General features: G+C 32.1%; 5 protein-coding genes and 3 non-coding genes across 8 annotated transcripts; 3 read left to right on the top strand and 5 right to left on the bottom strand.

The window, feature by feature from the left end:
• The first annotated feature begins 4,671 nt into the window (after positions 1 to 4,671).
• Positions 4,672 to 12,674, top strand: LOC100813493 (probable methyltransferase PMT15). The gene is made up of 6 exons (XM_003528835.5): positions 4,672 to 5,750; positions 8,456 to 8,666; positions 9,114 to 9,420; positions 10,040 to 10,435; positions 11,532 to 11,609; positions 12,210 to 12,674. Exons 1-6 carry the CDS (start codon positions 5,052 to 5,054, stop codon positions 12,442 to 12,444), a joined length of 1,926 nt encoding a protein of 641 aa, XP_003528883.1. The 5' UTR covers positions 4,672 to 5,051; the 3' UTR covers positions 12,445 to 12,674.
• A 1,645-nt stretch (positions 12,675 to 14,319) lies between these two features.
• LOC102667017 (plant UBX domain-containing protein 9) lies at positions 14,320 to 18,877 on the bottom strand. Its single transcript, XM_026129082.2, has 8 exons — positions 18,788 to 18,877; positions 18,435 to 18,496; positions 18,098 to 18,305; positions 17,905 to 17,991; positions 17,628 to 17,726; positions 16,351 to 16,446; positions 15,479 to 15,541; positions 14,320 to 14,882 (listed from the first exon to the last, which is right to left on the bottom strand). Exons 1-8 carry the CDS (start codon positions 18,875 to 18,877, stop codon positions 14,760 to 14,762), a joined length of 828 nt encoding a protein of 275 aa, XP_025984867.1. The 3' UTR covers positions 14,320 to 14,759.
• A 2,184-nt stretch (positions 18,878 to 21,061) lies between these two features.
• LOC100795740 (plant UBX domain-containing protein 13) lies at positions 21,062 to 28,587 on the bottom strand. Its single transcript, XM_003529910.5, has 10 exons — positions 28,324 to 28,587; positions 27,561 to 27,622; positions 26,857 to 27,376; positions 26,671 to 26,754; positions 26,471 to 26,590; positions 23,849 to 24,058; positions 23,653 to 23,772; positions 23,109 to 23,249; positions 22,201 to 22,257; positions 21,062 to 21,410 (listed from the first exon to the last, which is right to left on the bottom strand). The coding sequence occupies exons 1-10, from the start codon at positions 28,399 to 28,401 to the stop codon at positions 21,303 to 21,305; spliced, it is 1,500 nt and encodes a 499-aa protein (XP_003529958.1). The 5' UTR covers positions 28,402 to 28,587; the 3' UTR covers positions 21,062 to 21,302.
• A 1,397-nt stretch (positions 28,588 to 29,984) lies between these two features.
• On the top strand, positions 29,985 to 35,492 carry LOC100812958 (COP9 signalosome complex subunit 1). Its single transcript, XM_003528834.5, has 6 exons — positions 29,985 to 30,588; positions 32,268 to 32,588; positions 33,646 to 33,762; positions 33,871 to 33,956; positions 34,665 to 34,899; positions 35,125 to 35,492. The coding sequence occupies exons 1-6, from the start codon at positions 30,184 to 30,186 to the stop codon at positions 35,299 to 35,301; spliced, it is 1,341 nt and encodes a 446-aa protein (XP_003528882.1). The 5' UTR covers positions 29,985 to 30,183; the 3' UTR covers positions 35,302 to 35,492.
• Positions 35,493 to 36,703: 1,211 nt separating this feature from the next.
• On the top strand, positions 36,704 to 42,274 carry LOC100812418 (probable pectin methyltransferase QUA3). The gene is made up of 7 exons (XM_003528833.5): positions 36,704 to 37,332; positions 38,921 to 39,124; positions 39,209 to 39,419; positions 39,508 to 39,769; positions 39,984 to 40,358; positions 40,992 to 41,087; positions 41,677 to 42,274. Exons 1-7 carry the CDS (start codon positions 36,904 to 36,906, stop codon positions 41,882 to 41,884), a joined length of 1,785 nt encoding a protein of 594 aa, XP_003528881.1. The 5' UTR covers positions 36,704 to 36,903; the 3' UTR covers positions 41,885 to 42,274.
• A 1,451-nt stretch (positions 42,275 to 43,725) lies between these two features.
• Positions 43,726 to 43,807, bottom strand: LOC113002219 (small nucleolar RNA snoR114). Its single transcript, XR_003267763.1, has one exon. It is a non-coding gene; the product is annotated as a small nucleolar RNA snoR114 (small nucleolar RNA).
• Positions 43,808 to 43,816: 9 nt separating this feature from the next.
• Positions 43,817 to 43,887, bottom strand: TRNAG-GCC (transfer RNA glycine (anticodon GCC)). The gene has a single exon. It is a non-coding gene; the product is annotated as a tRNA-Gly (tRNA).
• A 1,170-nt stretch (positions 43,888 to 45,057) lies between these two features.
• On the bottom strand, positions 45,058 to 45,128 carry TRNAG-GCC (transfer RNA glycine (anticodon GCC)). The gene has a single exon. It is a non-coding gene; the product is annotated as a tRNA-Gly (tRNA).
• Between the last annotated feature and the right edge of the window lie 9,762 nt (positions 45,129 to 54,890).

Raw genomic sequence — 54,890 nt, 5'->3', positions numbered from 1 at the left:
AAAAATTAAAATGTTGATTTTATTTAATAACAATAAAATAAAGAGGGAGAACTAGTTACAAAGTAGGAGATTTTAAAAATTGGGTGATGTATCCCAATAACTAAGGACGTGTTTAAGGAAGTGTGATACGGAACGTATTTGTAGCATTTATCTTATAAAATTAAGAATATTATTAAAATGAACTTAATTTACATAAGGTTATTTTAATGGTAATAAAAATAAATAAAATCATTAAAATTACATATTTAAAAATTTTAGTTTTTAAATTGACAAATAATTTAACAAAAAATTATGGTAGTGATGATTACAAATTATATAGTTATGTGTGTGCTTTAATATCAAGCAAATAAGATATACACAAGATTGTGTCGCTACAAATTTTCGGTATAATTATTTATTTGGGGTGTGGATTAATCTTATTTATATTTTTATTGTTATTAATTTATCGTTATCAAAAGAAATTAAGCTTAATTAAACTTTTCAATTTGCTAGTTATTTAGAAACGATAATTTGGACTATGGTGCAAAGGAGTGGTTTAAGCCCAATACAAAATCAGATTTGTTCTAGAAACCGGACTGAGCTCAGCAAACTACCCATGATGGTGTTGGGGCTTAGAAGAAGACATGGTTCGTAGCAGAAAGACCTCTCTTTCTTTTTCAGAATGTTACTTTCCATATCGAAAGATTTTTTTTTTATTTGTAGAAATCGAAAATAGTACTAGAGTTTATAATACTTAATATACTGAAAGGAATTATTATATATTTATAAGATTAGGATGTAAACTAGTATATGTAAAAAAAGAAAAAGATGTAAAATAGTACGAAGGAGAGGATTTATGAAGAGGAAAGAATGATGAGGAGTGGCTCTGTTCCATGTGGAATTCTTCATCCCTTTCTTTTCATCCTTTTTCAATTATTTATAATATATAATTATAGACTAACCATGTTGCACGTTTATGTTTGAGTTGGTCTGAGTTGTGTACATGCATTTTTTTTTTTCCATCAAGGATATCTTATTGGAGACTAATTTCTTTCAAGACATAAAAATTATTGAGATGTATTTATCTCTCTCAATAAAAATGAATTGAATTCTTGATAATATGTTTAAAAAAACTAAAGTTATCTACCAATTATAATTTATAACTTTGCTAAATCTTGTTATTGTACCTCCACATGCATGTTGTGATGTTGAGAAATTGCCAAACCATGCAACATCGCTCAGCATGCAATGTCTCTGTTACTCTTTGTAATTTGAATGAGAAGAATGGGAAAGAAACAAGAGACCAAGAGAAAGAACCCTGTATCGTACTCAGCATAACAAGCTTGTGTTGCCTCTCTATTATTTTTATATGTTTTCTTTTCCATTCCTTTTCTGTATTTTATGTTTTTTAAAAAGAAAATATATAGAGTCAAGGTGGCCTAATTCGATTTAATAGAAGTAAGGAAACAAGAACAATAAGAAAAATGAAAGCAATTCCAAATTATCGGGCCAATATTTTGGCACTGATTTAAAAGCTAACAAGGAAAAGGGGGGTGAGAGTTGGGGACGAAAACAAGGTCTTCTATGATCATGCAAGATGGGAAATTGATTTTTTAACAAGCGTAGAGAAATAAAATATAAAGTTTCAGAAAGTAAAGAAGAAAAGAAAAATGGATACAATGTAACAATAGTTTGTAATTGAAGGAGAATAAATATGTTTGGCTAAGTTTCTCTAAAAATACTTCTAAGAAAAGAAAATAAAAATAATAATAATAATAAATTTTATATTAATTAATTTGTAGATATTTTTTTACTTTTTAGAAAAATTATATGAAAGAATTTTTACAAAATAATTAATTAACGAAAATTTCATTTTAATTTACGAAAAAACTCATCTTATTATATTTTTCTCTTAGAAATACTTCTAAAAACTTATCCAAACATGTATTGTCTATACATTTTTTTCTGTTTTAATTTTTTTTTCTAATGTTTTAATATATTAATAAAGATCAGAAGTTCACTCATTTACTAATAACAACCAATGCAACCATGTGCTATTATATTGACCTATGTGCCCAAACGCCGGTGCGGTTGGGTTGGGCTTCCACTTTCATTGTTTATGCACCAAGCCTGTCAAAAATCTCAAGTTAGAAAATACTACTAGTTCTGTAAACAAATATCTTGTAGTTGACCAAAAATATATATAAGAGAAATCTCGGAGAATGGAGATTGACCCTTTTAACTTCTAAGTTTTAACCATTAACTATTATGTACATGTATTGAACATTGGAACACACTTCAAAATTCATTGTCTTGAATAGAGCTGAAGAAAACTTGTACAATGTGTTTGGATAATCGCGTTCAATGGACATTTCATGCTTTCTAAGATAAATAAAAAAACACGAAATATAAAAAAAAAATGAAGCTTTTGGATGAAAATTGGTTGCGTTTAATTGAACATCTATGCAAACACACTCTTAATAGTTAGAGAAACCAAGAAAGTGAAGCAAAATGAAAAATAATAATAACAATAATTCCCATCTATATTTTGGAATAACTAAGTGTATATTTGATTTTTAGGTAAAAAAAATACTTTTGAAGCAAAAGTAATTTTATCGAAGGATGGCTACTCTTGTTTTTGCTTTTATATGTTTGATTTATATTGAAAGGCACATATAATATTTTGAACTTTAATCCAAACATAAACTTAACTATGAAATATCTCAGACTTTATTTTAGCATTCTATTAATTTTCTTTCCACCAAATTCACCTATTTTGTTTGAAAGAAAGGTAGTATTTTTTATTTGTGACAATATAATATATGCATTCCCTCTCTCCACGCAACCCTTAGGGGTCCTGCTATACATATATACCTTCCCCCAATAAAAGCTTCGATCCGACATTTTTTTGTATAAAATAAATTAGTAGTACTGACTGAAAGTTCATTATTTCAAATTATCAATTATCGAATCCTTTCTGGAAGGAAAATATTTACCCACTTGCCTAAGGTAGGAACTTGTATTTGATGAGCCCGTGACTATGATCTAGTAATCATCAATGAATAAAATTCACGTAGGTCCCATGTGCACTTATGGGGATTAATTCTTGACCCATTCTCACGATTCATCTATTATGTCTCCAAGTTTAGACACCATTCATTCCTCTCAAGAATATTTTCTTGGCAAACGAAGACAAGAGAAAAAGTTAAAATTTGGTAGGTAGGGTCAGTTCCATTTTTTCATATCCAATTGGGGCCATTATCACTTACCACCTCACTCGTATGGACATATCCCTAGTTAATTTGTCTTAGAGCAGTAACATCCATTTTGAAGGAAAACATTATTATAGCTCTGAATGGTTTTGCTTATGATCCATTAATGGCCAACTAGATTTGTCGGTTTTACTTGCATGATTAAATGGATAATAGAGTATGTAGTATAATGCTTCTCATCTCCTTCCTGTTACGTGTAGAAAATACCATATTGTTTATATGTAGTAAGCAATATGTAAATATATTAATTCTGAACTCATATATATATAAAATCACCGTTCCTCAAATATTTTTCACTTAATTCTAATTCTATTTTCAATAACTTTTTTTTATTTATGATGTTAAGTTCAATAAATGGTCTTTTAAAAATAACTTTTATTTTATACTTGTGATTAATAAAATTAAATGATATCAAATAACTTTTCTTAATCAATTTAAAATTAATTATTTTTATTTATATACGAATCAAATTACTACTTTACTTAACGATAGAATGAATTGTACATGGAGGCGCATTATTAATTGACAATAATATTTGAATCTAGAACACTATGCAAACTATCCAATTTTTTTAACATGTTGTTCCAAGTAAAATTAGGTTTAATTTTTTAAAATAAAATATCAAATTCAAATTTTTGAATGAAAAAAATATAATTGAGAAAAAAAATTCACTAATATTATCAACAAAGTTATTAAATATTTGGTATCAATGTTTGGTCCAAAAGAATTGTTCAATTTGCCTTTTTTTTCTAATAATTTTTTCTTTAATATCACAAAGATTAATCTATGCCTTGTATAAATTACATTTATATCTTTTTAATAATTTGGACCTTTCCAAAAGAAAAACTTATTTTGAAATATTATATTGCATTATTAATATAATTTTTAGTGTTCTAATTAAGTGCTAGTATAAATTTTATTATTTTAACCAATATTTTTTTTAACCACTTTCTTCCTTCTTAAACCACACACACAATATTTTTTTAAGCTTCCTTCCACTGTCAAACAACACTTTGACTCTTAGCGCATCGTGCCCGATGTGACGCCACGAGTTGTTGTCAGCGTCGGAAAACATAGTCGTCGGAAGACGAATAAGGTTGGAAAAAAAGGTTTAAAAATTGCGACTTTTTTTAATTTGTGGGAGGGGAGATTAACCACAGAAATTGTAACAAATGATGAAGCAAATGAGGAAGTGACAAGTATGAATGAAAGTGACACATAGATACAAGAGTCAATCAAACCTAATTTGAGATAATTTTTTTTTTTTTTAATTTTATGAAGATAAAAAATGATTTTTTTATAAGGATAAAATGTATATTTTGATTATTTAACAGAAACAAAAATATATTTTTTACAAGTGCCACATATATTATAATGCTACCCATACATCATTGTCCAATAATTAAAAGATATTTTAACAAACCAACAACATGGATATTTGTTTATTCATGTTAAATGAAAAGACAAAAGGGAGGAAGATAAGGGGACAGATAGAAGAAGAAAGAGAAAGAAAAGGAGAGAGGGAGGAGCAGATATTTATAGTGGGGTTTAGCATCACCATCACCATCACCGTACAAGTTCAAAACACAAGTTGCAGAAAAATTCAACCTATCCACACTCCTTATTATTCCTTCCTTAACCAATAATCAGCTTCAGCACCCAATACTTAACACTTGGTCTCCCATTTAACTCAAACTCTACTTATTCTTCATCACTTCAACACTTCCAACAGTAAAAACCACTCTCTCTCTCTTTCTCACTTTGTCCACGTGAAGTGAAAGAAGAAGAAACTCATAAACCATGGCAAACACAAATAACTTCTTAACCCAACTTCACAATTGCACCCGCAAAAAACCTAACACCCTATTCACCAACCTCTACCTTCTCACCTTTGCTACCTTTCTTTGTACCCTTTTCTACTTCCTCGGCCTCTGGCGCCACTACCCCACCACCACCGCCGCTGCCATCGCCGCCGTCGCAGAATCCTCCTCCCTATGCTTCCACCCCAACACCACCGTCACAACCCAATCATCCACCAGTCTCGACTTCGCCGCCCACCACCTCCTCCCGGACCTTCCTCCCACGGTGGCGCGTGGGCCCTATCTCCCTCCTTGCGCGTCCCCCTTCTCCGAGCACACCCCCTGCGAGGACCAACAACGATCCCTTTCATTCCCGAGACACAGACTCGCGTACCGGGAGCGGCACTGTCCAGCACCGGAGGAGCGTCTCCGGTGCCGGATTCCAGCGCCGTACGGATACCGGCAGCCGCTGCGGTGGCCGGCGAGCCGCGACGCCGCGTGGTACGCGAACGCGCCGCACAAGGAATTAACCGTAGAGAAAAAAGGCCAGAACTGGGTCCGGTTCGATGGGAACCGGTTCAGGTTCCCCGGCGGCGGGACCATGTTTCCCCGTGGCGCCGACCAATACATCAACGACATTGGGAAGCTTATTAATCTCAGAGATGGGTCTGTCCGAACCGCCATTGACACCGGTTGTGGGGTACGTACGTTTATGTTATTTATTCCTGAACCGGATTTCCGGTCGGATGAACCGGTTCCGTGTCTTGCTCTTTGTTTTTCTTTCGTTTACAACTACAACCACACGTTTTTATTGTCGGATTATGCTCGCCGATAGTGATTCATGAAAATTATGGATTGACCGGAGTATTCGCCATTTTGCTATAAGTCAATGCATAATAAACGTTATTTCTAAGTTCTAAGTCCAACTAGCACATTCTAATAATACATTATATAAAATTTAGTGAAAATTACAAAAGAATTCACTTTATTTAATGAATTTTAATTAATGGAAAAAATGTGTTAAAAAGTGCTAATGCTTTTAATAAGTGATTAGGATCTTGGATCTAGACATGGAAATAACTAGTGGCAGTAGTTTTCTATAGAATTTTGGTGGGTGGAGTACAAAATTTTGGGTTTATTTTGAAGGGAGATTCGACCGGTTTTTTATAGGTAGTTTGACGAATCCAGAGAAGGCTGAACCCTTGTGCACGAATGGTATTGGTTGGGGTAAAGTTCGAGGTTGGTCCTCACTAGTCCTGAAATTTTCGTTTAGTGGTTTTTTTTTCCTTCTCTGATTGAAAGTGAATTTTGGGAGTAATTTGATTTGAAGCAACTATACTTTGTAGGAGTATTAAATTCCACCAAAAAAAAACTACCTTGTATTGAAGTTAAAGTAGGTTTGTTCAACGGAACTTTTTTCCCGGACACATCCTAAATCATACATTTGTTTCCTTATAGGAGTATGCGTGAGATAGTGGGCGTTGAGTTTATGGGAAAAGTATTTATATTCTGGTGGTTGAGTCCGGTGTGGTTTCAAAAAGTTTGACGAAATTTCCTATGGATTAATTATGTGACATCTATGGTAGTTAATGGGTTTTGATAAGATCTTATTGGTACATAGTTTTTTTTTTCTTTCGAAAAAACCACTTTGAAATCAGTGGAGGGTGGAATTGTTCATGGTTGTCTTAAATAATGCCAAATTGCAGCTTGTGTTCTGTGCAGGTCAGTGGGGCCCCTTGAATTAAATTTAGGCATGGCCAGATGGCCTCAAACACTGTTTTAATGACTGAACCAAATCTATGCGTGTGTCAGTTATGTAAAATTTTTACCTTTTTCTCTTGCCTTTATTATTTATTTATTTTCCTTTTGTAGATAGTCGAGAGCAAAGGAGAATAATCAGGAAAGGCTTTGAAAAAAAAAAATCTTCTACTTTACTTCAAATCGAAGTAAAGCATAATTATTAAAATATAAAATTAGTTAAATAATTATTTTTATACTAGATGTATAGATTGTGAAATTTATCTGTTTACTTTAGTCATATTATTAATAAATTTGTGGGTGCTCTATATATCCAGAATAAATATAATTATTTATTTAAAATATAATTTAATTTTGATTTATTTTTTTTAATCGTTAAAAATATAATATTATAATAAACATTTAAAAATATAATAATAATAAATATAATATTAATTAATAAACATAATTTTTCTGTTAGTCTGAAATTTGTATCATAACAATATAAGTATTGACAGATTCAAGTTAGATATCATTTTTTTATAAAATTAACTTAATGGTGGTACATTTTTGCTTGAGTCTTATATTATAGTAACATTTTATCACATTAGAAATTTTAAAACAATAAAAAAATTATGTCTATTAATCAATATTATACTTATTATTATGTTTGTTTTAACTTATGTTTTTTTTGTTTTTTTAAGTATTTATTGCAATGTTATGCTTATAACAATTAAAAAAGGAGTGAAAAATAAAAATTAAATTATATTTTGGATAAATAGTCATTTTCGTCTTGAATGCGTAGAGTGCTGACAAATTCGTTCCTCAATGTACCACATAGACTTATTTTGTTAACATTAAGTTAACGGATAAATCAATTTATTGTATTTCTTTTTTCCTTTCAAATATTAAAATTTGAATTTTTCATTTTTTTAAGATTAATTTATTTGTGTTTTACACCTTTAAAACGAAAATGACTATTTAGGTTATAAAATTTGTTCTCTTGGAAAGCATGAAGCTTTTTTGGTTCAATGATTTAACTAAACATTGCAATATTAAATTACCAAACAGTCCAAACTGTCTTTTAATTCACTTTGTGGCGATCATAATCTGCTTTTCTGTTTTTGTCTTGACATTGTTTGTTGGAAAATAGGTGAAAAGCACAATAAGAAAATGACAGCTTACAACCTAACCATCTCAATCATACTTCCCGTTTCCTGAATTATAAGTTACTTAATCAAGACTTCACCTCCTCCCTCCACATGCGTAGTAATAATGATAGTAAATTAGTAATAGAATTTAATTAAAATATCCTAATACCACAAAGATTTTGTACACTATTATCTAGTTATCTAATTATATTATATTATATATATATATATATATATATATATATATATTTAATTATCCACTTTTGTAATATTTATTTTTATAGCGATATATGTGAAATTATAATAATAATAATAATAAAAAGTAACATTTATGTTCCTGGGATGACTATCAACATCACAGTAACTACAACAGGCACTAGTATTAGTGACATAACATGTGTTCATCTATTGAAAGATACTCAAAACAACCGCATTAGATTTTTTTAATAAGCATAAGTTCAGTCTTTTGTATGACATTTTATTTTGGCCTTTTGACAATTTGCAATTTACAACTCAGGTTGCAAGCTTTGGAGCTTATCTTCTATCCCGTGACATTTTAACAATGTCATTTGCACCAAGAGATACTCATATATCCCAGGTTCAATTTGCTCTTGAACGAGGTATTCCTGCATTGATTGGAATTCTTGCCACAATCAGGCTTCCATACCCTTCAAGGGCCTTTGACATGGCTCATTGCTCTCGTTGCCTCATTCCTTGGGGCCAGTATGGTACATCCATTAGTCCCTAACATGATCTTATATGGATAAACTTCTTCTTTTAAGTATCTAGAATAAAAAGGTAAAATGAATTGAATTTTTTTTCAGTTAAAATAAACTTATCACTTCAACTTCCGAAGAAAAATTAGATGAGAGAACATCCATAAAAAATGAAAAGCATAGGTTGATTAAGGAATGCTAGTGAGTAGTTGACACTCTATGAATTGGAAAGAGTGTTAAAAAAAGAGTGTAAGAGAAAAATGCTACTAACATTCATTTGAGTTGATTTTAGCTTGCGAGATATATTTAATTCATTTTACCTTACTTTTTTCTCCTATAAATGCTTATGGGGAGAAGTTTATCCAAAGCCTAAATATAATGTAAATCATGTTCACATTTCTAGGCTTCCAATGAGTGTTTGCATGAAATGTGACAATGCATTGTTTGTGGCCTGGGCAGATGGAGTATACATGACTGAAATTGATCGAGTGCTACGTCCAGGGGGGTATTGGATTCTATCAGGGCCACCAATAAACTATGAGAAACACTGGAGAGGTTGGGAAAGGACTCATGAAAGTCTCAAAGAAGAACAGGATGGTATTGAGGATGTAGCTAAGAGTCTATGCTGGAAAAAGTTGGTGCAAAAGGACGACCTTGCAGTATGGCAGAAGCCAACCAATCATGCACATTGCAAACTCAAGCGAAAGATCTTCAAGAGTGGTAGTAGACCCTTATGTGGTGAGGCACAGGATCCAGACACAGCATGGTAATGTCACATTTTTCAGCTTTGATATTGATCTCATGAATTCATTGGTAGGAGGAATTAGTTGGACTATTATGTTCTGCCTCCTTTCCATTAGCTTTTACAGTGTTTCTTGCCAAAAGAAAAGAGAAAATTATTCTTGCTGCCAAAGAGAGTTTGGAAGTAATACCAAAACTAGTTGGATGGTAAAGAGACTAGTCAGCACAATGTGTTCAGTCAGATGTCAGCTTTAGTTAGTAAGCCTATCTTTAGAACATACTACCTAGCCACTTAAGCTTGTGTTGCATATTCTTCCTTGTTTCATACTGCATTTCTAAAGGTTCCTACATCTTATTGGGCAACAAGATGATAACATTCCTTTTTTGCCACTCAATTGTTTTAAGAGAGAATAATTTATATGCTGATATATGTAGAGATTTTATATTGTAATCTAATTACAAGTTGTCATATATAATAAGTTTGTTTGACTTTTACAATAACTCTTAAAAGTCACACCTACTATGAATTCTGATTGATTGACATCATAGAATTTTGTATGCTAATAGAGCATAGAAATTAAACTTTTTTTAATGCATGTTTTTCTTTAGGTTATTTTTGCTTTATCAAGCCTTTTTCATTGCAGGTACACTAAGCTGGATACATGCTTGACCCCACTTCCTGAGGTAAAGAACATCAAAGAAGTTAGTGGCGGTGGGGGATTGGCTAACTGGCCTAATAGACTAACTTCAATTCCCCCAAGGATTAGAAGTGAGAGTTTGGAAGGAATAACGGCTGAGATGTTCACAGAAAATACCAAGTTATGGAAAAAGAGATTGGCATACTACAAGAAACTGGATCATCAACTAGCGGAGCGTGGGAGATACAGAAATCTGCTTGATATGAATGCTTACTTGGGAGGCTTTGCAGCTGCACTAGTTGATGATCCTGTGTGGGTCATGAACATTGTCCCTGTTGAGGCTGAAATCAACACCCTTGGTGTTGTGTATGAACGTGGATTGATTGGAACCTATCAGAACTGGTATGCCTTTCTTCTTTTACTAGGGAGAACCTCAGTGATTTATTAATAGACAAGCAATATAGGTAGATGAGTGAAAAAAAGGTATTTTGAAAATCATAATTAGATAATCAGCATGTTCTTAGTTGATAGTTTAAAACTTTTTATATGGTCAAGGACCTATATCACCTATAGGGTATGGACACCTCTCCCATTTGATGTGTCGCGGTGTCAAATTGTTTTTCACATTAACACTGACACTTTTCTAACACTTCTATGACATTTACGGGACACTTTTTCTTGAGTGTTTAATTAACGAAATATTTTTTTGTTGATTCATACACTTGTGAGCAAAACACTTTTGTATGAATGGACACACATTAGTGATATTAAAAAAATATTTTTTAGAATAAAATATAATATGATGTTAGATTCTAGAAAGTATTTGTATCAAATCAATTTAGTAAGATGACATTTTTATAATTGTACTATTATATTTATGTTTGAATATTTAAATTATTTATTTAGTGAGTCAACATGCGAGTCAGTTCATCTTTTTTAATGTTTTTTTTTTCTTTTTTTATATTTTGACATGTCAACCCAATCTAACCCACAAACTTACTAGAATTGAACTTTGTTTGATTTCAACCCAATTCAATCTGTTCTTTAACAGGTTAAGAGCAACTTAGGTTGTGTTGAGTTGGATAATTTCATCTTATTTTGAGATTAAAAAAAAATTCAATGTAATGCTTAAGAGCGGTTTGGAATGAAACAACACCTTTCACATGTTTTTTAAGACTCATCTTGAGTGTTGTGTGGGGGTGTTTCCATGTCATATAATTTGGACATTTACTGTGTTTTGTTGCGTTTCCGTGACCAAATCCTTCTTCCATAGCATAGTCTGCCACCAACAGCAGCGTTATGACAAAAGGAGTGTAAATCATGCCTGCTTATGTGCTACACACACAACTCAATTTCTACCCGTTTTTGTCCTTTACTATAGACAGAACACTGTTTAACAATTGCAATCCTTCAATCTAGTATTATAAAAATAAAATTTAAAATTGTCCTAGACATGGTAGTTAAATTTCATTGCATACTAACTTTTGTCTTGTTTCAGGTGTGAAGCCATGTCCACTTACCCGCGAACTTATGACTTCATACATGGTGATTCGGTTTTTAGCCTCTACCAGAACAGGTAATGATTTAGAATCAATTAGACGTAATTGCCAAATCTAGAGAACCTAGTTTTTTAGTCTAACAAAATTCTAAATCTTATTTGTCAAATTAAAAGTCCAATATTGACAAACAAATCCTAATTAATCATAGTCATTTGGGGTGATGTCATTTTGGTTTTTATAGCTAAAAAATTCAAGAAACAGCATCACCTGTTAGGTGATGAGGGTTGGTGTAGTAGTCACCAAGCTACTCCTAACTAATCATAGTCATTTGGGGTGAAGTCATTTTGGTTTTTATATGACATTATGAGGTGATGTTATTTTGGTTAATTTTGTAAAATTATTACTCTTTTTCATCTATTTATTAGTTTTTTTTGGTATCTGTAAAAGTAAAATAATCTAGGATGACACTTATTATAGGACAGAAGAAGTGGAAACTAATCCTAACTAATAAGTCATATGAGGTGATGCCATTTTGGTTAGCTCAAAAGTTTAAGGGATAGATATAGCATCGCCTGTTTTTTCTAGTTAACTTTAAAAATTAAGAAACACCTTATCTCAGTAATGACTATAATTAAAGTTTTAGAACCTTACTAATGTATCAAATTAATGTGTCACAGATGTGATATGGTGGACATTCTTCTCGAGATGGACCGGATTTTGCGGCCACAAGGCAGTGTCATTTTGAGAGATGATGTGGATGTGTTGACGAAGGTGAAGATCATTGCAGATGAAATGCAATGGGATGCCAGAATTACAGACCATGAAGAAGGGCCTTATGAGAGACAGAAGATTCTGGTAGCAGTAAAAGAGTACTGGACATCCCCACCACCAGAGAGAAACCAACACAGCTAGCACTTAGTTTGATATGCTTCAGGATTCTGTTTTTCTTTTATTGTGAATTTTCTCATGAGTCAATTCTTTCAAACTCTCATTCTTGTTAGTGGTAAAAGTGAAAAATTCTTTGTAAAATTATGGGCCCTGGAATATTTGAGGCAGCTTTTCATCAAATTTTAATATAGTGGGAAAGCATGTAAATTGATTGGAACAGGAACTGGTAATTAGTAAAAACCAAGTTGTCTCAATATGGGCCGTATTGCCATAACATGCCTCTTATCTCCTTAAATAGAATGGACATCTGACATTATTTAATGTTTGATTACTTATGTTCCCTTATTCAAAAGCTATTATATGAGTAATTAAATATCACAATGTCTTAACATTAGTAGCTTTTATTCATGTCCATGCCATAAATATCTAAATAGTTTTTTTCTACCTCGTCTAATCTTTCATCAGAAAAAATGTGTGTGCAAGTTCATGCCCTTGCACCAGTTCGCAATTCAATACTTTCATCTCTAAACATGTTCAACTAAATTCTAACTTTGAATATGCAAAAATGTGCAGAGTTGGTGGGGGTTTGCCACATAACAACAAGAATCGAGGACAGGAAAATGAAACAATTATAGGGCCTTTCCATTAACGTATTGCTTACAACAGGCGCTCAAATCACGTACCCAAAGATTACCTTTTTAAGATTACCAATTGAGCCTTGTTCATGTAAGTGCTTATTGAAAAAACTAAAAAGCTATGCCTCAATCTTAGAGTGGAAGGAAGATAAAGAAAAGTTTAAACATATAATTTAGTGTTTATACATGTGGCAGATTTTTAATTTGGTCCCTATTCTTAAAAGTTTTTTGAATTGGTCCTTGTACGTGCAAAGGTTACCCGTTTGGTCCTTGTTGTCATATGTTAACCTTTAACTCACTTGCATATGCTTAATTTGGTCTATATACATTCAGCGCATTCTTAATGTGACTAGAGACTAGAGTAGTTCAAATTAGGAGCAATATTTAATATCAAATTCCAGCCTGTGAGAAGTAATTCCTTCCCAAATTTAAACACCAATTACACCTATCTTCCTATCTCCAACCTCAAACCCCGGAATTACACTATATAGAGTTGCCAATTCAATCATAATTTAGACAACCTTTTTATACATTACTTGCAAGCACCAAGTCCCATTTCACGAACTGCTATAACTGGATATAAAATGGGCTTGGTGTCGCTATGAGTCTAGTGAAGTTCAGCTCCTATTCACTCTAAAATTTTTAGTTAAGATCAATTTTATTTTTTCCAATGCACCACATTACATTCACATGTTGATACCTGTTGCAAGGACAGAATACCATCAGACTTTCCATCCAATACCAGCTTTTCCTGAAGTTTTAATGCATCCAAATAATTGACAATTCCTTAAAATTGAGATAACATAGGCGTTAGGACAGATAGGAAGTCAAAAAAGTGGGTAATGAAAAAGTAAAACTCAATCCAAAGTGAAATACAATTCAAGCTAAAAATGAATATACTTCTAGTGCTATGCTAGTTAGTGATCCAAACGGGCAAAGTTAGGTAAAATAGTTTTCACCGAATCACATGACTATGTTCCCATGACTATGACTCTTCTGTCAATGTGGTCCAACTTGATCATGCTTCAATCTATAAGGGCTGATGAATTAGCTGTTTCCTAGCTAGAGGGGCTACACAACTCATCCAAAACTGTTTATTTAAAAATGTCTTTTTAAATTCTTTGAATTGAAGAATAATTATTGAAACATGAAATTTGGCTTTCTTGTCTTTTTTAATTTAAAAGCACAAAATTTTTGCTGTATAATTAGACTTTGCATTGTTAACTACCCAACTTGTTTTCCATTCACTTTGTGGCCATGATAATCTATCTGCTTTGTAGCTCATGATGACTTCATGTTCATTGTTAGCAGAATGGGTGAAAAGCACGATTAGACTAAAGGACAAGAAGATGGCATAAATCTCTTCTTTCAATCCCTCAGCCCTCTCAGCTTCAACTGAATAAATTTAAGAAATAAAAAAGATAATGATCCACCCAATTTATTCTACAATCTCAAACTAAAATCACAGAAATAAACTTTTTCAGTATCTTATCACACTCTAAATGAACGATGAACCTAGAAATTAGGAAATGAGTTCAATCAAATGATCATGTATGTTTGTCCAATTGCCAATTCTTTCATTTGAAAGTATAATACTTGACAACTAGGAGATCTGTATAGACAAAAAGATGCCCTCCCATTGTCTTCAATGAATATCATCCGTCACAAAGATTACTTTTTCCTTTTTCTTTTTTATCAACCGTTTCAAAGTTTTCTTGGGGCCGAAATCTTCTCCACATACAAAGTTTCATTGTTGCTAAGGCCAACTTCATCGAAGGTTGACGAGAAATCTTCAATACCGTAAGCACGACGCGGGAAATGCTGTACCTGTTAAAATATTGGAGCAGTGAAAAGTGGATCATTTCAATTAATTATAAAGAGATCATATCCTGCTAGTTATAATTAATGATCAAGATTTAAAAAAAAAAAAACCAACTGCCATCAACTAAGCCTTTATCAGTTTTCACAAAAAGTTATAACAGTCACTGAATTAATTTGAGGACATTGTGCTGTTAAAATATATAATCAATGTATTTAATGGATCATATAAAATAGAAAGTAGTATGAAAAATATGAAAACCAGCATATTCTGATATGATCATGTCACATTAACATGTTTTAAATATTAGGACTAGTATAAATTAAATGCATTACCGGGTATTAATTAGACATAAACTTGGAACTAGCATAACTCATGACATGTGTTAGGAAACAATGATCACTGAGATTCACCTAGGTAATTTTGAACATACTCTATCAAGCATGAAGTTCGATGATCTTAATGTAAAATTTGTGGTAATAAAGCATTGACAGAAACTAAACAACACCTTTAGTTACTTACAACACTAAAAGAAACCATGCCATAGTAAAATAATATAAAGGTTCAATCCAGAAATCAAGCGGATAGGGAAAGAGACACTCACAAGTCTATAGGTTCCAGACAAAATTTCTTGAAATCCAGCAATGTCTACAAATTCAAAAAGATCCTACCAAGGTAACAAAATGACAATTGGTTGGCCATGTATGTCAACTTTCAGAGTAATGTAAAATAGACAATATTACTTCTTCAAATGTTTATCTGGTGCTTCGCTCTCCTATTTCATAAGAGTATGCCTTCATGAAGTAAAATAAGGGAAAGATAGAAAAGACTTGTTTAATTTTTTAAAGGAATTAATGACTTAAACTGAAGTGAGAATTATTTTCCTCTAGGTTCTCGTGAGAGAACATTGATAATTCCAAAATGAGCTTTGAAAAAGTATGTCAGCTTAAATGCAGAACCCTACCAGGAATTTGTTCTAATCTGGTATTAAAAACGAATTCGATAGTAGGAAACAATGGCCTCAGTTTACCAAACAGGAGAGAAAAAAAAAACAGAAAAATGGTAAGGGCAGTAAATGCATGTTGGTGTATGAGAGAAGAACATGGTGGCAGGAATTGGAATTTAATGAAAGAAAGGAGTTAAGAAGTGGAGAAATCCATTGGAAGTGAAAGGGAAATGATGAACATAATGGACAGCTGGAAAGAGGAGATTGGGGAAAAGAATTGCAGAATCATAAGTTTAATGATGAAATAATCACAAAGAGGAGTATCTGAGCTTTTTTGGTAGTGGAGGTGGCGTTGGCTTGGGGAGTGTTTACTATCCTGTAGTGTTTGTTCCTATTTTCTTGAGTTATTCTGGTTTTTCTTTCTTGTTGTTGTTTCTCTGTTTTGGGACGAAAAAGGAGCTGAGATCCATTCCTTTAAACTGAATACTATACAGAATTTAGTTTTCAACATATTCTAACACTAATTCTACCTCAAGTTTGTCAGTTTTGATAAAGTGACGACAAATGAGACGACCATCTGGCATATGAACAGCAATAGTAATTGCTTGAGCCCTTTCCCTACATTCCTGCAATCATGAGGCAGTGAGGCACACACAATTCAGTTGTGCTCTTAGAAACAAAGTACAAGAAATTCTCCTACCAAAGCAATAAAAAATTATAAGAGTAATGTACCCACACACACGGAAAAAAAGGCTAACATTGTATTACTGCAAAATTTAAAATCCCTCAGTAGAATTTGAATTGTTGCACCCTCTTTAACACAAGTGTCAGTTACACATCACGTAAATAATACATGTCCAATATGTGTCTGAAAGACATCCTTTCTTGAAGTGTATATATGCTTCGTAGCAAACACCACAAATGCAGAAGAGAAACAGAAATAATAAACAAGAAGAGACACAAGAAGGACAAAGTGGTGTTTTTACCCCTAGATAGAAGTAGCAGCCACAATTTGGTGCGTTTTTCTGTTGTGATGACTATTCCATGAATTGCAACTATTGAAAACTATGATTGAATTTCATAAAAGATTTCAGTTGTTCAAATGAAAGTTGGAAATCATCACTGTCAACCTAATCATCTATATTTACTAGAAAAGCATATTTATCTTAGATTACAAGTACTTTTATTTTTTCAGTACATTGGAGATAAAAAAAAAATGACCGCTACCCATACCCTCTTTCTAACAGTTGGACAAAAGTAAGCTTGAGGAACAGTGGTTTAATATAAAGAATTTGATCTTGGGAAGGCCCAAATGACTATTTATGGGATGATCCAATATAAAGAATTTGATCTTGGGTGGTTTAATGCACAAACAGTTGGACAAAAGTAAGCTTGAGGAACAGTGGTTAATTGAGTTACTTCAACATATTCATAAGTAAACACAATGAAACAAAACCTCAAGCATATGTTCCCTTAATAGTGTAAAGATTAAACATCAGACACAAAGTACACTTGCCTCTAGCACAATGTAATATTAGATTTGTATTTATATAGTTTATAATAATCATATATTTAAGAATAACAGCCATTAATGAATATAAGAAAACCCAACAAACTTAGAATAACTACCCCCATGCACGCAAACACATACATGGGGCATGTCATGCAACCTTTATATTCACATCACAACAAACAACAGGAATAAAGTCATTCATATCACCACTAACAGCAGGAATAAAGTCGTATTCATATCATAATTAACAGCAGGAACAAAGACAACAGGTCACAAACTCAGCAAATGTATTACCCTAAGTATCTTTCTGGTTAACTCTATTTTTTCGGCTTCACTGAGAGAACTCAACATGTTTGCTTCCTCAGCTACCGGTGACGCTGGATCGTCAAGGTCCTGCAAAAAATTATGACAAATGATGTATCATGTCATAAACCTTAATCACACAGCCATTAAAGGCAAGAATCTAAAGTCTAAACCTATTGTTGTTTCAGCAACCAAGTGTCAGTTAACAATTGTGACGTAGAAGTGGACAGACATTGAAATTGTACAAATAAAAGGAATATTAAAAAACCTTTAAGGATAACAAAATTGCACGTTCCAAATCATATTGATAGTCTTGTTGAGAATGACTTTGAGGAAGCTCATGATCAGATGAATCCTGAAACAATGTTTTATCAAAGTAGGGATAAATTTTAGAAAGCATATAGAGATATAGAAATAGAAGTAACAACAATATGGCAAGCTTCATGCTATGAGTATTATACTTGGAGAATATCCATTTGCTGCGATGAGGAAGCTACTGCCGTGTCGGTTTTTGAGTCCTCCATCGCTGCTTCAACCATTTCTTCCTCTTTTCCAACATCAGGAACATGTGAGGCACTTGACTCAGCTAAAGGGTCTTGATTACTTGCACCAGGGTTATCATGTTGTGAGGCAGAAGCTGCAAGATTTTGCTGTTCTTCATCCAATGATCTAGTCACAACAAAAATCATACAAAGTCTGAGGAAATAAAATTAATTAAACTCGGCTTCTTAGAGCATTTTAGTAAAAATAATATCATCAAAGAAAATAAAAGAAGCTCTATCAACCACATTCCCATACTCGTGCGTATCTTCTCCAAAAAAATGCGCATTAATAGCTTCCGTTAGATTGCCTCCGTATTTCTGCAGACAAGTTAAACAAAAAGTCAGAAAAATACATTAAAAAAATGCACGAAAAAACAAAATTTAAAGTGAGAAGTACAAGAAAATCAAAGGGGAAATTTTTCTTTCTTTCTTTCTTTCTTCTTCAATCTTTTTTTTTTTTTTGAAGATCGAACTAAAATAAGAAAAAAAAGAGATGTACGTAGTTATGGTAATGTAACTACAATCTTGCATGTATCGTAACTATAAGCGTAACGAAGGAGGAAAAGAAAGAAGAAAGAATAGAAAAAGAGTGGGGAATGTGAAGTGGACCTCTAATTGCCGGATGGCGACGGACCACGGTGCTCCGGTGGCTTTCATGTAAGTTGCGATGGCGGCCGGCGTCGCCTTGGTTTTCTCCATTGATATGAAAGGTTTGTTGTCTGTGCAGTGAAAGTGTGTAGTGTTACGTTGTTATGATTACGGGAATGTCTGGCAGCGCCAACTTTATACTTCAACTTTGGCGAAGTCCGAATCCGTTAGACGCGTGCTAACTGCTAACTGCTGACACCATCTATTAACCAATAAATAAATCACACTGCTAAAATGAAACACTTTGCACTGCTCCCCTACTTACACTGAGGGAACATTTTTGAGAGAAGTACTTGGTTTTTCGGAAATGTTGGAAAATTTACTTTTTATATTTTTTAGATTTGGTATGTATTTTAAAAAAATAATATTTCTGGAAAAAAATGTTTTTTGGAATATTTTTTTAATCAATTTCTCATTAAAACTTTTTGATAGGGGAAGTGAGAATCTTATTTTTTTTTCAAGTTTAATTTTTCATTTATTATATAATAAAGGTCATGTTATTATTTATTAAATTATATAATGTGATAAATAATTAAAATAATTGGTAAAAATATATATAATTCTTTGATTCTTGAAAAACTTATCTAAAGATTATTAATAATCTACAAACAAATTTTATTCATTATCAGAAAACATGATTTCACATATTTATAATTCCTAGTCATGAAAAAACCTCCCCCCAACGTTCCCTAATGATGTATTTGGTTTAGAGGAAGAAAATAAAAAGATAGAAATAGAAAATAAAATTTTAAATTAATTAAAATGGAGTGTAAAAATTATGAGTCCTACATAAAAAATAAAAAATTCTAATATTATTTCCATATTGGAAAACAAATACAGCTTAATAAACTCTGTATTATTAGAAAGGTTATCCAAAAAAAAAACGTTTTAAAACCTCAAATAGTTGATTTTATTTCAAAACATTTGACAATGTTATATGTAAAAAATAAATAATTAATTAATAAAAATAGGTAAATTAATAATGTCTTGAAGTCTTTAAAACTTGAGGACTTGATGGCTTCCAACCTTTCTTTTTCAAGTAATATTGGTTCATCATGGGTGATGATCTTTGGAGGATGGTGAGCAAGGCTTTCAAAGACTTAAATATGTTGACTCGCGAGAATGTGGTTCTGGCACAGTAGGCGCTCCATTAATTCAAAGGACAAGGACTAAGAATAGTCTACTTGTTATTAAAGTTGACATAAAAAAGACATAAGATAAGTTAATTGGAATTTCCTTCATTCCTTCCTTCTTAACTTTGGGTTTCATGTATTAATTACTAATCTCATCACAGTTCAGGGATCCAATCTCTCCATCCTTAGGAATGGGTCCAAACTAGATAATTTTTGCCTCTCTTAGAGGGTTGCATCGGGTGATCTACTCTCCTTGTACTTATTTGTGCTTTGTGTGGAGAAATTGGCATTGAGGATTCATGAGTTGACTTCAAATAACATTTGGCAACCCATATCTTTGTCTTGAGGTGGTCCTTCACTCCCACATACTTGCATAACACATGTAACGGTTATCCTTGCCTTACAACTTCAATTCTCTTAATTTCAAATCCTTCTTCTTATAAAGCAAAATCCATGTAAAAATAAAATATTAGAGCTTGTTGAAAAAAAAAACACGTTGGATGCTTGGTATAAAAATGATCGGACGCTTGGTTCAAAAACCGTTCAATGGACATTTAGTATAAAACACTTTTATTTAAATAGTTATTTGTAAGCGCAATAATAAAAAAAAAACAACAACGTTTTTGTAACATAATATATGTTGCTACACATAAAACACACGGTTAGTAGTCCATAAATTTTAATGGCCTTTGTTATTCTTAATATACTTAGTGTCTTTGTTTTATAAGAATTGCAGTTCCAAAACACATTAGACGTGATTTATGTGAGGCAAATTTGGCGTTGAACGTGATTCAACACCAAACCAAACACAAATGTAGTAAAATTTGAACCCTTTTAAGTCTTTGGTTCCTACAAAATCACAAGGCATTCACTTTATTTGTTTTTCAAGTGGTTGCAAAGTGAGATTAATTAACTCTTGGTACAATCCCTAAGATTCAACTTCATAAATTTAAGACATAAAGAAAAAACATACAATGATCCACCCAATTTTTTTCCCACTAATCCCAAACTAAAATCTAAAAAATAAACCTTTTCACGCTTATCACTCTGAATGAATAATGTAGATATTAGAAAATGAGCTCGATCAAAATGGTCATGTATGTTTGTCTAATAGCCAATTCTTTCATTTCAAAATATAATACTTGACAAGTAATAAGATCTTTTGACAAAAAGATGCCCTCTATTGTCTTCAATGAATATCATTCGTCCACTTTTCTTTTTTCTTTTTTATCAACCGTCTCAAAAGTTTTTTTGGGGTCCAAATCTATATATTGTACATATCAAGATACTACAAAGTCAGAAAAATAAAAAAGATCAAGATACTTCAAGGAAAATAGATGAAACTAAATCAACTCCAGAAACAAAGCTTCATTGTTTTTGCTAAGGCCTACTTCATTGAAGGTTGATGAGCAATCGTTAATACTGTAGGCACGACGCGGGTATGACTTTACCTGTTAAAACATTGGAGCAATGATAGCTGATCATATGCTGGTTAAAAATAATTAATGATCAAGATAATTGTCCCCATACTACAAAAATTGTATCCGATGGAAATGTATTACATACTTAAACCCAAGGATAAAGAAAACTTAAGTGCCATCATCTATGCCTTTGTCAGTTTTCATAAAAAGGCATATCAATCACTAAATTCGTTTTAGGATATGCTGTTAGAATGTATAATCAACGTATTTGATGGATCACATAGAATAGACAGTAGTATGAAAAATATGAAAATCAATATATTCTGATATGGTCATGCCACATTAACACAGTTTAAATATTCTCAACTACTATAAGTTAAATGCATTCCCAAGTATTGATTACACATAAACTTGGAACCAGCATAACTCATGACATGAGTCAAGAAACAATCGTCACTGAGAAAGTTGTTTAGATCATATACTATCAAGCATGAAGTTCGATAACCTTAATGAAAAAATTATGGTCATAAAAGCATTTACAGAAACTAAACACCTTTAGCAACACTATTGACAAAAAGAGGATTGCTAGAAACACACTTTCTAACACGCTCCCAACACTCTTTCTTATTGGTTAAAAAACTACGAAATCATGAGAAAGATTCATTAAATAAGATGTGGAACCCACAAAATTTTGCAATTTCCATTAAATTTCAACCAATAAGAGGAAGTGTGTTCAAATGGCATGACATAAATCATGCCATAGTAAAAATACATAAAGGTTCAATCCAGAAATCAAGTGGATAGGGAAAGAGGCACTCACAAGTCTATAGGTTTCAGGCTTCTGTGCTCCACAAATGTCTATGAAATCAAAAAGAAGCTACCAAGGTAACAAAATGACAATTTGTTAGCCAAGTATGCCAACTTTCACAGTAATGTAAAATAGACATATTACACCTCAAAATGTTTTCACGCCTATTTCATAGGTATGCATTCATGAAGTAAATAAGGGGAATATAGAAAAGACTTGTTTGATTTTGTAAAAGAAATGACTTAAAATGAAGTGAGAAATTATTTTCCTCTAGGTTCTTGTGAGAGAAAATTGATAATTCAAAAATAAACTTTGAACTAATTTAAATGCAGAACTTACAAAGAATTTGATCTCATGTGATATTAAAAATGAATTCGATTGTAGGAAACAATGACTCAATTCTCCAAACAAGAGAGAGATAAAACAGAAAAATGGGCTTAAGGGGAGCAAATGTCTGTTGGCATATGAGAGAAGAACAGATAAAAGGGGAAATGATGGAAATTTAATGAAAGAAGGGAGTCAGGAAGTGGAGAAATCCTTTGGAAATGAACAGGAAATGCTGAACATAATGGGCTGCTGGCAAGAGGAGATTGGGGGAAGAGAATTGGAAAATTGTAAGCGTAATGATGAAGCAAATCACAAAGGGGAGGGTGGCTAGAACTTTTAGGAGGATATATGAGCACTTTTTGTAATGGAGGTGTTGTTGGCTTGGGGAATGTATACTGTTTTGTTGTGTTTGTTCCTATTTTCTTCTTGAGTTATTCTGGTTTTTCTTTCCTGTTGTTGTTTCAAAGTTTTGGGGCAGTATTCTCTGCTTCATCAGAAATTTCTTATTTATGCAGTAAGGACCTGAGCTTCATTCCTTTAAGCTGAATATGATCCAGAATTTAATTTTCATCATATTCTAATGCTAATTTTACCTCTAGTTTGTCAGTTTTGAGAAAGCGACGTTCACAACGACCACCATCTGGCATCCGAACAACGATAGTAATTACTTCATCAGATAACGGCGGTTCTTTGGGAAGCCCAACTTCTTTCTTGTCAAGCATTTTCCCCAATCCCTGCAATCACAAGGGACACACAATTCAGTGGTGCTTGCCTCTAGCCACATCTAATATTGGATTTGTATTTATATAGTTTATAATAATGATATATTTAAGAATAACCACCATTTACAAATACAGGAAAACCAAACAAACTCAGAATAACTACCCATTCACACAAAAACATACATAGGGGCATGTCAAGCACAAGCACTATTTTTTTTAGTGGAGAAAGGAGCTATTTTTGAGTTATCAACCATTCAATCTTACATGGATAGAAAAGATCTGGAGTTAAAGTCATGCAACCTTTAATTAACTTGTAATATTGACCATCTGTAGATGAAGGGTTACATTTCATATTCATATCACAACCAACAGCAGGAACAAAGTCAACAAGTCACAAACTGAGCAAATGTGTTACCTTTTCTTCAAGCATTTTTTTGCATGACTCTTCTTCCTTTGAGGAATGGCTTTCAGTTTTATTGAGAGAATTCAATTCCTTTTGTTTATCAGCTCGTAGTGACTCTAGATATTCAGCATCCTGCACAAAATTATGGCAAATGATGCATCATGTCATAAACCTTGATCACACAGCCATCACAGGCAAGAATCCAAACCTGTTGTTGTTTCAGCAAGCGAGAGTCATTTAATAATTGTGACATGGAAGTGGACAGGCATTGCGTCTTGGGATCCACATTTTGTTCTGGATGATGTTGCAGATTAGGCAAGGATGAAAAATTTTGAGAACTGTGATTGGAAATTTCACCAAAAAGTGCAGTTTCAGCTAACAAAGCTTCATTAAGCTCTTCAGAAGAAATACCACCCCACTACATTGTGAGATAAGATTGAATGGTCAATAACTTAATAAAATATGATTGAATGGTCAATAACTTAATAAAATAAGATTGAATGGCCAATATATCTTTCTTTCTGACAAATATATATCTATTTTCTAAATCAAGTTAGGAACATCATCTGATCAAATTGTATCTCAAGATGTTGCACAACCAATCATCGGTCATTCGTCAAACCACAGTGCTGGTGGTCACAGTCAACGAAATGAAGATGTGTTTCTTGCTGAAAAGGTTACCATTGAAGATGGAGACCCAAGAATTTTTTATGCACGCATAAGGCTTCAGTAAAGGTCACACCAATATGTCTTGTATTCAATCATTCTGTATCATGTCATTTCTTATGAGGCCACACATTCATTTTAACATACTCTTTTCTGTGAATCTTCACTTTTGTCTCTTATTATCCCTTTAAAGCTCAACATTTGCTATCATAGAGTGTAACTGATAATGTAAAAGTACAATAAAATTTCAATTTGAGTTTGGTAGGTACTTTTCAACTATAAATATCTATGTGTGTGATATCCTGTTTTGTGATATCTTCATTAATTTCTCCATTATTTTGTAATATTGATCCTAGATACTTAAGTTTAGAAATTCATGGTTTTTGTCTTCTCCCATTTTTACCTCCGAGATTAAAATTTACTCTTGTTTCTATCTAAAATTGCAATACATATACTTTGTCATACAACAAAATCCCTTTGTTCCAATATTTCTCTCTAAATCTCTAGTTTAGAGTTAATTTCTTTCTTTAATTCCTCAATTAAAATTTTATCATTTTTAAAGAAATATATATTTAGGGATAATATTTCATATGTCCTTGGTAAGCACATCCAAGACTAAATTAAACAAGTAAAGACTCAACTTTGAGCCTAATGTAAACATATCCTTGTAGAGAAGTCTTTCGTCTTGGAGCTTTTCACTAGTTGTTACCTAATCACACATGTCTTATATAGCTCAGATACAAGTCATGCAAACACCTTTCTTTTCCAATACCTTCCACAAACTTCTCTTGGTATTTGATCATGTTTTTTTCAAGTCAATAAAAATTTTATGTTTGTTTTTCCTTTGCTTTGGTACCTTTTCCTCAGTCTTTGTAGAAGATAAATAGCTTATGTTGTAGACCTTCCTAACATAAATCCAAATTGATTATATAGAACCTTAGTATCTTCACTTAATCTATGTTGGATCAACTTTTTCCCATAATTTCATAGTGTGACTCATAAGTTGTATCCTTCTTTAGTTTCACAATTATCAATATCTCATTTGTCCTTCAAACTCTCATTAATAGTTTAGGCCTAAGTGAACTAAATAATACTTTATTCTCCTACACATTCCCAAACTTCAATAAGAATACAATTAGAGTTGGCAACTTTACCATTCTCCATAGTTTTAAGGGATTTTTTTACCTCTATAACTTGAATTATGTGATAGTAAGTCAAATTTTGTTTGTCCTCTTGACTTTCTAACTCTCCCATATTACTGGTCAATCATTGCCTACCATTGAAAAGCTTACAAAAATAGTTCTCCCATCTCTTTTTGATATCTTGATCTTTTTTCTTCTTCATCTATAATACATTTTACTTGCTCAAATATCTTGATTTCTTGTCCCTAATTTAGGCAAAGCTTATATATCTTACATCCTTCATTCTTGGTCCAAAGATCACAGTAAAACTTCTAATAAAGCTTTGAACTGTGTCTCATCACAGGTTAAACTTCTAATTTGAACTGTGTCTCACTCACAACTTTTCTTGTCTCATTTCTAGCCTTCTGATACCTTACTCAATTTTCAGCGTCATTAGATCCACATAAGGTCTTAAAAATGCTCTCTTTTGTTTCTTTCCTTTTCTTACTTTCATTCCACTGCCAAATTTCTTAACTCTTAGTACAAAACCATTTGATTAACCCAAAATTGTTTTAGCAACCTTCCTAACTTTCTTAGACATCTCACCTCAAATGATAGCACTATCTTGTAATTCTCAATTACCTTCTTTAATAATTTCTTTTTAAACGAAAGAGTAGAAAGAGTAGAGATTTTCTAGTTCTGTAAATTTACAAAAATATTTACAACTATGACAAATTTCTAACCTGAAATGGTGCAGTAGTATTTTCTATGCATTTTAAATAATACAACACTGGTTAGAAAACAGAAAAGTACAAGAGCAAAGCCAGAACCAGAATATATAACCCTAAGGGCTTTTAATGGGAGTGGAACATATTTACCAAAAAGAAAAGAAAGACGTAATTGAATTTTTTTGTAAACTTTGTACAATGGCCCCCTGAATCCTCAATGTAGATCCACTCGATGCATGCATACATTTCTTCTTTAATACCCATTTGTCTTCTATATACATATGAAAAATATAATCAGGCTTACAAAATACACACCTCTATTTGGCTTCTGTTAGTGCTGGTTTTCTTTCCCTTGTCTAGTAAATTATGAACTCCAAGCCCTTCCTTTTCCTCTGCTACTAGAAGGTCACGCTTTGCTTTCTCGTGCTCTGCTGTCTAAATTCAATGATACTAAAAATCAGAAAGACTGGAAAAGGAGAAATTGAATTGTACAAATAAAATGAATATTCAAAAACCTCTAAGGACAACGAAAGTGCATGAACCAAATCATCATCTTCTTGCTGAAAATGACCTTGAGGATGCCCACCATCAGATGAATCCTGAAATAATGTTTTATTGAAAGCAGGGGGAATTTTAGAAAGCATATAGAAATAGAAATAAAAGTAAAAACAAGATGGTAGGCTTCATGCTTATGAGTATACATTAAGAACATCAATTTGCTCCCATAAAGAACCTCCTCTCCTCTCTGTTTTTGAGGCCTCTATCGCTGCTTGAAGCATTGCTTCCTCTATTTCACTATCAGGAACATGTGAGGCGTTTGACTGAGCTAAAGGGTATTGGTTCTGATAACCATCTGTCCCACGAACTCCTAAACCGTGAGATGATAAATGACCAGTCATATCTGCACCTGTAGTGCTTAATCCTGATTGATATTGTGGATTGAATGCACTATTGATCCCTGCAGGAACTTCCGTCACCTCCGCTGGATGGGAAGTAAGAGGTGGTGGGCGACTCGTGAATGAAGTAGAACCACCAATCCCATTATATAGATCTCTAAGTTCTTTCCTATAATTTGGATCAAGTAATAGTGAAGGTCGAAATCTTCTAGCAGCATTGAGAAAAGGTAAAATTCCATTTGATCCACCACCACGGTTTTGACTACTTGCACCAAAGTTATCATATTGTGGGGCAGCAGCAAAATTTTGCCCTTGACCTGATAATCTAGTCACAAGAATCATACAAACTCTGAATAAATAAAATAAAAGGAGAGTACAAAAATAAATCAAAAGAAGACTAAGCTTCTTAGAACATGTTTAACAATATCATTAAAGGTGAAAGAAAATTTACAAGAAAGGCATTAAGATGAAAGAAAATAAAAGCAACTCTATAAACCACATTGCCATACATGTGCCTATCCACCTCAAGAAAATGGGCATTGATAGCTTCATTTAAATTGCCTCCGTATTCCTGCGGACCAGTTAAACAAAAAGTCAGAAAATATAAAGGTTTGCTATTTTATTCTTAAAAATGCACGGCATTTCACAAATTATGACTACCTAAATTCACACCAACGATTATTAAAAAAATTAAAGTAAGTGGTACAAGAAAATCAAAGAGAAAATTTTCTTTCTTTAATCTCTTTTTTTTCTTAAGATCAAATTATTATCACACGGGACTATAACAATCTTATCATAAATACTGATTTGTAATTAAATGTTAGTGTAAAACTATACCGTCAATACATAGTCTATTTAATGACTATCTATTATCAACCAATCAAAAGATATGATTTTAAGATTTCTGATTGGATGATGGATTTACACTAAAGTACATAGTCCAATTTCTCTTATTGTAATGTACTATCAATCATTCAAAAATGATTGTTGGTAGAAATCACTGTTGGTACAACTTTCAGGTAACTATTATAAAATTCGACAAATATGTTTTAAGGTGATAGTACACAACTTATTTTTCTCTTATCTCTATACTAACTAACTTTAATAATACTTAAGCATCGTTCCTAGTTGTTGCTCTTAATCGTTGCATTTTGTTGTTGGATCGGCATTTGTCTCAGCAGAAGTGGCGAGGCACCACGCAATGCATTCGGAAAATGAAAGAACATAAAATGTGAAAAAGGAAAAAGCGAAGAGTGGGAATTTGAGGTGGACCTCTAATTTCCGGACGGCGACGAACTCCGGTGCTCCGGTGATGCGCATGAAGGCTGCGACGGCGTCCGGCGTGGCCATCGTTCACTGGATCTGAGGAAGAAACCCAAAAACTAGTATCTGTTCAGCGAAGTGTGTAGTGTAGATTGTAGTATTGTTATGCTATGATGCGCGCCAGCCTTTATATTCAACTTTGTGATGTGGGCCCAACCTCTGTCTCAGTCCGTTGGACGTGTGACACTCTCCAGTCTCCACTGTTTTCCACTTATGACTTGACTGTGAAAAAAAATTAGAAGTGATCTAAAAGATTAAACTGAACGGCTTTAAAAAAAATAAAAAATAAATCGTTTTGAAGAAACAATAAATCGAACAACTTTTGAAAACGGTTCTATTAATTTTTTTAAAAAAAGATTCGATTTGGATCTGTTCTTTAGAAAAATTAATTCATACATGAGTAAAAAACAGATAAAATTGAACTGATCCGATCCTAAAATAACCGATTTATGGTTTTATATAAAAAAAAAATCAATGCATTTTATAAAGGTAGTTCACTTAATCGAACCCCTTTTATAAAATGGCTCAAAAAATATTGTTTCAGATTTATAAAAAATTTGTGTATTTAATAATATGACATACTTAATAATTTATCATCATGGTTATTATCAATTTATCATCACCACTATTTATATATTATTAATGTGATCACCATATTATTATTATTGTCGTCATTACTATAATCAATTGTCATCATTATTAAAAAAAAAATAAGAAAAAAAATGGATGAGAAAGATATTTTGAAGGTAGAGAAGTGTATAAATTGAGATGTGAATAAATTAATTTGAAGTGTTTATTTTATTTTAATATTTAATTTCAAATTTAAATATTTTTCATTCATGTAAATATGTTATTTATATTTTAGTTCCATTGTATTTATTTTGATTTTCATCTTGATGTCATATTTCATTCTAATGTGACATGTTGAAACTATCAAGACATCATTTATTCATTCTAATGGAGATTAATAATAAGGATAAAAAAATAAACGTATTTTATAATGATTAAAATAAAACAAAAACTTACAAAAATAAAAAATAAATAAAAATACTAAATTAGTGAGATAAAAAAATATTTAATTTTTTAAAGGTATTTTACAATTTATTGATTTTGATTAGTTCTATGACCAAAATTTAATATTGGATTGGACTAGTCTCACATTGTCTCTAAGATTAAAAAAACAATTATAGCTTTCACTAAAAAAAAATTATACATAACTTCTTTTATATATATTTTTTACATTATCACATATTAATAAATTTAAATTAAATTTTCATTCAATCAATTTATTCTTTTAATAAGAAATAAATTATAATATATTTTACATTATAGCATGTTAATAAATTTAATATTAAATTAAATTTTCATTTAATCAATATGTTTCTTTTTATAAGAAACAAATTGTAATACATTGTAACTTATTTATAATAAATAAGAAAGAAGGTAATTTATTAAATTGAATTCTTAAATAATATTAAATATAGTAATTTTTTATCATCAAATATTAAAATAATTTTATATAAATCAAATTAAATATATTTTAACATAGCAATATTTATTTATTATAAAATACTTGAGACTTATCTATTCAGAATACAAAGTCACCGAAACACAAAACGACCCCGTTCAGTTATCTCCACAGTACTACTAAGTACTAACAAGTAGAGCAAGAGCACCGAAGAGTACTTAGCGATCTCCGTGAATACATAGTAACACAATAAACCACCTCCGCGCGAGCCACCTTACCCAGTGAACCCTACCGCACCGAAACAAAACCCTCGCAAACCCTAACCCTAATCTCATAGGAACATGGACGGCGACGACGAGACCTCGGGTCCGATGATCGACGAAATCTACGCCAACGGCGGTGGCGTCGGCGACGACGGAGACAAGCGGAGCCGCCGCGCAATCATGAGCGGCGACCAGCTCGACATCGAGGCGTACGCGGCGCTATACTCGGGGCGCACGAAGATCATGAGGCTCCTCTTCTTCGCCGACAAGATGAACAACGCGGCGACGCAGCTCGAGGCGCTGCGCATGGCCTACGACGAGATTAAGAAGGGAGAGAACACGCAGCTGTTCAGGGAGGTCGTGCAGAAGATCGACGGGAGGCTGGGCCCGAACTACGACATGGACGCGGCATGGTGCGACACCGTGGATCGGAGAGCTGAGCAGAAGAAGGAGAAGCTCGAGAACGAACTCAATGCCTATAGGGTTCGTTTTTATAGTTTTTTGGTTGAAAATTGGGAATTGCTGTGGTTTTGTTTTTGGCCTAGAGTCTTTGGTTGGCCTAGTCAATTAAAAATTAAATAGAATATAATCGCTTATTGTTTTCAGCTTATTTGAATGTAGGTTATTAAATGTGTTCTTAGGTTTTAATTGTAGGATGTTTTAAACGCACGTGTCATTGATGATAAGTAGTGTTAGTGAAGACTAAGGTTTTGAATTGTGGTATCAGTTTTGTCGCAATCCTTGATATTGTGGGAAATTGCGAAAAATTGTGACTTTGGCGGTTGCGAAAGTTGGCCACAGTTGCAGACTAAGGTTTTAAACTGTGGTAGCAGTTTCGTTGTGATTCTTGGTACTGCGGGAAATTGCGAACAAATGTGACTTTGGCGGCAATTATGGTTGCAAATCTAAAAACCTTGATGTTGCGGCCTCAATCGTGGTTGCTAACTGTTTTTAAGACCTTACAGGGCAGTTGTAGAGTTATTTGTTGTTGTGGAGGATTGAACCTTGTTTGTTTGTTTCGAACTCTTTTGTTTGTTGTTGGATAAAATTTGTTGTTTGACTATAACATTTGTTTGTGCTGATGCTTAAACTGCAAACAATTGTGTTTTGTATACATTCAACGATCTTTTGGGATGTGCTGTAGCTTGTATGTGTATGTAGCTTTTGTTTGGTGATTAGTATGCATTGCTTTCACCTTGTGTTTTTTATACTCTAGTGCTTATTTATGAGAGATGAAGAGTTGGGTGCGTGTTGGTTATTTATGCAAAGAGTTCCGCAGATAGTTTTGTTTAGAGTTCTGGGGGGATGATTGTTGTGCTCAGTTGTGTGCTATTTTGACAGGAAACTCTGCAGCTTCTTGTATTTTGTGGTTGTGTTAGAGGGCTTGGTTAAAAATGTACCAACCCTTTTGTGGTTACTGTTTGAATCACTAAAAATTTACATTTGTACATTCCAAGGCAGAAAATGGAGAAGCAACACCAGTGTCTCATTGATTATGATTATGTTGAAGCAAATTGTTTTCCAAACACACTAATTGTCATGTCATTTCTGTTTGCTATGGTTGTGGATTTGAAGTAGTTTCCAAGTGGAGCTTTACCTTGTGTTTGTCTCGTGAATGTGTGACCCCCCCCCCCCCCCCCCTTCCCTTATAATTGGCATGGTAAAGAAGCTAGATGGATTCCTCTCAAACAAAAGTCTAAAAGAATAAAAATATGAAGCTAAAAGGATAGGTTGATTTATTTTCGTTTACTCAGATAGCATTCTCTTGTATGATACTCCCTCTGGTTCTTATTATAAGGCATAGTTTAGAAGGAACCGATGGTCGTTTTTATAAGACATTTTAGAATTCCTATGAAGTATTAAATCTTTTTTCCATTAGTTTCCCTTATTAAATATTCTAAGTATTTGTGCTTTTTATTGATATTGATGCATTATACTCTTGGACTTAAATTAATTATTAATAAGGATTGGTACATTTGTAACATTTTTAAAAAAATTCAATGAAATCAACTTAATTAATTACTTTTATTGGTCTGTGTGATTGATGTCTGAAGTGCCTTATAATAAGGACAATGAGGAGTATTTTGGTAAGACCTGTTTTTTCGTAAATTATCATTGATTCCTTATCCTGTCAATTTGTTCATCGCATTTATTTTTTGCAGACAAACTTGATTAAGGAAAGCATTAGGATGGGATTCAATGATTTTGGAGACTTTTACTATGCTCATGGTCAATTGGGGGACGCTTTTAAAAGTTATGTCCGTACTCGGGATTATTGCACTACATCAAAGCACATTATTCATATGTGTATGAGTGCAATTCTGGTCAGCATTGAGATGGGTCAATTTTCTCATGTTACAAGCTATGTTAGCAAGGCAGAACAGGCACCAGATGCCCCTGAAGCAGTAACAGTTGCAAAGCTACGATGTGCTGCAGGATTGGCTAATCTAGAGGCCAAAAAGTACAAGCTTGCTGCCCGAAAGGTCTGTTCCTTAGCACTCTACTTTTTCTCAGAGTCAGTCTAGACTTAGATCAATCTAGCATGGTCTATGAAATTCCTGATTCAGAGGTTGAGGATTCAATACTCATTTATCATTGTTGGATGTATGATAACCTATGAACTTAATTGCTAATAACATGGTAGTAAGTATTGCGATGCAATGCAATTCGGAGACCCAATGATACGAATCAGATGTCAAATTGTTTTTGGGTATGAATTGCTTGTATTGTTCCAGAATCGCATGAATCACAAGTTTCTTTTCAATTTCATGCATGAACCGACTCTGTAACAGTGGTGCGGTGCATGTTTGCTGTCGCGGCAGAATTGGCTCCGTTTTGTGGCTGAATCGCAGTGGCCATGCAGGTTAGCGGGAGCAATTTTGTTTTCCGCTGCAACCTCCCTGTTATTGTTTGCGGCGCTGCAATCTCTCCTCAAGGAATTAGGATTTCAGGAGACAAATTGGGCCATGTGGCCCAACCTTATTTTCTTTTTTTTTTGTTGGGTTCTAATTTGTGTCCAGATTAGTCTCTCTCTCTCTCTGTGGTAAAATTCATGGAAAAAACAAAAGAAACAATAAGTAAAACTACTCCCTACGAAATAGAATTCCTGCAGCATCTGCAGCAAGTAATACCCCTTATTATCAGGAGGCATTTATATAAACTAAATAATAATAGTAGTTACAAAAAAACTAAATAATCCATAACATATAGTATAACAAATTAAATAATATATTAATAATAAATATAATACAATAAATAAACATAGTGATCAAAATGTAATAAACTATTTAAAGCATAACATATAATATATAAACTAAATAATAATAGTAAAAAAAACTAAATAAACCATAATATATGTATGTTTTTATTTTTCATGTTTCTTTATGTTCAAATGCTCCTACAATGTTTTTGTGTGTGTGTCATGCTTTTGATCATGAATCTTACCATTCGATTCAGAAGCTTTCCAATACATGATTTGTATCCCGATTGAACTACCATGGCAAATAACTTTGGCAACCTTGTTTTCTTTATTTAATGCAGTTTCTAGAAACAGGACCTGAACTGGGAAGTCACTATAATGACGTAATTGCATCTCAAGATGTTGCAACATATGGAGGACTTTGTGCACTTGCAACATTTGATCGGGCAGAGTTAAAGGCAAGTACTCCATTATATTGTTACGATGGTTCTTCTTTTGAATGACTGCTCTGAAACGTTGATGACATTGTCTTTGTTTTCTCTTTTTTCCTTTTCAATATTTGGCAGAGCAAAGTTATAGACAATTCCAACTTCCGCAATTTCTTAGAGTTAGTACCTGAAGTAAGGGAACTGATAAATGATTTTTACTCAAGGTAAGTTGGTCCTCATGTTCTCTTTTTCTTTGTTGTTCACCTATGTAATGTATTAGGGGTTAGTCACTAGGCGCCACTTTTCTTTTCTTGCTTAACTGAATTAAAATAAAACTATAAAGAATTACCGGTAAAATAGGTACATGAAGTTCTTCGTGTGTGGTGCTAAGCTGGTCTGAAAAAATTACCAGGATCTTTAAGAAATTAGATTGGAAGGTATGCGTGGAGAATATAGACATGAATTCGTTATATTGATTATTGATGTTGTTGAACCTTTTTTCTTTTTTTTCCCCTTGATAAGGAGGTTGGTTAGAGTTAACTGATATTCTTGATTGTTGTCCTTTTGATTTAAATATCATGATATTTTAAGGATTTGCATTTCGCAATGTTAAAAGTTTTATATTGTCAACTCTAATTAAAAATCATCCCAGGAAAGTCAAAAGTCAATAAACAAACCATACAAGACAATATGTGATTACTGTCTGTGCATACTAATTAAATTCTTATTTTAATATTGTTGAATTGGTGGAATCTGAAAAGTGGCTCGTGACATGAATTACATCTTTCAATATTTATTTTACTCTTGATTGTTTTGCATATATATGTTGCTCATATTGTTTCTTTGCAATGTCTTACTTTCTTTCTTTACGTGTTTTTGCTCTGGCTCTCTGGAAATATATATATCTTGATCTCTTTGCTTCCTTTTCTCAGTCACTATGCTTCATGTCTGGAATACCTCGGGAACCTCAAAGCAAACCTATTGCTTGATATACATTTGCATGACCATGTTGAGACACTTTATGATCAAATTCGTCACAAAGCCCTTATCCAGTACACACACCCATTTGTGTCTGTTGATTTGAACATGATGGCTAATGCATTCAAGACAACTGTTGCTGGACTTGAGAAAGAACTAGAAGCACTGATTACTGATAATCAGATACAGGTGCCGTTTGACTTAATTTGCCTTGTCTAGTCCATAGCTTGATTGGGTTGAATTTATAATGGAAAAAATCGACATCTCAGTATTACATACTTTCATTTTTTTTATTTGCCTGTGGCCAAATAACTTTTGAAGATGATTCTTTTTTTTTTTTGTATCTTTACAATAAAACAGACTTGTATGGGATTTAAGCAGTTTATTTTTGGTGGAACCTTTTGCACTTTGCAGGCTCGAATTGATTCGCACAACAAAATTTTGTATGCGCGGCATGCAGATCAAAGGAATGCCACCTTTCAAAGGGTTCTGGAAACTGGAAGGGAATTTGATCGTGATGTTCGTTCCATGTTACTGAGATCAAATCTTATCAAGCATGAGTTCAATCTTAGAGCATTACGGAAACTTTGATTATGAACTGATGATAATGGGACCAAGTTGCTATTTTATTTATAGCAGGCATTGATCAACTATAACGAAGCAAGTTTCTGGAGTGAATCAAGGTTGCAAACGTACTTTGTGCAAACATTTAACGGCATATTATGGTTTCTTTTGTATATACTCTTTCATAATTTCTCAATTAATTCGTCACAAGATCTTCATTTCCTGTTTTTAACCTGCACCTCATTTTTGGTAACTCCGTTGCGTAAGACTTGAGTGTTGATGAAAACATTCTCATGATCTGTCTTAAGAATTCTTTGTTCTGGTAAAAATTATATTAGTGTTCTCTTAGAAGATAGTAATTGTGCTGGGTTGGACCTGTTGTGTCAAATCAACTCGTTTAACTTGCTTATTTTGGCAGGAAAGGTTTAAAGTTTTCAACTTACTAAACCTTGACCTGTCAAGAAAATGTGGTGGGGGCGGGTTGGCTGCTTGGGTTTATATGCATACGTTTAATTGTTGGATCATGACTATATTTTTTATATTGTTTTTTAACATATTAGAATGTCTTATGAATTTGAAGGAACCACAACAATTATTTTCTAAAATCTTTCATTTTTTTCTAGTGAATCAAATTAGAAAAGTGTTATATATATAATATAAATTAATAGACTTAAATATATTTTTATTTTTTATAACATTAGTGTTTTTTTATTTATTTTAGTCCTTATAATTTTTTTTTTATTTAAGTTTCACACTCATAACTATTTTGTTTTGAATCCCTATTATTATTATTATATGATACTACCAAAAGATTTTGATTGTTAAAATAAATATTATTTATCTATCTTAAAATGAATTTTAGAGATAAAAATAGTTATATAAGATTTTGGAAGGATTAAAATCAAATGATTTTTTATTGGGACCAAAATTAAAATTTGTTATTTTATAAGGACTAAACAATAATTTTAAATTTTAGAGGAATAAATACAGAGAATTTTTTTATAGAAACTAAAATAAAAACACTCTTTTTATAAAGACTAAAATACATTTAAGATGCAGTAAAAAAATATTTTAACCAGTGTAATATTATGTTATGTAACATGATATTCGTTAAATTAAAAAAAAATCATATATGTATTGTGAAACTTTATATATTTATTGTTACTTCTAATTCTAAACAAGTAAACATAAAAAATAAAAAAAAAGCTGCAATAATAATAATAAAAATAAAACATAGCACGAAACAACATAGAATTGTAAACAATTTTTGTATTTCTTTTTCCTGAAAATTTTAAATTATTTTGTTCAATTCAAGCTTCCGACATTTATCTAACCTTGAAGGAAAGGAAGGCTCCCGCATTTCCTGCCTCATATCTTCCTTCTATTTTTAATATTAATTTGTTTATTATTATTATTATTTTAGTAAGAATAAGATGTACATCATCACTCACTCACTCCATCCACCGTCATGAATTGAGTGACTCCCAAGTCTCAACTCATCCATACATGCCAACAACAACACCACACTTCTTCCCCGTTAGTTAGTTAGTTTCATCCGTTTACAATTTAACATTAACATCACCTAAACGCCAAACCCCCCATGCCCTTTTGATCCCATCCAACAATTCAATGCCTCACCTCAACCTCCCAGCCTCCAAGCGCGTTCGGCAGTGGCGCGTGCTGGACCTCATCTCGGCGGCGTTCTTCGGCCTGGTGTTCCTCTTCTTCATGCTCGTCTTCACTCCCGCCGGGGACTCCCTCGCCGCCTCCGGCCGCCAGACGCTCCTCCTCTCCGCCTCCGCGGATCCAAGACAGCGCCTCCACGTGGCGGCGGCCATAGAGGCCGGTCAGCAGTCGCGCGTGATCGATGCCTGCCCCGCCGACACCGCCGCCGACCACATGCCATGCGAGGATCCGCGGCTCAACAGCCAGCTCAGCAGGGAGATGAATTACTACCGCGAGAGGCACTGCCCGCCGCTCGAGACCTCGCCGCTCTGCCTCGTTCCGCCGCCGAAGGGATACAAGGTGCCGGTGCAGTGGCCGGAGAGCTTGCACAAGGTACGGGGAATGCAGAATGCTGTTGTTTATTTGTTAATTTTGAGATTCTTGGACTGTTAACTAATTAGAACTCTGCATAAATGTTTTTTACATTGTTAACTGATATTAAGATAGAAAAAATATAGATATGTTAGGTGATATGATGTAACAATAGGAGAGATCAATCGAAATGAAGAGTGTCAACTAGTTGTTAGTACTGTGGGTGTTCATGTTAAACTACTCTAGATATATGATTCACAAAGTGATATACCAATATGAAGCGATATGGTTGGCAAATTTAACTATATGGTGAGGGTTTCATCCCTATTTTCTATGTTCATGAGTATGGAAAAACATGATGCTGAAAAGTCAGTCTCTTAAATGGATTTTCTTATTTTAAAAAACTAGTCTTTTGTTTTCGACCAAAGATACCCTTGGCAAAAAAAAAAAGAGTAAATATTACAAAAGTCAAAATTTTCATCAGGATGATAGTATAAAAAATCTTTACATTTTAGATGTTTTCTCAGTCAACATTCTTACGGGGAACAACAACAACAACAACGCCTTATCCCACTAGGTGGGGTCGGCTACATGGATCAACTTCCGCCATAATATTCTATCAAGTACCATACTTCTATCCAAACCATTAATTTCAAGATCCTTTTTGATAACCTCTCTTATAGTCTTTTTGGGTCTTCCTCTGCCTCAAATCGTTTGTCTTCTCTCCATCTGGTCTACTCTCCTCACTACAGAGTCTACCGGTCTTCTCTCTACATGCCCAAACCACCTAAGTCTATTTTCCACCATCTTCTCTACAATAGGCACTACTCCAACCCTCTCTCTAATAGCAAAAGTGTGTTGTAAATTAATTTTTAGGTAGAATGACAAAGCAAAAGTGGAAAGTTTTTATGAAAAAGTGTTGCTAAGACTTCAAGCCGTGATTTTTAATATAACGAAATTAAGCTCAGCCTTAGTAGAAGTGGGTAGCAGCACTGGGTGGACACCCTTAAGTGGTATTACCAGCCATTCTGGAGGAGCAGTTGATTCAGCAATTTCTAGTCTTCATCTATCTGGTGTTTCATCCATTTTAGGTTCTATCAATTTTATAACAACTATCTCCAACGTCAGTGAAATTTCTGATTAAACCTTCTATTTATTTCAGGGCAGTCATTAGTGGGACACTTTTTCTAAATTATGGTTGCTGGTTCTACATGGGGAGCTATTATGTTAGTGTTTGGCAACTGGAAGTGGATAATTATCATGTTTGGAAGATAGGAGCTTGTTTTTGAGTGTTTTCTAGCTTGTGATTGATTCATAGCATATAGGTTTATAAGTTTTTGGTGTTTGAGTGAGGCCTTTTAAAAATAATGATTGCATTTTAAGTAATTGATGATGTAATAGAATGCTGTTCAAATTATCTGGAAGCCAAGTTTTGGAGCAACCTAGGCCCTAGGACATTTTTTTTAAGAACCTAGGATGAAAAATGTTTGTGTCCTGAATAGCTAATATATTATGTGTCAGAAAAATGTTTTTAATTTTTAGAATGTTGTTGATTGATGTTTGTTATTTAGTGATCTATCTATCTAAAAGCACTGATGTATTCATGTAGATATGGCACAGCAACATGCCATACAACAAGATTGCTGACAGGAAAGGTCACCAAGGATGGATGAAGCTTGATGGTCCTCACTTTATATTCCCTGGAGGTGGCACAATGTTTCCAGATGGAGCAGAGCAGTATATTGAAAAACTTGGTCAATACATTCCAATGAATGGCGGTATTCTGAGGACTGCTCTTGATATGGGATGTGGGGTGGGATCTATTTTCCTGTTTCATTTTGAGACCTTATTACTAGTATTTGTTGTTTAGCATGAAAATATTTCTTTTGTTTTACAGGTTGCCAGTTTTGGAGGATATTTGCTAGCTCAAAACATATTAACCATGTCTTTTGCTCCAAGAGATTCACACAAATCACAGATTCAATTTGCACTTGAAAGAGGAGTACCAGCTTTTGTTGCCATGCTTGGTACTCGCAGACTTCCATTTCCTGCATTTGGCTTTGACTTAGTCCATTGTTCCCGGTGTTTAATCCCTTTTACAGCCTACAGTAAGTTCTTAATTGCAGCTGACCTTTGCATATCTTGCAAACTTCTAAATAGACATCACTGCCCTAATGCAGAAACCTTGCCTTGCAGATGCATCTTATTTCATTGAAGTGGACAGATTACTTCGCCCTGGTGGATATTTAGTCATTTCTGGTCCCCCTGTTCAGTGGCCTAAACAAGATAAAGAATGGTCTGATCTCCAGGCTGTGGCAAGAGCTTTGTGTTATGAATTGATTGCCGTAGATGGTAACACTGTGATCTGGAAAAAGCCAGCAGTGGAGATGTGTCTCCCCAACCAAAATGAATTTGGTCTAGACTTATGTGATGATTCAGATGACCCAAGTTTTGCATGGTAATTTCCAGTAGGCTATTGCTAGTTAGTGTTTTCTTTAACTTCTTTGCTTCACATCACTGTATTTAACATCCATTGTTTATGCTTGCTACACTTTTCTGTATCATATGGACCTGGCAATAATACCACTCGGGATAATGCTATCTTTGTTATTGGTTTATGGACTTCTCATAGTTTACTTGAGATTCCACTAATAAGATGATTTATTTCACAGGTACTTCAAATTGAAGAAATGCATCACTAGGATGTCTTCTGTCAAAGGTGAATATGCTATTGGCACGATTCCCAAGTGGCCAGAAAGGCTAACTGCTTCTCCACCAAGATCCACAGTCCTGAAAAATGGTGCTGATGTATATGAGGCAGACACTAAGCGATGGGTAAGGAGGGTTGCACACTATAAGAATTCCCTAAAAATAAAGTTGGGGACTCCAGCAGTACGCAATGTCATGGACATGAATGCATTTTTTGGGGGATTTGCAGCAGCACTAAATTCTGATCCTGTGTGGGTAATGAATGTTGTTCCATCTCACAAGCCAATAACTCTTGATGCAATCTTTGACAGAGGTCTTATTGGAGTCTATCATGATTGGTGAGTTTTTTGCTGAAAATTTCTAGTGTTTCTCTTAAAAGGACTTTTTGTTATATCTTTTGGCTTGTCTTAATCAATGGTAAATTGAGTGTTGATATGACTTGAAAATCAGGTTAGTGTTGGAATTTTTTTGTTTTTGATGATAAAGGTTTTTCATACTATAACACCAGAGAGTAGAGACTGTTTCCTTCAACTAGGGATTCACTGAAATTATTTTGCTTACAAGTTGATTCCTGGTCTACAGTTTGACTTGTTTATCATCCTTGTGGCTTTTCTTTTCCTGGCAGTTACTACTTTCCACTATATTTTATCTTGTATTTTGCTATGTATGTTTGTATGTATCAGAATTTATCTTTATGATCCAGTTCTCAATCAGCTTTAGTATCTTGGATTTAAGTTGCAGTTGAAATCTGCTCAACTAAGCTAAATATTGAATGGCATGAGACAGTTAATAATTATTTAATTGATTTTATAACTGTATGCTTTTTAGGTAGTCCTCTAGTTATCTTTATGAAAAATGAAAACTGAAGTGAAGTACTTCACCTCTTACTTATTTTAGTGCATTTTGAACATGTATTACAGTTTGTAATGGACAAATATTTGAAATCTAAGTTGTTTGATTACTGTTCCCAGGTGTGAACCTTTCTCAACATATCCTCGCACCTATGATCTGATTCACGCGACAAGCATTGAATCACTTATAAAGGATCCAGCTTCTGGCAGAAACAGGTATTTTCATTCTAAAAGTGCTAGTAAATTGCTTCCTTAACTGACTTGTGGGTCATTAATTTCATGTGTTAGAGTTGTCTGAAGCCATGTTTTTTCTTACAATCAACAGTTTTACTACTTAACACTCTCTTAGTGTTTGTAAGTATGTTGACGGCTTGGAGCTTTCCATGCATCTCTGAGACTATGACATGTTTTAACATAATTACTTTTGTTTCCTTTAATATGAATGCTTACAGCATTAAATTGATTGCATTCAAATGTTCAAATTTTCAAATGTAAAAACTTATGGTCTACTACTGCAACCGTTACATATTAGTTAGCATTTATGCATAGTCTGTTCATTGGTCTTCCTGGAATTATTAAGAAACACAGTATGGACCAAGGAGTGGTAGAACAGATACTCAAATGCAGTTCTGTTTTGCCTAGGTTCCAAATTTCCTTCTATTAAATTGATGTCAGATCTCAACTTACCACAGTTTCCTCTATACTAATGCAAAATGATTATCTATTATAATTTGTATCCCAGCAGACACAACAATGTTTCACGTAAATAATGAGCTCGCCTGATCGCTTCTTGACTTGATTGCAGATGTAGCCTTCTTGATTTGATGGTGGAACTCGATCGAATTTTACGCCCAGAAGGCACTGTTGTGGTGAGGGATACCCCTGAAGTAATTGAGAAAGTAGCTCGGGTTGTGCGTGCAGTGAGGTGGAAGCCCACCATATATAATAAAGAACCTGAATCACATGGCAGGGAGAAAATCCTAGTTGCAACCAAGACCTTCTGGAAGAGCTAATTCTCATCCCACTAACATAGCTGTTTAATATAGGTAAAATTTCCTTCTCGCTGTTTCGGGGATGAGGTTTTCAAGGCTACCTTTCTCTGTGCATCAAAGCGATGTGGTTTCCTTTCCTGTTCAGTGTTTATATAAAGAGAAAGTAAAGTTAGGATCTGAGAAAACTAAGATGTGAAGAGTGTGCAGTTTTATATGGAAAGCACGAGCCAGTGTTAGTTATATATTTTCTCTTTGCCATTAAGGACTTGTAATTCAGTGCTTTTATTTATCATTGCGTATTTATTAAAACAGCCATCACTGATCTAATTGGCTTTTTAACTTATGTTCTAATATGTACGGTGTAATTTAATTCTCTCCTCACTACCATGTCTATGAAGACTTCTTCCCTGATCTTCGCTCCAACTACTAGCATTGTTTTTAAAATTTCGAGTAAAGGGTGTGTTTTCATTTACAAATTTTAGTCAATGCTATTAATGTCTTGTTTAAATGGGGGAATGTAATGTTTGGATTGGTGGTAGAGAATGGAACAAAGTGGACTGGAACATAGTAGTATATAACTGTTTTATATTATTAGTACTTGATCATTAAATTCTAATTATCATATTTTAATCAACATTTTTAATTGAAACCATGGTTCAATTACGGATATACTTGCTTTGCAGGGGTTGGCGTCAATTATGTTTGGATTTGTATAGGGGAGGGGCTGTGTCACAATTCTGAGATATGTAACTTGCATTTTCTTACCAATTCTTGCACATCTTGTGTTGAATTGGAACTTTATCAATAAAACTCAATTTTGCGTATTAAAAAAAAAAAAGTTTATTCAACAAGTTTTGTTACATGAAAGTATAGGTGAGTATACAAGCCATTTCACTTAATTTAAGCCAGGTTTCTACTCACCTGTAATTAAATGGACTGGATCGAGTTGTTCTGCAAAGCCAACAGGCAAACCCAAGATTGTTGCTTCCTATACCCCTTTTTTGACTTCTGGAATGTAAAATTACATTCCAGACTCAGTATAGATTTTGGCTTTCGGAATAACCAAAACAGAAAGTAAAAAAAAAAAAATCATAAAAAGGTGCAGAAAGCAACTTGGAAGTCCAGGAAGCAACAACCCAAGCCCAAAAGAGTTTACAAAACATTCAGGGATGTTTGATACAAGGAAATATTTTTTGTGTTTTTGAAATCTTAAGTTAAGAATGTTAGTTTTTCATGTTGGATTTGATATTTAGAAAATAACATTTCCATAAAACGTTTACTAAAAAAAATTTGGTTTACTTTCCCACAAAAATATTCTCATAAGGAGAAATAGGAATCTAAGTTTTCCAAGTTAAAAAAACAAGTTTAATTATAATAAAAATATTACGTAACTATCATTAAATTATTTAATGAGGTAAATAATTAAATATTATAGTAAATATATTATTTTACTTTTATATTCCTAAGAAATATACATGACAACATTAATGTTCAATCAAACAAATTTACTCATTCATAGAATTCATGATTTTAAGGAATAGTAACCCATAGATACACCAAAAAAATTTCCTTATGTCAAACACCCCTTGGCTTGTGATTGGCCCAAACGTTTGATAATTAAATTCCAGAAATTCTTAAATGTAAAGAATCTGATTAATTGTTCAAATAGTAAAAGGTATAAAAGCATGATTTACATTAATTACAAAAGCTAAAGACGTGAAACAACAAATGCTTAATATGCAATATAATTATATAAGAACAAATTAGTTGCGTAAAAAACAACAAATTGACAAATAAAATTGTAGAACTTGTGATATTAACAAAAAGACAAAATAAATACAAAATAGAAAAAAAATGAAGGGGATCTCAGATGCACATTTCATCTAACTTATAGAAGATGAGGGTGATTGACCCATCAATCACTGGCAATTATCATCACAGCTCCCTCAGGGATGCACCAGCCGGGAATCGAACCCGGGTCTGTACCGTGGCAGGGTACTATTCTACCACTAGACCACTGGTGCTCCTGACATATTTTACCCTGTGATATTATAATGTTCTGCAACGTGTGCTACTGTTGCCAAGTGGAATAGGCCATGAATGCAAACAAAAGGCATTTTTGTAGCATGAGTGCAGTTTTGGAAGTAATTTAAATTGAAAAAAGTGATTGCAGAAGATGGACTTGTTTATTAATGTGTGTGAGAAGCATTTTAACTTTGTTTAAAAGATGTAGCTACTGTTAAGTTTTGCCATTGTGTTTAAATATTTAGAGAGTTCTTTTGTCTATAATAGTTTTACTTGTTGGAAAAATTGTTTTCCAATAATTATTATCTCTATTAAAAGAGCTATAATAGTTTTACACACACATATTCATTACTATTAAAAGAGCTATAATAGTTTTACACACACATATTACATTATTACTTCCTATAAAATTAAGAGAAAAAGAAAAATTATAACTCTCTTTTCTCTCTTATTTTCTTTTTCTATCAAACAACCTAAAAAATTATTTTATTTTTTACAAGTTTTCTTTTATTTCTTTTTATTTTTTGTCATTTAACTCAGTTAACAAAACATACCTTATTTTTAAGGACAATTTTGATTCAATCCTCCCATAACATTATTGGATAAGAATAATAAATTTTAAATTTAACTAAATTCAAATCGATGATTAGTTTTATAGTTGATTTAAAGGATCGAAATTTGTAAAAATACTTAAAAATTCATCCTTAAAATCAAAAACTCCAATTACAATAGTAAAAAAACATAAAACACTTGTGCCACTAAATTTTCCTCAGGTTTAAATTTTAACGTATCTAATGGGAGTAATTCAATCCAATCATTTTTACTCCCGTGCTTCAACTTATAACAACCAGAATTAAGGGCAATGTATGTATGGCTTTGCAGTATATGCTATTTGTCATTATGACAATAACTATATCTGCTAAGCAATTGAAGAAATCATTGGGCTGTTCAAATATGCATTTTTATGGAAAATCTCAAGTTATAACTGAGCAAAATGCAAGCACAAAAATATAAGAGAAAACACATAAAATGGGAATATAATAATTAGAAAAAAGAAAGCTCAGAAGAACATTTATTCAAAGGAATCTCAGATGCAAATTTCATCTAACTTAGATGAGGGTGATTGACCCATCAATCACTTGCAATTATCATCACAGTTTCCTCAGAAATGCACCAGCCGGGAATCGAACCCGGGTCTGTACCGTGGCAGGGTACTACTCTGCCACTAGACCACTGGTGCTTGTTTTCTAAGGTTGTCATGTAATAAAGAACATTATATAATGAAACATGCAGCAACTATTGCCCCCGTTTTGCGAAATGATATTCTTCGTGGACACAGAGAATAAGTCATGAATGCAAAGAAATGTAAATTAAGAAACTGCTGCTAGCTTAAAATGATAAAAATAAGCTTTCCACTTGTAATATGGAATGGGAGTTATTAGGGAAATTTATACAAATATATAAACGTAATACAACTTTGTGTAATTATTTTTTAGACTATTTTATCTTTAATAATATTAAAGTAGTAATAACAAAATAGTAAAATAATCCGGTAAAATCATGTTTTATCACCCGAAAATACAAATGGCAATTTAATTTCAAAATGTGAGTAACCTGCAGTTGGCTGAATCCCAAAGTGATCGCGTTACCTACTCTCTCAGCTACATGAAGGTGTAACCACCATTGCATACTACCACCATGTTATGGCAAAAACTGCCCACTAAACCTTTTCTCTCTCAAATATTCATGTACTCTTTATATACTCGTCTCTACTGTTTGGCATTGGGTTACCACCATTTATTGCTTCTATTTCTATTCATACATTTTGGTAGAATAAAGAATTAGACAGCAATCATGGCATCTTGTTTGGTCGTCCTTTGTGTATTACTTTATTTATTTTATTGTTTCTTCTTAATTATTTTTACTAACAAAAAAGGAAAAATAGAATAATTTTTTCTTTATCTCATTCATACTATATATATTTTTTTTTTATCTTTGCGTCTTTAGTGAATGAAAGTCATGAGAATATTTTTTTTTAATATTCAAGGATAATGAAAATATATGGAGTTGCATTGACAAAGTCTTTGATCGGAAGATAAAATAAAGAAAAAATGAGGTAGACAAAATAATAAAACCTCTTACATTTTATAGACTTTTTATTTGTCTACTTATGTGCTATTTTTATTTATATTTTCAATTAATTTTTTTTTCATTAATTTCCTTTTATTTTTATTGCTCTGATTTTCTTTTTCTCATTTTTATATGTAGTTGGAGTATTTGAAGTTTGCATGCGATGAGTTTATAGGAAAGGAAAACGAAGAAAGGAACAATGGTGAAGAACAGGATGATATGTATCTTTTTCTTTTTGTCTTTGATTATGTTATGCTTGTAGTATTTAGTCATACAAATTTATATTAAAATTAATTTTTGGATTTGTATTTGGATAAAAAAATTTTGCTAAATTTTATATTTGGATCATGAACATCAAACTTATGAAGAAATGACTTAATTGATAGTTGATAATGTTAAAAAATAGTTTTTATTAAACTTTTGTAAAGTGTTTAAGATGACTTTTTCTCTTAGGGGGAGTTTATCAAATGAATATGTAAGCCATTAAAACATGAATGTTTTGTTACAAAAGAAAAACATGAATTTTAATATCTTTAACATGTTCAACATAATACTATCCTTATTTTTTTCTTCTAAAAAAGTAAATAAAAAAGATTAATTAATTATTTTTCATTGTCCTAGAAATTTCTTATTTATCAAACTCTAAAAAAATAAACATCATTGTATATTTCTATAATTTGTTAATTTTGGGTATAAATATTTAAAAAATGATAACAAACTCAAAAACATTGTCAAAGGGAACATGGTTTGAATGATTTTTTTTGTTTTGCAATTATAATTAGAAAAATGTTTAGATAATATTTACTTTCTACACATATATTTTTTTATATTTACTTTATATATTTATCTATTTCTCTTATTTTTCTCTTCACCACATATCTTATTTTAAAATATATTAAAAAAACCCTTAGAATTGAAGTATATACACCCTAAGAGTAAAGATAATTAAAGATCAAAATAATAAATAAAAAATTCTAACACATGACACAATAATGTTACCATTTCAATATTTCATAAATACATTTATCAAATAGAATGATATTCAAATATATATTACAAATGGCTTGATGAACTATGTATAGACAGACATATATTTACAACCATAATATATTAATTTATTATGTTATCATAACAAATAAAGAGACGTAAAAAGTAAATTATTTATACATTACAAAACATATTAAAATAAAATTAATATACCCATCAATTTACATATAATAAGAAATATTATTTTAATATATAAATTTTAACACAATAAAATATGATAGCACACTAAAAATACAGATATGCATGCGTGCTAGCGCCTGTATTTCCGATAGTATCTATAAAACAGATCATAGCTACACAAGTTCAGGAACTTGATAAGAGACTATTTCAAAGTACAAAGATGATACATGCACACTGAAATATAGAAAAGTTAAAACAGCCATAAGGCCACAATTTATGGTAGATGTTCCGAGCCTCCATAGTAAATTTGTTTAAGTCCAAAACTCCTGAAGACCCTAAAGTCATATACTCAAGGTAGCTTAAAAATTCTAGAATGCATGATTTAGAGTGACCGAGGGAGAAGTCACCCTTATTTATTGAATGTGATTGAATCAAGGTCAAAGGTCCAATCATCCTACACTAGGAAAAGTCATTAGGCCCGAGGTTAGAGGTTTAATTGTCCTACCATGGACGGTCCACTTTCTATATTTGGTTGGTTTATCTTGTTAGACAATCTACAACTCCTCAAACTCAAAGCTTAAAAGTTACAGACACTTATTATGCTCAGTCGGCTTATCTACATATGCAGTCTAAAATTGAAATAAAATTTGCAAAATGGTAGTTTCACTTGTTGTTGATGCCAAGTACCGATTCAAATTCTTATTTGGTTTCAATTTCTCACGAAATGTATATAAACAAGACATGTAACAAAAGGGGGGAAAACAAGTGTAAAACAACTTATACTTTGGTAGAGTACCAACAAGGAGTAAGCAGATGAAAGAAGAAGAAAAATCGATAGGAGAAAAAAACATTACAAATCATGGTTAACTTAAATCCTTAATTAGTCCATTAATTTTAATTTAATTTCAAACACCAACCAAAATCATGATTTGGTACTGCTTCTAGCTATTGCACGTGTCAAAACACATCAAACAAGAACCCTTCAGGCTTCATGTATAGGTTGCATGAGCTCAGATTAATTGTTGTAATGACGAACAACAGATATGACTGTCTCATTAAACACAATATATAATACATGACAGGATGTGATAGACTATATATGGAATTGTTTGCTGTGCTGATATGCATTGAATGAAAGTGAATGGTAAATTTCATGAAAGTAACTCTTCATAAATTCTTGGAATATTATACGGTATCAACACTTTCATTTAACCAAAAAAATTACACTCGTTTATATATATGATTCAGTGCAAAGGCATCAAAATGTACCTTGAGATGTCAGGATCATGTTATGGTGCTTTTATTTATTCTGGAAGGTGGAACCCAATCTCAAATGACAATTGATAATGTCACTCTAGGGTTCAATATTTCAATTAAAAAAATATTCATAAAAAACAGATGTTATAAAATTAATTCAAAGATGTGAGATTCAATATTTATTTTTAAAATAAATGTATTAATTATCTTCCTACAAGATCTTCTAAAATGTACCTTGACATGATTGATATATCATGTACTCTTTTTTCTCATATTATGTCATTTTGAGTATTTTAGTTTATCTTAAAATATTTTTTATTTTTTAGAAAATTAAGAAAACATTAATTCTTTTTTAACATTATATACCTTCATTTATTGATATCTTAATTAAATATTAAAATGAATTTACAATTACATATATTTTTAACTTTTTAAATAGGAATATATTTTATAGTTAATAATTTCTGAAGAAATGTATTAATTTAAAAGACAAATAATATGAAAGGGAAAAAGTAATAAGTTTGCATTGGCAAGATAAATGATTTTTACACTATCATAATTTCATTTCATCACAAATTATTATATATAATAAATTTATTAATATATACAATATTTACCCTAAAAAGTTTTAGTAGAATCATTTTTAATTGATTAATAATGTATGTAACTCTAACCAAACATAAAAATTAAACTCATTCAATAATTTATCAACTGATTTATAATCAACTTCACATGGCAAATCAAATATTCTTTTGAACTGGTTCAAGTTTCATGAGAAGGAAGGAATGGGGAGTGGGGCCGGGGCACACAATTTTTTGTTATCATATTGACTCACAAGTTGATGCCAAGTGACAAGCATATCTCAGAAACATGATCCTAAAACTTAGTTGGCTACTTGAAAGCTACACATTAATTAGTGCAGGAGGAACAGGTTGAAGCTGCTTCAGGATTGGGGAACACACTACACACGGCTAACAGATAGATTATTTTTTTTATTTTTATGAAAAAAGTTGAATTATTGTGGCTTCTTATAACAGGTAGTGGAAAAAACTCTACCCTTTTTAACCAACTTCGTAGTTGATTAATACTACAGACAAGTGTATTTTTCAAGTGGTTTGTGTTGCAGAAAATTAAAGTGTAAGGAAGTTAGAAATTGAAAGCTCTGCAAAAAATGCTAGAGGATGTGTCCTGGGAGGCAGAACCTCTGTTGGGAGCATGTAAACCTCTTCTTCTGCTCTTTTTTTTCTCCGTTTGAATAATAATTTTAAACAATGCTGTATGAATTTGAACACTCCCACAGTGTCCATGAACCATTTTTTATAATGCTAAGTTTTTATATCATTTTTTTGCAGTCAAAAAGAAAGTTTTTATATCATTTTTAATAATTTTATAATTTTTTAAGTAAAAAACGCTAAATGGTTTAATGTTTTCAAAATATAAACGTGTTTTTTTCCATTTAATATAAAGGGAAAATTATAAAAAAGATATAACATTTTAAAAAAAATAGAGTACCGGTAACTCAGCAAGTACATATAATTACATAGAAGAGGAGATAGTACTATGGGCATTTTTTAAATAATTCTATTTTTTTACACTTTATCTTTTATACTTATCTTATATATATTTTTCTACTTTCTTAATTTATTTAATCACATTTATTATTTTTCTATTTATATTCTCTCTTTTCTTAAGGGATAATTCTCAAACTTTTCTCTTAAAGTAATAATCTCTAATTAGAGAAAAAGAGACATGAGACACTCACTTATCCTATGTCTCTTTCTCTATCTTACTAACTGGTGTAATAGATGGAAGAGAAGAGAACCTAGATGTAATTTTTTTTAATATATAATATATAGTATGAAACTTCGATATTCAATTTTGTTTGTTTTTTTAAATATAATGAATGAGTTTTGGTTTTGCGAGAACTCCTTGCTGTTCCCAAGGGAAGAAAAGTAAATCGGAACCCCAAGATAGTGATTTTGGTTAATGATTTCACAACTTAAAAAAGGTAAAAGCAAAATAGTGAGTAATAATTATTTATGTTATATTAAGTATCTCTGATACTTTTGCATAAGACTCCAAAAATTCTTGGCACAGTCCTCTATCACATGTGGTGCTGGCCAAATCATGTTTTAAACTTTCATTAACACAAAAAAATTAACACAAGACAGGAGATGCTGGGAGTTTTTCGTACCACAGTTCAGATGGTGGAGCCTTTACTCTTTTGATATAGTTATTTAAGAATGGCTTGTGATGCATTCAATGTGAATGCCATGCTCACGTTAGATGATTTAACATTTCATGCTAGTACATTGCAACAGACGTGCACATATAGTTGTGTTAAATATTATTTGGTGGTTTAACAAATTTTATTATCTATAATAATCATATTATGTTCAGGAAGATTATTTCTTTATAAAAAAATACATGCTATTTAAAATATATATATATATAGGAATGTATTATTCATCTTTCCCTTCTAAACCATAATAAAGAAACAATTTTTTACTAATAAATAAATATATTATATTAACAGTAAAAACAATTAATACAGTCAGAATAAGTTGGGTTTTCAAATAAATCGATTAAAAAATAGCAGGAATTCAACTTTGTTTAAGGATGTTAATTGATTGGGTCATAGCATGAAAACCAACTGAACTAACTAAATAAAATTATACTAAAGGAAATAAAATTATACTAGGGGACACTCTTATACAGTTGGAAATAATTAGCACTGAGTGAACTGTACAAGGACAATTTATTTTTATTTTTGTTTTTCTTTGGAAAACAAATAGAAAGGAAAGGAACTGAGCAAAGAGGGACACTTTAAATAGTCTATAATGTTATATGCATCCAAATATATAATTTGAGTTTTATTTGACTCAGTGATTTTCTTTAGTAGATAGTCTTTCAATTTCAATTTACATCACGTACGACATATTTGACTTCTTGAAACATCCATCATCACTCTAGCAGCCTCAGAGCTTTCATTGACATCGCGATTATTGATAGATAGTGCCTACCACAGAAATCAAAAATCATTAGCCATCAGTTCATCACTATAATTTGGACTGCTTGCGTTCGTATTTTTACTTTTAGTTAATTAATTTTGTCCAATTTTTAAATGGTCGTTTTAATATAAGACTAATAAATAGTCCATCAACAAACTCTTAAACATTAATTTCATAATTCTGAAATATCTGAATTTGTTAAGCTTAAACTACATAATAATTTTTGAAGGTTTAAAATGTTATACTACTACAGAAATTAGTTCCGATGAATATAGGAATTTTTGTTTAATTTTTCAATTTTTTTTTGTTTCAGTTTTTATACATTTTTAAAATTTTAAATAATGATTTTTATTATTATTTAATTATTATGTGACATACATCTAAACATGTTAGATCATAGTTATAATACATACATATCATGTCTAACTATATACCAGACAAAAATCATCACTTAAATTATGATAATGACAAAAAACTAAACTTAGGAGAAATCTAATTTATCAATTGACTATAAACTAAAATTTTCCATATTTACAAAAATTAAAAGCATATCTAAATATTTTATTAATTAAAAACATGCATCAAATAAATAGAAAACGTTGCCACTTCTCCTTGTCTATAGTCTACCATTTTCCCTTACTTTTATCTTTATTCAAATAAAATATCTTTAGTTAAAATTGTAGTCCATAGGGTATCTTAGATATTGCTATTCTTTTTTAAGTGAACCTGGGTATCTCTTAGGCAGGAATCAAATTTCTCAAGAAATATATTTTTAAATACCAAAATCTATTTAAAGGTGTTAATTAACTTCTCTTAACAAATATTTTTTAGATTTATTTAATCAATTGATCTTTTTCATTAAGTACTTTTCATACATATAAACTTGGTGATCGAACTATTGTGATTCTTGTATCCTAAATATTCAATTATAAATATTGTTAGGTTATAACTCGCAATATTTAACTGATAATCTTTAGATATCTGTTAATAGTTTCTAATTAATATTATTGGTTAGTTAGAATTTAGTTATATTAATCCTTGTGTATAAAAGATCTCTTAATAAAAGACTTGTCTAGACTTAGTATGAATGAAAAAGTTCATTCATTTATCTTCTCTTGATACATATTGTCCACTAAATATCGTATTAGAAAGCATTTTCTCATTGATTCTTGCACAATGTAGTACTTTCTTTCTCTCTCTTCATACACCCTTTCCAATTTTCTACTCTTTGTTTTTTTCTGAACATTGGTTCTGATCATGATTTTAATATAAAAAAATTATTAAATGAAATTTTTTAATAAATTTTAATCAATAAAGAGTATTGAAAAGAGAATATCAGATATAGAATATCATTAGTATTTCTCTCCCCCTCAAATAGTGTGGGTCTTTCTCTAGTTTTCTTGACCATTGGTGACGACAGCTACAATGCATGGAGCATATATATTTATGGTTTCGTCAACAATTCTATCTCTTAACTTAATAATGGTTCCATCCCACAATTGTGTTATATATATATATATATAGACATGTTAATTGAAAATGACATATTAAAAAAATAAAATTCAATTTTAATATAACACACAGATATAACTGTATTTCTTAATTTTAGTGTCATGTATGTTAAAAGAAAATATACGTAATTAACAAGAAAGAAGAGTAGTAATAACAATTAGATCTAACAGAAGATATTATTAGTCTCATAATAAATCAATGTTTAAATTTTCATTGGAAGATGTATCCACTTTTAATATCAGATTATGTCTAGAATAGAAGATACATGTAAAAATAGTGTGCATGTTAGCTATGGTCATTATGTTTTCACATGATGATTGTGAAAGCGAGGGATCAAATCACTAGTATATTAATACACTATAAGAATACACCAAGAATATTATATAATCATCCTAAGAACACAAGTATTATATACCGATTGAGGAAAAGAACTTCAGATGTGGAGTTTGAACCACTCTTTTGTTGTATCAAATATCATGAAGCAAAAATAAACACATATAAAAAATTATCTTGGGTGTCCTTTATGTTCATTAAAAGCATTTGTTGCACACAGATACAGGCAGGGAGAATTGGCTGAGAGCATCATCAGGGTGGGGCTACATAGAGGGTTGAACTTGAACAAACACACTTAAGAGAGTGATGATAAACGTGGATGTGTGTGCTGGAACACGGCATTGCCATGCATAAATGCAAACACAAAAAAGCAAACTAATTTAACCTAAGCTTAGTAGTGGTCCTTCATCTATATACACTGTTGTGTTGAATTACCAAACCATTATAGCACTATGTCACACACACAATAGTCAAATCTAAGATATAGATAAGGCATAGCATGAAAAGATCAACACAAGCTGTCTATTTCCTTTATACATTCAACTTTTGGCTAAGTTGAGTCCAAAAGGTCATGTGGGATTGCGGGTCTTTGAATGGTAAACACAACCCCGACCCTCACGTACCCACCTCCCTTCTTAACTATCATGATCAGTTCCTATTTCTATGCTATGAGCTATATGACCTATTTAATTAATTTCCTTGGTTTGAATTTTCCAACCATATTACAGGTTGTCATGTCAGCATATTCCATCAAATTCTTGATCAGAAATTTCATCTTGGTTCATATTTCATACCAGTTTTGAAGTTATACGATGTGAATTCCTGCTCCATGGTTATACTTATGTGTCGTGTACTATCTTCTATCTTTATATATAGTTTTCTTTTATCCGGTTATATAAAATACTCTATAATACACGCATTTGCTAGGCCTTCTATGGTAAGTCGTACGTGCAGAGTACTGTGTATACCTGTATCAAATACACATTGATCATCTTCACCAAAAATAAAAAATAATAAAAATACACATTGATAATTACTTGTGTATATCTTGGAACTAGTTTTTATACATATAATTAACCTTCGTTTCTTTTTCAAGAAAAACTAACAGTTATAATGAAGATAAGAGTAAATGTGGGATATTGGTGTTTATGAATTATAATCATGATTTTTTTTTATTTCTCAAGAACTTCTCAAAATATTTAGAATTTTTTTTCTAGATTACAGTTTTTTTTAAAAAGCTTAAATAAATTCAACAAAAAATTAATAATAATTTTAAGAGAATAAAATGATTTTTTATCATAAGAAAAGCTGGAAAAGAAAATTTTAACATAATTTCCAAAAACAAAACTTCATTGAAATCAGGTAAAAAAATTCAACGGTTAATACAAAACTGCATAAGAGAAGAATAAAGAAACACATGGGTATGGGCTTTTAAATCCTATATATTGACCAAGTGAAAACGAAGCACAAACACTAAAGTAGTATAGTAAGTAGATAGTAACTTTTGAATTTGACTTCTCTAAAATTAATATAAAAAAATAACAAATTAATTTGATTTGTATTTTGGTTATCTAATAAAGCATGTGTAAAGT

This window comes from Glycine max, chromosome 7, assembly GCF_000004515.6.
Source record: "Glycine max cultivar Williams 82 chromosome 7, Glycine_max_v4.0, whole genome shotgun sequence".
In the NCBI taxonomy this organism is placed as follows: Eukaryota; Viridiplantae; Streptophyta; class Magnoliopsida; order Fabales; family Fabaceae; genus Glycine; species Glycine max.
The sequence above is the reverse complement of the archived record's forward strand: the minus strand, read 5'-3'. Positions and strand labels throughout refer to the sequence as shown.

Coding starts and splice junctions, on each gene's coding strand:
- LOC102667017 (XM_026129082.2), bottom strand. CDS start 18,877: ATGGAGAAAACCAAGGCGACGCCGGCCGCCATCGCAACTTACATGAAA. Junction 17,727..17,904: donor CAATTTTGTTATCCTTAAAG/GTTTTTTAATAT, acceptor AATTTTTTGCAG/GACCTTGACGATCCAGCGTC. Junction 15,542..16,350: donor TCAAAACTGACAAACTTGAG/GTAGAATTAGTG, acceptor TTACCTTGGTAG/GATCTTTTTGAATTTGTAGA.
- LOC100813493 (XM_003528835.5), top strand. CDS start 5,052: ATGGCAAACACAAATAACTTCTTAACCCAACTTCACAATTGCACCCGC. Junction 8,667..9,113: donor CATTCCTTGGGGCCAGTATG/GTACATCCATTA, acceptor TGGCCTGGGCAG/ATGGAGTATACATGACTGAA. Junction 11,610..12,209: donor TTTAGCCTCTACCAGAACAG/GTAATGATTTAG, acceptor AATGTGTCACAG/ATGTGATATGGTGGACATTC.
- LOC100812418 (XM_003528833.5), top strand. CDS start 36,904: ATGCCTCACCTCAACCTCCCAGCCTCCAAGCGCGTTCGGCAGTGGCGC. Junction 39,420..39,507: donor AATCCCTTTTACAGCCTACA/GTAAGTTCTTAA, acceptor CTTGCCTTGCAG/ATGCATCTTATTTCATTGAA. Junction 41,088..41,676: donor CCAGCTTCTGGCAGAAACAG/GTATTTTCATTC, acceptor ACTTGATTGCAG/ATGTAGCCTTCTTGATTTGA.
- LOC100812958 (XM_003528834.5), top strand. CDS start 30,184: ATGGACGGCGACGACGAGACCTCGGGTCCGATGATCGACGAAATCTAC. Junction 32,589..33,645: donor ACAAGCTTGCTGCCCGAAAG/GTCTGTTCCTTA, acceptor TATTTAATGCAG/TTTCTAGAAACAGGACCTGA. Junction 34,900..35,124: donor TTACTGATAATCAGATACAG/GTGCCGTTTGAC, acceptor TGCACTTTGCAG/GCTCGAATTGATTCGCACAA.
- LOC100795740 (XM_003529910.5), bottom strand. CDS start 28,401: ATGGCCACGCCGGACGCCGTCGCAGCCTTCATGCGCATCACCGGAGCA. Junction 27,377..27,560: donor CTTGAGGTGGATAGGCACAT/GTATGGCAATGT, acceptor TCTTGTGACTAG/ATTATCAGGTCAAGGGCAAA. Junction 26,755..26,856: donor AGCAAATTGATGTTCTTAAT/GTATACTCATAA, acceptor ACATTATTTCAG/GATTCATCTGATGGTGGGCA.